This window comes from Henckelia pumila, chromosome 4 (genome assembly GCF_033568475.1).
Source record: "Henckelia pumila isolate YLH828 chromosome 4, ASM3356847v2, whole genome shotgun sequence".
Taxonomy (NCBI): Eukaryota; Viridiplantae; Streptophyta; class Magnoliopsida; order Lamiales; family Gesneriaceae; genus Henckelia; species Henckelia pumila.
The window spans coordinates 148,960,069-149,032,157 of NC_133123.1; the positions used below are offsets into that span (position 1 = coordinate 148,960,069).

General features: G+C 33.9%; 5 protein-coding genes and 1 long non-coding RNA gene across 10 annotated transcripts; all 6 read left to right on the plus strand.

Annotated features, from left to right (window-relative positions):
• The first annotated feature begins 4,309 nt into the window (after positions 1–4,309).
• On the plus strand, positions 4,310–8,136 carry LOC140866370 (putative late blight resistance protein homolog R1B-16). Of its 2 annotated transcripts, XM_073271346.1 has the most exons (3): positions 4,310–4,398; positions 4,552–7,250; positions 8,039–8,136. In XM_073271346.1, the coding sequence occupies exons 2-3, from the start codon at positions 4,592–4,594 to the stop codon at positions 8,053–8,055; spliced, it is 2,676 nt and encodes an 891-aa protein (XP_073127447.1). In that variant the 5' UTR covers positions 4,310–4,398; positions 4,552–4,591; the 3' UTR covers positions 8,056–8,136. The 2 variants fall into 2 exon arrangements, with proteins under 2 accessions (XP_073127447.1, XP_073127448.1); XM_073271347.1 differs by lacking the exon at positions 4,310–4,398 and having other exon boundaries at positions 4,408–7,250.
• Positions 8,137–14,875: 6,739 nt separating this feature from the next.
• On the plus strand, positions 14,876–15,532 carry LOC140862030 (uncharacterized). The gene has a single exon (XM_073265036.1). The coding sequence runs from the start codon at positions 14,876–14,878 to the stop codon at positions 15,530–15,532; it is 657 nt and encodes a 218-aa protein (XP_073121137.1).
• A 10,319-nt stretch (positions 15,533–25,851) lies between these two features.
• Positions 25,852–26,863, plus strand: LOC140862031 (uncharacterized protein At2g29880-like). Its single transcript, XM_073265037.1, has 3 exons — positions 25,852–26,018; positions 26,099–26,177; positions 26,267–26,863. The coding sequence occupies exons 1-3, from the start codon at positions 25,852–25,854 to the stop codon at positions 26,861–26,863; spliced, it is 843 nt and encodes a 280-aa protein (XP_073121138.1).
• A 6,222-nt stretch (positions 26,864–33,085) lies between these two features.
• On the plus strand, positions 33,086–33,814 carry LOC140862032 (uncharacterized). The gene has a single exon (XM_073265038.1). It carries the CDS (start codon positions 33,086–33,088, stop codon positions 33,812–33,814), a length of 729 nt encoding a protein of 242 aa, XP_073121139.1.
• An 18,642-nt stretch (positions 33,815–52,456) lies between these two features.
• Positions 52,457–57,907, plus strand: LOC140863891 (anaphase-promoting complex subunit 11). Of its 4 annotated transcripts, none has more exons than XM_073267665.1 (5): positions 52,457–52,805; positions 55,265–55,415; positions 55,486–55,515; positions 56,279–56,386; positions 57,390–57,907. In XM_073267665.1, exons 3-5 carry the CDS (start codon positions 55,497–55,499, stop codon positions 57,503–57,505), a joined length of 243 nt encoding a protein of 80 aa, XP_073123766.1. In that variant the 5' UTR covers positions 52,457–52,805; positions 55,265–55,415; positions 55,486–55,496; the 3' UTR covers positions 57,506–57,907. The 4 variants fall into 4 exon arrangements, with proteins under 4 accessions (XP_073123766.1, XP_073123767.1, XP_073123764.1 ...); XM_073267666.1 differs by having other exon boundaries at positions 55,309–55,415; XM_073267663.1 differs by having other exon boundaries at positions 55,486–56,186; positions 56,268–56,386; positions 57,390–57,905.
• A 3,028-nt stretch (positions 57,908–60,935) lies between these two features.
• On the plus strand, positions 60,936–63,485 carry LOC140867622 (uncharacterized). Its single transcript, XR_012145207.1, has 3 exons — positions 60,936–61,374; positions 62,736–62,781; positions 63,334–63,485. It is a non-coding gene; the product is annotated as an uncharacterized lncRNA (long non-coding RNA).
• Positions 63,486–72,089: the final 8,604 nt, after the last annotated feature.

The window sequence follows — 72,089 nt, forward strand, 5'->3', positions numbered from 1 at the left end:
TTTCCTCCTCCTGCTTGCTCCCTGAGTTTTGCTAAAGAAGGATCTTGGTTCTGTTTCAACTTGACTGTTTCTCGAAGACATGGTTGTGCTGAGAGTGAGGCTAAGATTACCTTACCCATGTTCTTCCGACTTAGAGCATCAGCTACCTTGTTTGCTTTTCCAGGGTGGTAGCTTATTGTCAAGTCATAATCCTTCAATAGTTCAATCCACCTTCTCTGTCTTATATTCAACTCTTTTTGAGTAAACAAGTATTTGAGACTTTGATGATCAGTGAATATTTCACACTTTGCACCGTAAAGATAATGTCTCCAAATCTTTAGTGCAAAGACCACTGCGGCTAGTTCGAGGTCATGTGTGGGGTAGTTTTGCTCATACGACTTTAGTTTTCTTGAAGCATAAGCAATTACTCTTCCATCTTGCATGAGCATGCATCCAAATCCTCCCTTTGACGCATCGCTATAGATGGTAATCTTTTTCTTCGGATGGTAGTGCCAATACTCGTGTAGATGCCAGCTTTTTCTTCAAAATTTCGAAGATCTTTTCACAAGTTTCATCCCAGTTGAACTTAGAGTTCTTTTGTGTGAGTTTGGTTAGAGGTATAGATATCGAGGAAAAACCTTCCACAAATTTTCGATAGTAGCCAGCCAAACCTAGAAAGCTTCGAATTTCAGTTACAGTTTTTGTTCGAGGCCAATCCATAACTGCCTCAACTTTTTTGGGATCCACAGATACTCCGTCTTTGGATATTATATGGCCCAAGAAGGTGACGCTCTTTAGCCAAAATTCACACTTCTTGAATTTGGCATAAAGTTCTTTCTCTCTTAGCGTCTGAAGAGTGAGTCGGAGATGCTTTTTGTGGTCTTCGCTACCGCCTAATTTTATTTCCTTTCATACTGGTGTATGCTCATTATTTTTATTATATTAGATTAGTGGCATAAAGATTGAAGGCGATCGAAAATAATCATCTTTCAAGTTGAGACATAATTGGGTATTATGTATTGGTGAATATTTAAGGATTTTGAGGTATATAATTCTTAAACTATGCCTGAAGTTGAGGTAGATGATGATTCACAATAGTTTTCCACTATATGAATATGAGATCGAGGTAAGCAGGCTTCTATATTTCTTTTGTGTGATATAAGTTTCTACACTTATATTTATTTTTGCGTGTGAGTTAAGTTTTATAACATAAATACTTATACTTTTGAAAATTCGATCGGCATGATAATATTCGTTTCACTTTGATATATATTATTTTGTTGGCTATTCGTGATATTATTTGAAGCATGTTAGAATTATTTGGAAATATTTGAGATGCACTGTTAAGAGTCGATTTTGAAATGGTTAAGGAATTTCAGACGATTTGATTTGATTTGATATGGCCCTGATGCGGGTTATAATAACTGTTTTTTTTTTTAAGAGTCGATTTAGAAATGGTTAAGGAATTTCTGACTATTTGATTTCATTTGATATGGCCCTGATGCGATGGGTTATAATAACCGTTCCTTTGGCCTCGCCCCTTAGAGGAGTAACATATAGGGGACTGATCAGTAAAACCACGGAAAATGATAATTAACAGTGCAATATTTGCTTTGTATTTGTTCGCATTCAACATGCTTATTTTGTTTCGAGATTATGAAATATACATGTGTACATGCAAATATATTTTTGGTGTTTATCGTGCTCGATCGGCTCCCACTTGCTGAGTGTTTCACAAAACACTCACCCCCTTACTTTCCTCCCCAGATACCGAAGAACATTTAGAAGAGGATGAACAATATGCTTTCTGGGGTTGGTGATCAAGTTGAAGTTTTATTAGTAGTTATTTTCTGTTATTTTGTCGCTTCCGCCATTGTCGTATTTCCTATTGGTAAAGAAATATTTGATTATGTAAAAGACTGGTTGAAGGCTATTTTTTATACAACGTGGCTTGTTGTTTTACGATTCGAAATGTTAAACAACGCCGATGTCAACTAGGCCTGGTTTTGGGGCGTGACAAGTTATCTTCTCATAACCCAATGATCGACTGGCTTATGTAGATCAATTACTCAGCTCTCTCATTTTGCAGTATGTGAAGGTTGTTTAGACTTGAGAGAAAAGTCTACTAGAATTTTAAGGGGAAAAAAATTAGTTATCCAAATTATTTTTCATTTAACCAACGGAAATTGTTTTTTTATTTTATCCGACTCTTCACAATTTAGTCATTTATGTTGTCAAATTTCAGTTTGAGTTCGCTATCTATGATTTTTAAAAATTGGCAATTTTAGTCATGTTTCTAAAATCGTAAAATGACAAGATTACAAGATGAAAAAAGCAGTTTTCCCTTTGAATTATAAGCACCAAACCAAAGAGATCTAATTCTTAAATTTGTTCACAATTACTTGTGGGCCTGAACTTGCTACCAGCAGCCCGAGTAACCAATAGGCAATAAGTCATACCAAACTTAGTGAGCATGACTCCAGCCCATTTACATGTGGGCCTAGTAATATTTGGCAAGTCCGAAGATCTAGCCTGTTGGGCACATAACATGCTATTGCATATTTTGATGAGAACAAAGGACGACGGATGTGATTTAGATCCATTTTAAGGGTGTAATTTATATTAAACTATTTTTTATCTTTTTTATTATCTATGTAATTTTTTTAATTAAAATTCACTTTTTTTTTCACGCCCAAAGTCCAGTCAACCTCCATAACTCTAGGGCGTAATTTCATTAAACAAGACATCTAATGATTTCTTTATTTATAATTTATTATATTAACATCGTCTACCACTACTCCAATTCTAGGGCGTCCACTTTTTGTGGTGGAGTTTTGCAGTACTTTTGCAAAACTCCACCACTCAAAGTATTTTCAATTTTTTTAGTTAATTATTAAAAAACCAAGTAAAAAATATTTAAAACATTTTTTCTCCATGCCCGCTCAAACCTAAGCCCGCATCGTGTTGGTCAGCTTTCACATTTAGTTTGATTGAAAAAATTTCAATCCAAGCTACTTAAATTGTGTGACGGAGCGGAATATGTCAACTCGACGAACTCAACCCAAATTGACGACTCTAAAAACAAATACAATCAAGTAAATAAACAACGAAAACTCACATCACACTTTTAAAATAATATAGTATAGATATAGATATAGAATAGATCAGAAATCTATTCGATTATTTTGGTTTAACAGAAATATTGTTAAACCTCTCATGCGAGTAACAACAATGATGTAACAAATTCAACTCTTAGAACAAGTCAAGTTCATTGAATAATCAAATTATTAACTAATCATATCTTTTAGAGCAAATTGATAATTAAAAATACTAATGATGTCATCTTTTGTTGTTGCTTTATCGTTCAAACCATTATGAAATTAAAACTATAAAAAGTCGCCTCATCTCCATTTGTTAGCTAGTCTAATCAATTGGCTAAAAATGTTGTGAAATTTTTATTTAAAATCTAATTAGCTCTTTAGAAAAATTATTTAGGTAACGCTTTTACGTGCTTCGTGCATTAGATTGTAGATTGTCATCAAGTCAAGAATAATATGTGCTTTTTGAACATGCAATTTTAATTTTTAGGTCTCAGCTTCATATATGGTGTTCGGCTACAAAAGGTTTGTTTCCTTCAAGAATTTCTCCAACATTATTCACAAAGAGACCGTGACGAAATTTAAGATTAATCTGAGAAAATATTACCAAAATAACATAACAAACGATTGTTTTATAATTTAGTACCCGATTTACCAAAAATGTAGAACCGATTTACTTGATTAAACCAATTTGATTGCTTACGGTTTACTTAATTAAATATTGTATGATGCTACAACAAATTCAACTCCTAGATCAAGTCATAGTCATTTGATGATATAATTAAGAAATAATGTCTTAGCTTAGTTGATATATAAACATCCTAATGTATACATCTCCATTTGTTAATTATGCCTATGATTAAATAAAAGGGTATTTTTTGTCAATTTTTAACTGAAAATGGTGTGTATGCTACAAATCTAAAATCACATGGGGTTATTAGCTTTATAAAATTTCATAGGAAGTTATTAGCAAACTCGGAATTTCACAGGGTGATATATGCAATTTCCCCTTTAATATATTTTTGAAATTTGTTGAAGATGTTTAATTTATTAATAGAATTAACAAATAATGCTTTTGCTTAGTTGATATATAAAATATCGTAATGCACATCATCCCCACTTGTTACTTAATGGTTAAATAAAATGAAATCAGACAGCAAAGTCAACTATGGCAATGGTTAAATATATCAAACGACCAAGTCACCTGCAAGTATATCATCTCCATTTGCTAACGTAAATGCATAGGCAAAAATTGTTGTGAAGATTTTTTGAGTCTAAGATCTCAACTCCCAGCGTCTTTTTCCGGATTCAACTCATATCGGTATGCCACTTTCTTCAAAGTAACAAGTTTCATAGATAAGCATTGTCTATTAATGCAACAAAAGTTGTTTTGATCGATCTTCATTACTCCTGCTTGCACAAACACTAACACTATCAATATCCTGATACTGTGTTTTCTGAAATATATATGCAGAAGCCAAATTCACTACTGAAAGTTAATTGAAGCTTCAAATATGGCGGTGGTGGCATACGCAGCTCTAATGTCTCTTCTGAATACTTCAGAGCTCATCTTGCACCCTTCCCAGCAATGGCTACGTATAAACATAACACAGATTGAGTCCCTGCTGCAAAAGGTTCATCTCTTTCAAGAATTTCTCGAAGCTTATTCACACAGAGGCCTCCCAGACATGGCTGGAGTGGAGAGTCAAATTGCAGCTGCAGCTTATGCAGCAGAAGAAATCATTGAGTTACATGTATTGGATCAGATTCCAGCACGATCTATGGGTCGCGAGGGGAATAGCTCGACAAGGTTCTCTGAAGATATCCCTAAAGTTATAGAAGAGATGGAGGATCTGATCGGGAACAAGCTAATGAGAATAAAAGAGACTATTGGGAAGTTTGAGGAAGAATATCCCACATTCATAGATTATTCGCCTGCTGTGGCGTCAAGATCAGCTCCCAAGGAACAAACTACGATGGTGGGTTGTGATGAGAAGTTGAATGAAATATTGGATATACTCACAGGACAACAATCAAATCGCCAAATGGTAGCAATTGTTGGAATGGGAGGAATAGGTAAGACCACTCTAGCTAACAATGTCTACCAACATCCATATATTCAGAATCACTTCCATATTTGTGCATGGGCTACAATATCTCAAATATATAGTGCACGAAAAATTATTTACGAAATGCTATCAGAAATTGGACAAAGTAGATCAGAGGGTGGTCATTTAAGTGATGATGAGTTGGGCCAGGCCAAGTGTGATGCTGGTGATGAACAATTGGGTGAACAATTGTACAAAACCTTATGTGGTAGAAGATATTTGATCGTGCTGGACGATTTATGGAGCATTGAGGCTTGGGATGAGATAAAACGATTCTTTCCAAAACATTGCAACAACGGAAGTCGAATCATGATAACCACTAGGGTAAAGAAGGTCGCAGCAGAATTGAGCTCGTATCCGCCTTTTGAAATGGATTTGTTAGATGACAACAGCAGCTGGGAAGTGATGAGAGAAAAAGTTTTCGGACATGAACAAGGTTGTCCTCCTGAACTGGAAGAATTAGGGAAGACCATTGCGAAAAATTGCAAAGGACTTCCTCTGACAATTGTGGTGATCGGGGGACTACTCGCCAAGTCTGATAAGACCAAGGAGTTGTGGAGGCACGTCTCAGAAAATTTGAACTCAATCATAAATTCAGAGGAGGAAGAGAAATGCTTGGAGATATTATATTTGAGTTACAAAAACTTGCCTATTCATTTGAAACCATGCTTTCTCTACTTGGCCGTGACTCGACGATCATATAATATTGATATCCCTGACCTTATCAGGGAATGGGTTTCTTTGGGATTTGTAAAACCGATAAAAGGTAAAAGCTTGGAAGAGGCAGCACATGAATACATAACAGACCTCGTTGATAGAAACCTCCTTTTCCTTCGTAGACGAGATGTCCTTGGTGACTTACTAAGTTGCGGTGTGCATGATCTCTTGATAGAACTATCCGTTAGGGAGGTGAAAAAAATAAACCTGTTTCGTTTGTTGAAATATGATGAGAACCCAGAATTCATGTTTTACCTACGTATTGATCCATCTCTTTTGAAACCCGAATTAGAATCCATCCCACGTTCCATTGATATATTTGGACCAGCATTAATAAATCGATCCGACGGTGATAATTTACAATTTTTGAGGGTGTTGATAATGACTGATTCAATTATGCCTGATGAAGACTCGCAGCTAATGAACTTGCGGTTCTTGTATTTCCATGGTCATTTGGATCGGAAATCGATTTCGAGGTTTTATTCTTTGATGTCCCTGTTTTGGAATCTACAAACTTTGCAAATTGATAATTCCTCCTCTGAAACTTTATATCTGCCACCGCAAATTTGGTGTTTGCCACACCTTAGGCATCTCCAAACTCATAGATGTGTTTTACCCCACCCTCCCATTGACAATCATATTTTGGGAAATCTGCAGACTCTCCACACGGTTGTATTTTTTAGGTGTGGTGAGGAGGTTTATACAAGACTTCCAAATCTGAAGGTGTTAGGAATTGAATATGAAGATGTATACCCAGCGGGTTTGGGATGGCCATTGTTCCACCTTCACAATCTCGTCCACTTGCACAAACTCCAATCACTATATTTCAAGGCAAATCCCTTCAAATTTAACATCAAAATTCCGAAATACCTCAGATTCCCACCTTCTCTCAAAGAGTTGACTTTACATAGATGCAGCTTACCTTGGAAAGATATGAGCATTGTGGGTTCATTGCCTAATCTGGAGCTACTTAAGCTCTGGTCCGGCGCGTGTAAAGGACAGATATGGTGTCCAATACAAGGACACTTCGTCAAATTGAAAGAATTGGACATTTTGGGGATTGATTTGTTGCATTGGAGAGCAAACAAGACGCACTTCCCAATCCTTGAGCACTTGATTCTTCGTCATTTGAATTTGCAAGAATTTCCTCAAGATTTTGGCCAACACCAAACACTGGATAAAATTGAAGTGGTTTATTGTGGCGATTCTACCAACGCTTGGGCAAAGCAAATATGCGAGGAACAAAAAGAGAGCTTTGGAAATGAAGGCTTTCGAGTCATATTAAGTGGAAGAGAGGAAAAAAAGAGCACCATAATTACTAGCATTGGCGATTACACCCTTTCAAAAGGTATTTAATTTCAATCCACCTATAGTCTTTTTCTTCCATCTATGATCTATTTGTCGAAACAGTCAGAAATTAAAAAATTATTCTACCAAAATTAAATTTTTTAAAAATTGATCAACCTAAATTAAAAGTTGATGCACGGAAAACTTTATTTTCCCAAGAAATAAATATGCGAGTTTCTTGCATTGCCAATGTTTGTTACATTTTTATGTTTAGTATCCTTCATACTTAAACTTAATCTTGAACGTAAAACATTTAGAACTGAACTGGAAACTTTTAAAAATATTTGGAACCAAATCGGGAACATAAAACATTTAGGACTGAATCGGAAATTTTTGGAAAACATTTGAGACCAAACCGGGAACATTGAAACATTTAGAACTGAACCGGGAATGTGTCCAAATATTTAGGACGGAACCGGGATTTTAGCCAAACCATTGAAAACGGTCATAAAGTATTTGTCCACATGGAGTCTTATATTTGAACTTAATATTTGGTTACTAGAATTTTGAAAATTTAAAAGGTATTAAAACTTCCAAGCTATATATAATAGATTTGATAGGACACTTCAAATGGTGGAGTAACAGTCAAATTCTAATCCTATAAATAAGTAGCATATATATATATATGCATAAAATTGTAATGTGTTATAATCCCAAATTATTTTTTTGGGAACATTTTCCAAATCAAATTTCAAAGTATATATTACTTGTTTATTTTCTCGTTGCTTAATTTAGATTGTTGAGTGTTTTGAGAGTCAGTGTGCTAATGATTTCAGCAACATCATGCAGGTGTGTTCTACGACTGAGCTCGAGCTTTGTAGCATTTATTTTTTCTATTTCAGTAACATCGCGTCATCCTTTTAGTGATGTTTTGTGGTTGTAAGATACATATAAAGATTCTTATTAAAAATATGGATCAAAATAAATATGTAAAGATAATATTTGTAAAAATTTGTATCTTGTAATCTTTTCTATAAATAGGGATGATTGAGTTCAATGAAATTTGCACATGAGTATTGACTCATATGAATTCTCTCTTCTCTCATGAATTCTCTCTACTCATCTCTCTATTTCTATTATGATTTATGACACGTTATCATCACGATGCTATAACCAACTGAGAATGAAAATAATTCTCGTTTTATTGATACTATTGGAATAGCACAACGTGTTGTCAATACTCAAATTTATGAGAGATATTCATTGGTGCTCTAGAAGCAGCACAAAGATATATTCATTGGTGCTATAGAAGTAGCACAATGAAAATAATTGATATATTGATGCTCATGAAATATCATGAATATGTTGATGGTTATATAGCACAACATGACTTTACATTCAGAATTTGATGAAATTCATGATCATGATATAATATATTGAGAATTTTGAGAGATTCGTGATTACAATTTTGATATATTGAAATATATTCATGAATTCATGATATAATATATTGAATATTGAGAATCTAAAGAGATTCCTAGTTATAATATAATATATTGAAAATCTGAATAGATTCATGATAAAGATGTGATATATGATTTCGTATATTGAAAAAGTAAAAAAATCATGATTGATATCTTATATGATATCAAATATCTACAAATATCATTGAAGAAATTGATCACATGTCAAAATATATCAATATTGAAATATTGATAAAAATATGAAAGATTTGATAATATTCGTGAAGCATATTAATATAAGATCCAAGATTTGGAAATATTTTCGAAGAATATAATTTAATGCCCTTTTGGTTGTTGAGGATCTTATGAATTGGAAATTTAGTACAATTTCTCAATGAATATCGATATATGATCTACAATTGTCAATATCCATAAAAAATATTATTAAAGATCTATGTGAGATATATATCAAAAGATATTGACTTGATATCGATTCAAATCATATATTTGTTTTTAAAATGCTCTAGAAGAAGCATGATCTATTATTTGTCACTATTTTTATGAATATCGACTTGATGTTCAATGATGAACTGCATATGCTATTGATTGAAAATTATGAATGTGCGGTAGTAAGATCGCAACACTATCAACCGAAAAATAAAAATAAATGTTAAACCCAATGAATTGGATAATCATCTATATTGGGCAACAACAATGATGGATTGATGGTAGCATATGCATGATGATGTCAATGAGTTGATTTATGACTAACTTCACGTCATTTTATTTATTTATTGAACTAATTTATTTTTGATAAATTAAGTTTGTATTTGTTTAAACTAAATCGTGGAAAACTCTAGCATGTGTTTTGTTTTGATTCACATAAATTATTTTGATGATATAAAATAAGATCTACAAAAATTGTGAATCTATTCTATTGGTTAATAAATTGAATGAGATGTCACATTAATTGAATATGAAATTTGATGATAATTTTTTTTGATTTAAGAATTTTATAGTTTAAGGATATATTGGGTTGTTAAATCTTTATGCCCTAAAGTTTGATTATGAATTTTAAATTCTTCAATTTTGATTGTGGATATAAATTTTGGATTTTTTAAAAATTATTTGATTAAGTTATCATTTTTTTAAATGAATGATAAAATATTTTTATCACATGTTATTATTTTACATGTAGGAACATAAATTTAATGTGAGATGACATTTGTTATAGATTGAATGTCATTGTTGAATGTAAAAGATCTACTTGGTGCATACAAAAATTTTAAAAGGTACGTCCGATTTCATAATTTCAATTATCTTAATCTAATATCTTATTTATATATTTTGTTCAAGGAAAGACAATTATGACAATTGTCTAATTAATGTGGTCCATTCTTTTAAGTGAATGTGACAGTGCCAATGAACACAGTTGATACACTGTAATTTAATTCTTCAAGGAATAATATGTCATCTCGTATGAAGCGATATATGAATCATAAATTCGGCACAAAATATTGAGATATACGTCATAATCAAGTATTGTACTAAACGCACATCGGTATCTCGTATCACTATCGTACCTGAAGTACGTAAAGAGATTTTATTGATATCTATCAAGCAAGATATAAAAGTTTGTGGAGACCATTGATGTCTATCCAAATTATATGTTTCATCATACGTTGATATGAATGTATGAAAGATCTTGAATATCGTTTGATTGACGATGAAAAAAGATGATGTGCTTGATATTATAAAATAGTGATACACAATAATGATGTATATGTATTTTTGAATCTAGTAGATATTGATTTGGTTTAAATAGTATATTACAAATCAATATTTCTAGAAGAGCTAAAGAGCTCCACAAGTATAATTCATACAAATAATTTTAGAGTTTGGCATAATGGATTGAATTGAGCATTCAAATTATATAAATAGTTGAAAAACTATTGATAGTGCACAAAAATGTTGATGGATAAGTCAAAAGTTTTTGGATCGATAAATATGAAGGTTTTTGAATCAAATATCCAGAAGATTTTATGAATTCTTATTGGCTTATCAAATTTGATATCACTATCATTAGCTCAAATTGATATAAGTCCCCATATTGTCTTGAATGAATAAATAACAAGGGCCCATGAAGCGCAACATGATGTTTGCAAAAATACGTATTGAGAAAAACTTTCAAAATATATAATCAAGACAAGCTTGATAAAAAAAAAGAGGATATGCATATCAATTTTATGATTATAAATACGTTGGTTTAGTTAATTTATTTTGCCTCCAATAAACTATTAAACCATGAGAATAAATGCGTCATATTTGGGGATATCTGAAATATATTTTGTAAATATTATGTCAAATGATTATGTACTGAAAGTTAATGTTTGTGCGAAAAATGCACTACATAAATCTCTTGAAGAGATTATAAATATGTTGGAAATGAATTAGATCTTATGATCAATTATTTTGAACAATGATATTTTTATGACGCGAAATTCTCATTCGTTATTCTTGTGAAACAATGTTTTCAACATTGAGGGGGAGGAAATAGAATCTACAAGAATATTTGAGATCGATCTCAATGAAATATAAAGTGAGCATGATGTTCAAATTTTAACTCAAATACATTATTTGATCTTGTGTATAAGATCGTTTAGCTTCATTTATGTTCAAGTTGAACAATATATATAAATCGTCTTTAGTGACAAATCCCTTTAAAGAAAATGAGTGAACATCTCAATGTGAAAAGAACAATGGAGGCTGGTCGTTATGAAATAAATTGACGTCCTGCAGGACCATATTTTATATTATTTGCAAGTAAATGAAAAAAGACGCTAGAAGCGTGAACGAACAATTATTTCAATGAATCCAATTTGGATTATGTTATTCATGAAGAATAACAAGTGTATTAAAATATGAGATTTCACAAATTATTTGGGATCGAAATGATATAATCATTAGTGTGTTTTGCTATTACGCAAAATGATGATTATTTTGAACTATAATTTGTTGAACTTTCAATAACAATGATATGTGGCAATATGAGAAAATATTAGCAAAGTTTTTCAAGCGGATTATGAGAAAATATTTGCACTTATTATGAATGCACTGATTTGATGGTGATACATATAGAAACATCCTCGAAGGATTCGATGCTCAAAATATTATTTTTGCCAACTTGAAGAAAAAGAAAAACTATTTGGTCTTGAAGTACCATATATATGGCAAAATCTGCATCTAAATTAATTTTTGGCAAAGTAGTGCATAAGATCGAAATATTAAGATTTAATAATTGAAAGTGATGTTTGCAAGAGGGGGAGCAATTAAAGTTGAACTTTTTTTCCCTTGTCTATGATTTTTCCCACTAATTTTTCATAAATAGGTTTTTAATGAGGCAATTAACAAGTATCAAGAGATGTTGTACTCTTTTTCCTTCATTAGGATTTTGTCTCACTGAGTTTTTTCTGATAAGATTTTAACGAGGCGCATCCATCGTCGGAAAAATATCCAAATAAAATATATGTTGTTGTACTCTTTTTTCTTTGTTCAGATTTTTCCCACGGGGTTTTACTGTCAAGGTTTTAACGAGACATCACTTGAGTCCCGATGAAGTTCCCAGACATACATCTTGCCAAATGGAGATTTTGAAGAATCGATTGCTTGTGCAAATAATCATCTAAGGGGATTGTTATAAATATATGATTATTATTATAGATGATTATCTTATTAAAGATATGTGATCAAAATAAATATGTAAATATAATATTTGTACAGATTTGTATATTGTAATCTTTTCTTATAAATAGGGGTGATTGAGTTCAATGAAATTTGCACCTGAGTATTGACTCATATGAATTCTCTCATCTCTCATGAATTCTCTCTACTCATCTCTCTATTTCTATTATGATTTATAACAAATTTAGAATTCTTTCAGATATTACAGTTTTTAACTTTTAACGATTTATTTGAAACTAGAAAATTCTATATTCTTAAATATTTACAATTAAAGACTATTTCATAACTAATACGTGCATAAAAATGTAATACAAAAGTGTTTGCGATGAGAATACAAAGATGCACAAAAAAACCAAGAAAGAGATATTATAACAAGTTAAAAAATTTCAACAACTATATTTTTTAATTTTCAAACCGTTATTTGAAACTATAAAATTCTATATTCTTAATATTCACATTTAAAGAGTGTGTAGAAGTTTAATAACTAATACATGAAATTTTAATACACTGTTTGCACTGAGAATTTGATGATGCACAAAAAATATTTCTATTTAAACAAAAAAAAACAAATAATATAACAATTCAGAAATTTTTCGGCAATGATAGTTTCTAATTTTCATCTTGAGTTATTTGAAACTATAAAATTCTATATTCATAAATCTTTACACTTAAAAGAGTATATATATATAGAGGTTTCATAACCAATTCATGGAAATTAAATACATTGTTCGCAATAAAAATTTCATGATGCACCAATTTTTTTTATAAAATTGTAAAATAAAATAATTATAAGAACTTAAAAACTTTATAAATCAAAATAAAAAATGTAAATATAATTTGTTCTCACATAAAAATTTATTCGAGTTCACCGTTATAGTGCGTTTTTTTTTCATCTAGTTTTCATTATTCATTAATAAAATAAAATTTCTAATTTCCATTTTTGTGATAGAATTGAAATAGAAATATTAGATATATAACAAGATCTCTAAGAGCATGTACAAGCACTACAAGAAATTTGACTTTCGCAGCACGACATCAATGGCCGCCAATAGTATTATTTACAGCGTGCCTAACCATGTATGCTACTAATATTGTTTTATAGCTTATACAATAATGTTACCTAATAATGTTTTAGTAGATCACAAGTCAAAAATTAAAACTACAAATTAAATTTCAATTTAAAGAAATTACAAATGTTGAATACAAATAAATAATAGACAAAATTATTTACTAATTATATAATTAACAAAACAAACAAAAACAAAAAACAAACAAATTAATTTCCAACGTCCGCTGCTACTGACAATGTTTTGCAGTATTTGTTATCGTGATGTATTTTTGAAATTATTTTTTTAAAATTAAAAATAAATAAAAAAACCCCTTGTACGAAGAACTTATACAAATACATAGAGAGTTCTACTCGGTCTGATATAGAACTCTAACTAAAAAGAGGAGAAATAAAATAGAGATATTTTTTTAAGAAAAAGAAATTAAGTCATGGAACAAAAGAAGATTAGACGACAAAGCACAGAAGAAAAGGATAGGCTTTATCCTTTTAAGTTCTGTTTTGACTTATAAATAACACAATTTTTGAGTCATAAGTTTTCTATAACCTATCAATATATAAAAAGAAATTATTTTATTCCATAAATTATTTATAAAATTATTAAGTAAAAGAAAAATTTATGCTTAATATTATTAAAATTTAATTTTATGCTTAGAAACAAGGAACTTAAGTAATTCTAATAACATAATTAGTTAAATTAAATAATATGTGTATGTTAGGTCTTCTGATTTTAAAACATACTAAATTTTTACCCTTTTTATTTTTATATTTAAAAAGGATAATTCAAGTACCGATAATTATTTTATTTTTTAAATGAAAGTGTAGCATCCACCCTCTATATATCTCGCGCGCTTGACATTATTTATTGAATTGTAGCATGCACGCTCAAATTTTTTTATGTTTGTATTATTTTTATTTTTGTGAAAAGGGCAAAACGCGGAGAATAATTTTAAAAGTGGATTTTTTTTTAAAATTGTAAATAAATCAATTAATTTTATAAGACATTTTTGTAAATTAATAATTATCCATAGACAAAAGGAAACTAACATTTTATTAAATAATAATCCACATTAAGGATAAAATAATATGGTTTTTTACAGTAGAACAATTGGTGTATATTTTTTTAAAAATTTTAAAATGGGTAATATAATCCCCAATCTTAATAGATAAATCAACCCAGATAGAATGGATACTAACAGAATTAACGGAAATTCAAGAACGTGAAAAATGTATAATTGGAAACTTACTAGGATTCATGATACATTGATACTATGACTGCTCTATAATAAACCATGCATCGTTCATTTACATAATAAACGGAAATTCAACAGCCTATAAATCTAGAAGCCAGAAGAGTACGTATCGTCGACAAATTAAGTTTTTGGAAAATTTATCATTGTCTGCAACATATATTCAATGGAGCTCTCGGAGATTCAGTTCAATATCATTAGGTTCCCGCATCCACGTCGATCTTGTTCAGGAGAAGGAGACGAGAGATCAGCGCAGCCAATTTTGTGTCGATGGAGACATCCAGCCGTCGGACTTGTGGCAGTAAACTGTGACGCATCGTATCGTGCCTCGAATGATACTGGAGGCTATGGTATAATTATCAGAGATCATATGGGAAGAGTGAAGATGACGAAAGCTTCTCGGTTTCGAATGAGTTGTGCGATTGACAAACAGAAAGCATCAAGAATGGAGTATGGAGTCAAGGTGTTGATGCTCGAGATGATTGCTATTCGAGACGGGCTTCGGCTTTCAAAGAGTTTAGGATTCATGGCGGTAGAGGTGCGATCCGACTCCAAGACCGCAATCGCCATCTTGATCGGGCAAGCCCCATGCCCCGACGACTGCCGGGAAATTGTATCTGAGATCATGTTGGAGTTGCGTTTGTTTCCCGTTCTTGGATTCATCTTCGTGTACGGAGAATGCAACAGAGCAGCAGATTTCCTATCTAAATTTGTGACGGGATACGGAGAAAAGTGCATGGATTGGTCGGAACTGCCTCAAGATTTACACCAAATAGTATTAGAGGATGCTTTAGGGTTGTTGATTGAAAGACTACCAAAATAATCAATCAATTATCAAATATTATTGTAAAATTTCTAAATTGTAGCTAGTACGTAGTTACAATTTTTTACTTTGTATCTAGTTGTGCTTCCTTCATTTGTTACATTAATGCAAGAAGCAAAATATTCTCAGAATTATATATTTTCAAGGATGCATGCATGTTTTTATTTGATCCCCATTCTAATCTTAATGAATATTTCGATTCTTTCTTGATTAAAAAAATATGTGATTTCTAAGTTAAATTATATATTTAATTATTTGATCTATTTTTTTAATATTATATCCATGATAAAAAAATATCATTATTATGAAACGTAGAATTAATATACAAATTATGTGCCACTATAAAGATAATAAATAGGTCCAAATTTATTTGATTCAATAAAATTCAGTTTCTATATTATACATACAAAATCGCTTGGAGTCGGTCTCGCATGGAAATAGCCCTTGTTTCATCTGTAGATCTTTCCCCAACCCATATTCTTTAGGGAATTGTTCCTCCAGAAAATGATCATACTTCTGGAATGTCACTTGGAAGTGGATGTTGACAAACTTCACACATGAGGATAATGCAGCATTTACAAAATACTAAAAATATGATGTGGTTTAGCCTTTAGAGGAACCGTATCAATTCTAAGGTTGAACATAAATTTTTTTAATTTTTCCCATAAAAGATCAGGATGCATGGCGTCAACAAATCATACCGCGACCACAGTTAGGTCGGAAGAGCACATGCTTACAGGAACCACACAATACTTCATCGGCTGAAACCGGCTTCCATGTTCTAAGATTACTACTTCCAGGATTCATATTTTTATCTTTGATACTGCTAACATTAGTTGTCAAAGTATCTTCTTTGTGATCTGGTAAGTTTGAGATGCCAGTCTCTGATGAACTGGAATAGGTCCAACCTGCTCCATCCTCCCCGGAATCTCCTCCTTGCATATGAACACGGATTGAGTGATGAATCAGCTCAAGATATATATGCATGGTTGTAAAGAATCAAGGGACTGGATGACTAGTCTTCTGATAAGTTGTGGCGACAAATAGCTCATTAACTTCTCATCTTCTGCAGCATGAAAAATTATCAAATTGCATAAACCACTGGCTGAGCTTGCATCAATTATCATCAACCAAGTACCAAAAGAAATATAATACAGTAAAGCTGAACTAAAATTTGGTTTCCTCTTTTCTCAAAGGCAAGAGGATACATTTTCAAGAGCATCATATTGAAGGAAAATGATAATACCCGTTCCTACATATATATCGGACAACCAACAGGACTTGTGCAGACCACTCATGGACTTATGAATACACCAGAAACAGGAGATATGACCACAAGTTGTGACAAATGAGAGGGAAGAATTAGTCACAAGCTAATAGATCAGGGGGTTGTGTATATGTATCATGCATGGAACAAAACTTTAACTAGCTAATACAACAGGCTTGTATAGAACATCTCTGCAGAAGAACATTTAAAATATAAAATAAAATAAAATAAAATAAAACAAGAGAGTTTAATTGCCTTGAGATATTTCTAAAGAAAACAAGTGATCAAACAGGTGGTAGGCATGAACATGCACTATAACAGCAATTTGAACATGTCAACGAAACTTCAAAGACTACATGATTATTTAACATACACACCAAGTTGGTTTCTACCCATTCATAGCAATAACAACTAGAAAGCACAAACTGAAAATCAAACAAAACCAGGAAAATATACATTCGTGCATTACTGAAAAATCATAGATAATACACAAACAACCGTCTTCCAAGAACACGCATATTGCGCATCAATTATTGGTTCCTTTTTCCTTGGCGAAAAAGCAAGATGCTAATAATTATTTCAATGGCGGCATTGGGGCATGCTGTTGAAACTTAATATTTACAGCCCGCGAAGCTCCCTGCTAATAGTATAGAAATAAAATCGATTTGTTTCTTTCTTTTTTAAAATGAAAATTTCTATATTTCAGCGCATAGTATCATAAGCTCGGTGTCAAATCCCCAAATCACTACTCTTTCTGTCAGCAAAGGTGGGCAGGGGACATGCATTTAATGCATGTCCCAAAGTCTTCAAAGGCAGCAGAATTATTGGAGGAATCGGTCCAATCTGGTGGCAGCCATCCAATGAAGAAATTTTGTAGGAAAGAGTGAAGGAAACTTCAATCACGTACGAGGGGAGGGAGCTCTATAAATAGAGCTCCCCTCAACCATTCTCAGTATCCCATCCTCAACTTCCTCCTTCTGTTCTTGAGTGCATTTCTTCTCCTATATTTCTATATATATTTGTGAGATAGGTTTTCTCCTGTATAAGAGAGTGAGTGTCTCGTTGGAAACACAGAGAGAGGTTGTAATTCTCCAAATATTATAGTGGAATCTTTTGGTCTTGCCCGTGGTTTTTACCCTAATAATTTTTAGGGGTTTTTCACGTAAATCTTGGTGTCTATTTATTCTTCAATTTCCATAGTTTCTATCTCGTAATACCGCACCTGGGATCAACAAGTGGTATCAGAGCCTTGGCATAAAATTTCTTAAAATTCTAAGTATGCTCTGTGGTTGCAGCTGTGACTGATCTTCCACATCAGAAAAGATTTTTTGAAGATTTTATAAGGCAAGATTCTTGTAGTCAAGATGACGGCAAAATACGAGATAGAAAAGTTCAATGGAAGCAATTTTTTGCTGTGGAAATTGAAGGTGCAAGCAATTCTAACAAAGGAGCGTTGTTTGGCAGCTATTGGAGATAGACCGGAGGATATCACGGATGATCAAAAGTGGATTGAGATGAATCACAATGCTGTTACCAATTTGCACTTGGCTATAGCGGATGAAGTATTGTCAAGTATCTCCGAAATAAAAACTGCAAAAGTTATTTGGGATACTCTGGCAAAACTGTACGAGGTCAAGTCACTACACAACAAGATTTTCCTAAAGAGAAAGCTTTATACTCTTCGGATGGCGGAATCATCATCGATGACAGACCATATCAACACATTGAATACTCTATTTTCCCGGCTCACGTCTATGGGGCATAAAATAGAGGAAAAAGAACGTGCGGAGCTTCTACTTCAAAGTCTACCAGATTCATACGATCAGCTCATCATCAATGTTACCAACAATGTTCTTTCGGATAATTTAAATTTTGACGACGTCTTAACTGCGGTTCTTGGAGAAGAGAGTCGTCGAAGGAACAAGGAAGATAGGTTGGCAACGTCGAAGCAAGCAGAGGCTTTACCGATGACGAGAGGAAGATTGACGGAGCGTGACTCCAGTGGGAGCCACAGATATGGTAGATCCAAGTCAAGAAGTAAGAAGAAAAATATTTACTGCTTTAAATGTGGCGGTAAAGGGCACTTCAAGAGAGAGTGTACGAAGAGCATCGATAAGGGATCTCAAGGAAATGTGGCCAGTACTTCAGGTGGTGGTGAAATATCATTTAGCGAAGCAGCAACTGTTGCGGAAGGCAGACACAAATTATGTGATGCATGGATTATGGATTCAGGAGCGACGTGGCACATGACGTCAAGGAGAGAATGGTTCGATCAGTATGAACCAGTCTCAGGAGGAACTGTATTCATGGGAAACGATCATGCCTTGGAAATCGCTGGGGTCGGTACCATTAAAATCAAAATGTTTGATGGTACTATTCGCACCATACATGAGGTATGACATGTGAAGGGTCTGACAAAAAATCTTTTATCTTTGGGGCAACTGGATGATATTGGGTGCAAAACCCGTGTCGAGAAAGGGATCATGAAGATTGTGAAAGGCGCGCTTGTGGTTATGAAGGCGGAAAAGGTTGTTGCAAATCTGTATGTGTTGTTGGGGGAAACACACAAAGAGACGGAACTAGTTGTTGCATCAATTGGTTCGGGAGAAGAATCAACAGTGTTGTGGCATCGAAAGCTTGGGCATATGTCAGAACGAGGAATGAAAATTCTCTCAGAACGGAAGCTGTTGCCGGGGCTTACAAAAGTGACTCTACCCTTTTGTGAGCATTGTGTTACCAGTAAACAACACAGATTGAAGTTTGGCACATCTACTGCCAAAAGCAAAGGCATATTGGAGCTGATTCATTCTGATGTTTGGCAAGCACCGGTGGTATCCCTAGGAGGAGCGAGATATTTTGTCTCGTTTATTGATGATTTCTCTAGGAGATGTTGGGTGTATCCAATCAAGAAGAAGTCAGATGTTTTCGAAGTCTTCAAAGTTTTCAAAGCGCGGGTTGAACTTGATTCTGACAAGAAAATCAAGTGTTTGAGGACTGACAATGGAGGAGAATATACCAGTGATGAATTTGATGCATTCTGTCAACATGAGGGCATCAAACGACAGTTCACGACGGCTTACACGCCTCAGCAGAATGGAGTGGCGGAGCGGATGAACAGAACTTTGTTGGACAGAAAAAGGGCCATGTTAAGTACTGCGGGTCTACCAAAGCCATTTTGGGCAGAAGCAGTCAAAACCGCTTCTTATATCATCAATCGTTCTCCTTCAGTAGCGATTGATTTGAAGACTCCAATAGAGGTATGGACTGGCAAGCCAGCTGATTATTCTCGGTTACATACATTTGGAAGTCCGGTGTACGTTATGTACAATGAACAAGAAAGATCGAAGTTGGATTCCAAATCCAGAAAGTGTATCTTCTTGGGCTATGCTGATGGAGTAAAGGGGTTTCGCTTGTGGGATCCTACTGTCCACAAGCTTATCATCAGCAGAGATGTTATCTTCGAGGAAGATAAAGTGAAGGGAGACAAAGGCACAAATAATTCAGAAACTACTATCATTCAGGTGGAAAATAAGACAAACGAAGATCAAGTTTCTTGTGAAGCAGTACCAGAGCACGAGGTACAAGAACAAGTTGAGTCAGAGGTTTCCAAAGTGAGGCAGTCAACTCGAGAGAGAAGACCACCAGGTTGGCTTTCAGGTTATGTCACTGAAAGCAATATTGCATATTGTCTATTAACAGAGGATGGTGAGCCATCGAGTTTCCATGAGGCTACTCAAAGCTCGGATGTATCCCTGTGGATGACAGCGATGCAGGAAGAATTGGAAGCATTGGACAGGAACAAAACTTGGGATCTTGTTACACTACCACGAGGGAGGAAATCTATCGGTAACAGATGGGTCTATAAGATCAAGCGTGATGGAAATAACCAAGTGGAGCGGTATCGTGCAAGATTGGTTGTCAAAGGGTACGCTCAGAAAGAAGGTATTGACTTCAATGAGATATTTTCTCCTGTGGTTCGACTTTCAACAGTCAGGGTAGTATTGGCATTGTGTGCGGTGTTTGACCTACATCTAGAACAATTAGATGTGAAAACGGCATTTCTTCATGGCGATCTTGAAGAAGAAATCTATATGCTCCAGCCAGAAGGTTTTGCAGAAAAGGGAAAAGAGAACTTGGTTTGCAGGTTGAACAAATCTCTGTACGGTCTCAAACAGGCGCCGAGGTGTTGGTACAAGAGATTTGATTCCTATATCATGAGCCTTGGGTACAACAGACTCAGTGCAGATCCTTGTACGTATTTCAAGAGGTCTGGTGATGATGATTATATCATTTTGCTGTTGTACGTGGACGACATGTTGGTAGCAGGTCCCAACAAAGATCGGGTCCAAGAATTGAAGGCACAGTTGGCTAGGGAATTTGATATGAAGGACTTGGGACCAGCAAACAAGATTCTAGGGATGCAAGTTCACCGAGACAGAAGTAAAAGGAAGATTTGGCTTTCCCAGAAAAATTATTTGAAGAAAGTCTTGCAGCACTTCAACATGCAAGATAGTAAGCCAGTTTCAACCCCTCTTCCTATTAACTTCAAGTTATCTTCTACGATGTGTCCTAGCAGTGAAGCAGAGAAGATGGAGATGTCTCGAGTACCGTATGCATCAGCAGTGGGAAGTTTAATGTTCGCCATGATTTGTACAAGACCAGACATTGCACAAGCAGTGGGAGTAGTCAGCCGGTATATGGCGAATCCTGGACAAGAGCATTGGAGCACGGTTAAGAGGATCCTTAGATACATTAAGGGTACCTCGGATGCTGCATTATGTTTTGGAGGATCAGATTTTACACTCAGGGGCTATGTGGATTCAGATTACGCAGGTGATCCAGATAAAAGAAAATCTACTACTGGTTATGTGTTTACAGTTGCAGGAGGTGCAGTCAGCTGGGTTTCAAAACTGCAAACAGTTGTGGCGTTACCTACAACGGAAGCAGAATACATGACAGCTACTCAAGCTTGCAAGGAGGCAATATGGATTAAAAGGTTATTGGAGGAGCTTGGGCACAAACAAGATAAGATTCCTCTGTTTTGTGACAGTCAGAGTGCCTTGCACATTGCAAGGAATCCAGCCTTTCATTCCAGGACGAAACACATTGGAGTACAATTTCATTTTGTACGGGAAGTAGTAGAGGAAGGAAGTGTGGACATGCTGAAGATCCATACTAAGGATAACATTTCTGATTTTCTGACCAAGCCAGTGAACACAGATAAGTTTGAGTGGTGTAGATCCTCAAGTGGCCTAGCAGGAACGTAAGCAGCGGGAATGGCAAGATTGAAAGGATGTGTGGAGATGTGTTTGATTCTCAATCAAATCTCCAAGTGGGAGAAATGTCAGCAAAGGTGGGCAGGGGACATGCATTTAATGCATGTCCCAAAGTCTTCAAAGGCAGCAGAATTATTGGAGGAATCGGTCCAATCTGGTGGCAGCCATCCAATGAAGAAATTTTGTAGGAAAGAGTGAAGGAAACTTCAATCACGTACGAGGGGAGGGAGCTCTATAAATAGAGCTCCCCTCAACCATTCTCAGTATCCCATCCTCAACTTCCTCCTTCTGTTCTTGAGTGCATTTCTTCTCCTATATTTCTATATATATTTGTGAGATAGGTTTTCTCCTGTATAAGAGAGTGAGTGTCTCTTTGGAAACACAGAGAGAGATTGTAATTCTCCAAATATTATAGTGGAATCTTTTGATCTTGCCCGTGGTTTTTACCCTAATAATTTTTAGGGGTTTTCCACGTAAATCTTGGTGTCTATTTATTCTTCAATTTCCATAGTTTCTATCTCGTAATACCGCACCTGGGATCAACACTTTCCTCTTCGCATATATATATATTTTTTTTAACACAACCCTCCCATCGCCAAATCCTCTCATTCATTTCTATAATTGGTGGGAATTTTAATAACACTAGGGATGATGTGAAATGGATGAAGTCATGCTAATCCAGTGTTTTATTACGACATGGGGGTAAAATTCGAAACCCATATCCCCTTTTTTTCGAATTTTCATTGTATTGTTCAAATTTTATATTTGAAATTTTTTATTTTTTTAGTGTGTGTGAGTGGCTTTGAATTCGAGGAGAAAGTTTCAATTGTTTCCGCTGAGTTTAGGTGTTGATTATATAAGATTTATTGCAGTTTCAGGTGAGACATGAAATTCTCCAAGTGTTCTTGTATTTGAGTAAATGTTCAAGATTCTTCTCGGTAAATCTCCTAATTTAATTTAAAGAATTATTTTATTGTTTGATTAAGTTTTTTTCCCTCTTCACTTGCATATTCAACGAAAAACTTTTAGGGGGTGTATTCAAACAAAACTTTTAAAGACTTTTATGGACTCTAAAAGTTTAGAGGTATTCAATCTCTACTTTTGTATACTCCATAAAAGTAGAGTGATATTCAACATAGATTTAAATAAGTTTTAAAAAGTCAAGTGGTATTCAATCTTGACTTTTTAAAACTCTATAAAAGTCAAGTGGTATTGAAAAGCTATATAGATTTTCAATGACTTTTACCAAAATCTTTATGTACAAATATTCAAGCTGTAGGTACCATAAAAAAAAGTCTAGAATTTTCTTCTCATCACACCAAAGATTTTGATAGATTTTTAAAAAAACGTTTAGGGTTCTAAAGAGAGTTCTCTTCACGCCACCTTCTTCTCTCCATCGTTCCAGTCTTCTTCCATCCAAAGGTATGAAGAAATTCTTTCTTTCTCCTTAATTTTTTATCACTCATCGTCAATCTTTTATGTTATTACGTTGGTTACTAGGGATGTAAATGAGACGAACAGTTCGCGAACTGTTCGGGTCTCGGCTCGTTAAAAGCTCGTTCGGGCTCGTTTAATGAGGCTCGTTAAGGCAAACGAACCAAGCTCGAGCTTTACAATATTCGGCTCGTTAGCTCGTGAACATGCTCGTTAACAGGCTCGTTACAAGCTCGTAAGTAATCTCTTAGACGAAAAAAATAATAATATTGATTTTTAATTTATAAATTTACACTTTACTTATGAAAAATATTGAAAAATCTATAAAAATTAATTTATTATAATAAATTTACAAATTTTAATAATAATATTATATTTTTTCAAATATATAATTTAGTTTTTAATTAATTTAATGAATATTTAAATTTATATTTTAAATATATTAAGCTCGTTTCGGCTCGATAAAAGCTCGAATAAGCTCGTGAGCCATGAATATATTCGTTAAATAAGCTCGGGCTCGGCTCGTTTATAAATGAGCCGAGCTTGAACATTCAAAAGCTCGGCTCGGCTCGGCTCGGCTCGGCTCGTTTACATCCCTATTGGTTACCTTTTTTTTTGAAAATATTTGTTACTTTATAAATCATTGTTTTTGATATCTCATGAAATCAAATACACTAGTGCAAAAAATTTTCCCACGTATCTCGAATTAAAAAAATTTGTAGCAGAGGAAGTGGAGAAATATTATGAATTCCATGATGAAGAAGCCAAAAAAAAACAAAAAACAAAATACAGATCGAAAAGCATGTACCTTGATGGGTTTGTTGATGGAGAAAATATGATAGTATCTCAGATTTCTTTCTGCTATGAAATATGAGTGGCCGAGAGTTTGTGAGGATTTTAAGTGGTGCCATGTGGGAGAAATTAGTTTTAGGTAGTAGAGTACAACCGATGGTGCCATTTTAAGTCGTGGAAATTTTAACTTTTAGCCATGGAAGAAGTCTAATTCCATTAGTTCATAAATTTATGTGCCAATGTTCAAATTCCATTTCGTAATATATGTGGTTAATTTGGTGACTCTTATTGCCGAATCACATTGATTTTGGTTATTTAAAGTCAACACATGTATGGGTATGATTCATGCATGCATTGTGTTTTTTTTACTGGCAGAAAAAAAGGCAAAAAAAAAAAAAAAACAGAATAGTGTCAATCATGCAATTTCCAGTGACTTTTATTATAGTTTGATATTATAAACTTATAGGTCTTGAATTTTTTAGAACCACATTAACCATTCGCTGAAGCTTCAAAATGAGCTGCATACTGAGCAATGCATGCTCATAGTCTTATGCACCCTGTAGATTTTAGTTGCTGTTAATAGGTATACTGAAATCTTCACGTATTTTTCAGGAAGTGCCACATCATTTGATTGACGTAGTGCACCCGTTTGAAGGTAATAATTACTTTATTATGTGGCACACTTGATATATGTCCGTGAGAAAGTATTATGTTGCTTTATGTGATTGCAGCTCATGCATGCTCCTTAAATAGCAACCACTTTTTTTTTCTGCAGACTGCAATAGACAAAATTGGCAAGCTTCTATACATTTTATAGTTTATAAATTTACGATAGTTGCTTTCATGCTTATATATCTGGAGCAAATCATATAAGAAGCTACAAGATGTTGTGGAGTAGTCTATTATCCATGCAGAGCTGAAATTAGAGACATGCCAATATTTGCACTTAATTTTGCAAAGCAAAACATTCTTCATCCGTGCAAACCTTTTGGTCCGGCAGAATCACATTAGCGGAATATATCCCCAATAGTAAACATATTTTTAGTATTATGCGATTCTTGTGTTTTCCTTTGGCTTTGGTTTTTTTCTTTGGATCCCATTATAGGGATATACACCTAGAAGGCACTGTTAATTCAAACTCCAACTGGAGCTTTAATGACATTTTGATCCTATCCTGAATTCTCTTTAATCTAGCTCTATATTATTTAATATACTTTTGTTACTTAGGGGAAACCGATTTATTATTGCATATGGCTCCAATTCTACCCATGGTTACTTTCCTTATATATTTGACAGAGTATTCTTTCAACTTCCAGATTATTCTGTTGGACAATTTTATGAGGATGCAAGGCAAATAACAAAAGAAATTCTCAGTAAAGGCCGTTTATTTGATTAATTAATTTATTGGTGATATCTTCCATACTTATCTTGCCTTCTTGTACCTGTTAATAGTAGTCCTAACACTGCATCCACAAAATATATGTGTTGAAAATAGAGACGCATGTTTGATATACAATATTTTTAGATCGAAATATTTTTTATCGCAGAAAATGGGAGATTCACAAGCAAAGTATAATTTGTGGACGACTGAAGAGAGCAATGAATTGCTTAAACTCATGGTTGATGCTGCTATGCGAGGGTGGCGTGATAAGAACGGGATGTTGAACAAACGAACAGTGAAAAAAAATATACTTCCTGCTCTTAAGGAAAAAATAGGGTGTGAAAAAACTTTTGCATAATATCAAAGCCGTTTGAAGTGGTTCAAACAACGATACAGTAACTATTCTAAGCTTATAGTCATAATTCTGGATTTGGATGGGATCCTGTGACAAAGAAATTCACGGCTAGCGATGAAGTATGGGATGATTATTTTAAGGTGAGAGTATTTCTAGTTAAATAATAAATTTGCATTTCATATTATAATTAGAACTAATTTTTAACACTCATTTATATTTGTTTTCTCAGTCTCACCCTAGACATGAGTATTATCGGTCCAATACATTTGAAGATTATGAAGATTTGAGAATTGCAGTTGGAAATGGAACTGCTATTGGAAAATTCTCAAGTGCTGTAGGAGATGATGATGATGCGACAACATTTGAGACAGAACAACACAGAGGCACTAGTTTATTAGATGATCTCGTGTTTGATAGTGATAATGGTGCATTCATCCTAAACGATGGACAAGAATCTTCATATCAGCCTACATTTATTGAGGGCATTACTTCGCCATTGCCTTCTCAACCAATGAGCTCAGAGGTTCCTCCAGCTAGCAAAAAACGAGACAGAACAGATTTTGAATTAAAATCAAGAACGTCAAAGAATATTGATCCTGATGTTATGCAGAAGCTTTCTTGCAACCTTGAAAAGGCTGCTTCTAAGATTGAATCGATTGGTGCGGTAGATGATAATTGTTGGGATGCAATTAAGGAAGTCCCAGACTTGGATAATCGCACTCGATTCATAGTACTTGACTTGGTTAATACCAGAGCAAAGAAGACGGCTTTCTTGAAAATGACAATTGAAGAACGTTTGGAGTGGATAAAGTATAAATTGGAGTGATCGAATGTCGAGTTTGAAATTTATCTCAAAATGTTTTGGATTGTTTTCTTTAGTTATTGATCTAGTAGATCATGATTTTGAGATTTTGACTTGTTTATATTATTTTAGATTGTTTATCGAACAAATTTTATTTGATATGCATGTGGATTTTTTTTTCCATGAACTCATGGAGATTTTTTTATTTAATCATTTGTTTTATGCCAGTAAGTTTATTTAAATGTCAAAATTTTTCCGTATTCTGATTGATCATTATCTAAAATTTTTATACAATTATTTATCTAGTATTTTTTTGAGTCATTATTTATCTAGTATTGATTATTGATAAAAGTGTTATTATATATGAGTGAAAAAAATATTACTCATTGACAAAAAAAATCATGAATTTAAATAAGTGGTTGATTAATTGTTTTTTAAAATTAATAAAAAAAATTTATAAGCATAAAAATTTATGATAAAAATTTTATATGAAACAATTAGGCTCAAAAAATCAAGAAGAATTTACCAATAAAGTTTACAAAACTCTACAAAGAAAAGTCAACAATAGTCTATAAAAGTCATTAAAAGTAGTTCATGAACTCCACAAAAGTCTATGACAAAAGTCTTGAAAAAGTCAACAAGGTCTATAAAAGTCATTAAAAATCCACGAACTCCACAAAAGTTCATGAATTTAAAAAAGTCATTAAAAGTATAGAATGAATACACTCACCTTAGTTTGTAAAGATGCTTGTTTTTATGAGAGATGCAGTTTCAATGATTAACATGATTCGTTAAACATGTAGGGTTGGCTCTATGTTGTTTTTGGATGTCAAGTATTGAATAAAAACATTAACTAATTCTCAGCCAAAATTTAGATTACTCTATTTTTGAGAAAATAATAAAGAACAATAATTTTAGGACACAAATCTTGATTGTTAATGTTTTTAGAATTTTCCCTTTGCAAAAATTTTGTGAAATTTATATCATTAGAAAAATTAATATGAAATTAGACAATTTATATCATTGTCTTAGCTTTTTCTATGAAATTACAAAATAGTTCGATTTAGCATCTCCATCCTTAGCAAATTTAAACTTGAACTTTGTTTTTCACAGCTTTAACTTTATTAAACACCAGTTTGTTCCATTATATTTCCAACTAGATAATTTTCCATGCATAGAACGCTGAAAGATTTCATTTTGAAATTTTATTTTCTGGATTTTGTAGTGTTTGTATCCCCAAGCCTAGTCAGTTCAGTAGTGACTTTCCCTCATGCCAGCAGCAATTCACGGATCAAGGTACAAGATTTTTTGACAATATGTTTTGCAGATGTTTTATTTTATCCATGATTTCAGTATAAAGTTCATATTTTGGGGAGTTAACAATTCGTTGGCATGTTTTTTAATTGCACACTGATTATGGTTTCTGATTCCATGTGGGTTATTGATTGGAAAAGATTGATTTGTTTTATAGAAATAACAGCTCCTTACATGGATAATATTGTCGCCATTTATAAGAATTTGGATGCTGTTTTCACCTCTACCCTGCTGCCAATGTTTTCTGCTGGTAAAAAAGACTCTTTTTTTTAGTAAATGACGTGCCACATTGCTCAGACAGTTGTATGTAATGTTGCTGATTTTGTCACTTTTCTCTTTGTAAGATTACTGCTTATGTCATTTCTGTAAAAAAAATTTGTGATAAAATTAAAATATGCTTGCAATATATTCATATGTTATTGGGTGTTGCAGGGTAGTGGACCTATGTTGCACTATGCGGATGGAAAAGAAGTTGCAAGAGGTGAAACTACTCGTTCTAAAGTCATTCCTTTCAACTATAAATGCGTACAATGGTATGTGTGGTTTTGATATGCATTAGAACCTTAATTTATGTCAAATATTTGTTTTTTTTGGAACCAAACCTCGATTTCTATAATAATAACTAAAGATGATGTGAAGTTTGTTGTTCTCTGAATATATATTATCATTGCAAAAAATTATTTTATTGATGTTATATGTCTTCTTTATTCATAAGGGGTTTTTTTAATGTATATATATTTGTAAAATTGAGAAATATTCTGATGATGAACCTGGGCATGAGGAGACTTCAAAAAGTCATTGATGATGTCCATGATAAAGTGTTGTTTTATTGCCCAAAAGAACTTAGGTAAATTTAATTTCATGATATTAAATGTCGTACTTCAGCAGCTGAATAATAATATTAGTAAGTTGAATATCAGAAATCTAAATGTGAAATGTTACTTGCCTCTTCAACACTCTCATTTTTGTTGGAGACTCTAAGTCGTGGTTTTTTACTATTGCAATGCACATTATTTTCCTTTTTGATGCTATTTGTAACAAATTTGTATGGAATTTTGAATTGAACGGTGATAGAAACTAATTTCACCAGGGAAGATAAGCTAGTGGAGTATGTCATGACTCTCAAAGTAGATGCTGTAACAGAACCAGGTGTGGACCTCAGTCCAGTAAGCAGCTAGGTAACTCAAATATTTTTTTTTCTAGTAGTCAAGTACTTGGATTGATTTCATTAAGTTGAGATTCCGAGTGAAATGTAATTACATTATATCAATTAGATCATCACAAGTAACCATATCAGAAGCTTGCTTTCTTTATCCATATGTGCAGGTTAGTGAATTGAAAGATGCAATCTGAAATATTCTTTCCATTTTACATGATGATGTACATTTTCTTGTTGGAATCAGTCTTTGGTTTGTCACCTGATTCTATATACGCAATTTTTGAAGGTTTTTATTTTTCCGAATTTTATTATTTATCTATACATTCCACTATTGATATTCCACAGGTCATGATATAGTCGCAAGTTTTATGCTAAAGAAGGCAACTTCTTTTCTCGCACTATATTTTACTACTTCATGATGATATTTTTGAAGAGATGAGCTTCCTCAAAACTAAATTATTACTTGAAAACTATAGTTAAGTGTACCTTATTTGGAAAGGAAGCTCGAGGTAGAGTGCACATAATGGGCTTTGGAGTTACACCATCAAAAGTTGGAGCTTTTGTATGATTGACATATATTCTACTGATTTGCGTGGATTGAAACTCTATTCGTTGTTATGTATAGCTAGTTTGTGAGAGATTATGTATATTGTTTTGGGTGTTGAGACTTTTATGTTGGTATGAGCAAAAGATTGTCTTTTATTTTGTGTGTAGTATAGAGTTAGAACTTGCGTTTAATTTCTTGTAAAGATATGATTTTTTCGATTTTCATGAATGAAATTGAAATATTTTGTTTAGTTCTATATTTTAATTTATCTGTTGAAGTTTCTGTTGCATTGAAATTATATAAGGCTATCAATGATTCAAATTATGTACTATCACTATCTTAATGTTTTCGCGGCGTGCACATGTATGCTGTCAATAATGTTTTCGCGGCGTGCGTTGTGTGCTGTTGATGTGAGTTTCCGCGACGTTCTTTGCATGTTGTCGATGTGATTTTCCGCGGTGTGCATCGCGTGCTGTGATGGAAGTGTTCGCGGCATGCATATTGCGCTATTAACGGAAGTTTTTGCGGCGTGCATCACACGCTGTTGATTGGAGTTTCCGCGGCATGCATCGCGCGCTGTCGATAACCCATGAGTTTTAACAGCTTTAAGTTGTGCATCATGCGATGCGCGCCACGGATAGCCATTTTGTGCGCTGCGAAAAAAGCATTTTTGTTGTAGTGAAGGATGTGAGAAAGTTGGGGTTTTTTTTATATGTAATTTAAAATATATATATATTGCACAAATAATGCATGGCAGGGTGTTTTGCAGTACTACTGCAAAACGCCTCTGCCAATAGCGGACCCTGCAGTAAAATGCATGATCCTCTATTAAAGCTAGCGGACGCTGAGGTGGACGCTGCTTATTGCAGTGTCCGCTCCTGCAGAAAGCGGACGCTGCTTTGGCAGCGTCCTCTACGTTATTTTGCATAACGGGTGTTTTGGCCCGTGATGCAAAATTATTGTGACAGAAGCGCATCGTCCAATTCTGTGAGCGATGTCAGCATGATAATTATATTAATAATATAATATTAATGTCCGTTTTTATCAAAAGCGGACGTTGATTTCATATCATCCGCTTCCTGCTAATGCGGACGTGATTCGAGACACATAATAATTAAATTATCAAGTACGTAAAAATCATCACAATAATAATATACAAAATTATGAAGCACGTATAAAATCACCACAATAATACACACAACCTCCCGACAAAAAACCGTGATCTTTCCAGCAAGATTCCCAACTTTATCAGACAACTAATTCAGTAACATGATCCTGACAAGATTCCCACATAACTTTTGACCACATTGAATAATGTGTTTAAAGCTTTTCAAATTTTGAAATCTAATCGTTCAACTTTCTATATAATAACAAATATTTTGAAGAATCTCAATGTCTATCACTCTCTTTTACTTGAAGAAATTCTTCACAATTTCTAAAAAATTATTCTTTCCTTTTCTTTTTTCCTCATTCCTCCTTCTGTCTTCGTAATACTTTTTCTTGAAATTTCATCTTCAGTATGGATAACATTGATGTTCTTTTATATTTTGGTGGTCACGTTATTGTTGAGAATGGGTCGGTTGAATATAGTATCCCGTATATTAGACCAATTAGAGTATTGAGATCAATTTCTTTGCTCGAGTTGGTTGAATATGTGCATAAAATGTTGGTCATTGGTCCGATGAATTTTAATCTGAAGTTGTCTACGAAATACTCATTCCTGGATAAATCAATATGGCATGAAATTCCAGTCGACCTTGCTGATGTTGAAGCTCTGGAGTTTGTAATGCAATGCCCCAATATAAATGTATTGCATTTGTATGTTGAAGCAAATAAAATTGATCGGAATGAAGAATCATATATTCCACATATTACAGAAGGATTGAGCAATATGCAGTTGAATCGTGAGGGTGGTTCGTGGGATCAACATATCACTGGTCCTTTTGAACATGTTCCTCCATGCTGGACAAATACGGGTCTGAGTTGGGATCAAAACGTCGGTGCAACAAATTTGTATTCAAACAACCAAAATTTTGCTCAACACGATGATGTTCTTAGAATTGATGATGGAGATGTTCCTAGAAGTGCTAGTGATACTGAACCAAAGATGTCATATGGGGAGTCTGGAGAAGATGTCAACGACGCTGATGATTTGAATGACGATGAACGTGTGAACACACATGCAAATATAGATGAAGGGATGTCATCTCGTCCACCACCTTGTCAAACATTACAGAGGCAAGTCGTACCATTTATCTCCACTGATTCTGAGATGCCCTCGTTTTTGAATAAATACTTTGGAGAAGAGACTTCGGATTCCATCGGTGTACCTGTCGGGGCACGAGCAAGTTATTACAATCCGGAAAGAGGAGAACTTGGTGTAAACATGTTATTTAAAGATAAGAATGATCTCATTGCTTCTGTGAAAGATTATTCAGTCAGAGTTTCCAGGCGTGAGTATCGTGTAGTCGATAGCACACGCATTCTATGGAAGGTACAGTGTAGAAATGATACTTCTACCGCCCGATGTCGATGGGGTCTTCGAGCTTCTTTCAAAGAGAAAACCGGTTACTGGAAAATAACTAGATATGGCGGTCCTCACACGTGTATATCTACCAACGTGGGTATAGACCATGATCATAACCTGAATAGCGATATGGTCGCATAGACGTTGTTGGGTATTGTACGTTGTGATCCTTCGTATGAGATTAATTATATCATGGAGAGCGTGAAGGATAAATACGGATACCAAATCTCGTATACGAAGGTGTGGCGAAGTCTGAAACGCGCAGTGGAAATTGTTTATGGTACTTGGGAGAGTTCTGTGCAACTGCTTCCGAAATATATGTGTGCTCTGTGCAAATATAATCCCGGAACAGTTGTCGAATGGAAGCATCTTAGATCGAACAACGAATCAATAAAAACATTGAACTATGTTTTTTGGGCATTCAGGCCTTCTATAGATGGATTTCGCCACTGTCGAAAAATCATCAACGTCGGCACACATTTGTATACAAAATATAAGCACAAAATGTTGATCGCAGTCACTCTGGATGCGAACAACGGGTGTTGTCGTTGGCATTTGCAATCGTGGATGAAGAAACGTCGGATTCCTGGATGAAGACATGTGTGCTCAAATTTTAATGCGAGATTCAAAGATGTGCATTTGAAAGATTTATGTTGGGAGGCGGGCAAACAACATCAAGTCTGTAAGTTCGACGCAATAATGGAGGCCATCAGGAATAAAAATATTTTAGCACACATGTACTTGGCTGGAATCTCAAAGGAGAAATGGAGTATGGCTCATGACGGAGGTTGGCGCCGTGGGGTGATGACGACAAACATGTCTGAATGCTTGAATAGTGTGTTAAAGGGAGCTCGTAGACTCCCTATATCTGCGATAGTGCACTTGACTCTTTTAAGATGTGTACAATACTTCATTGAACGTGTGGCAAAGGGTCAACGAATGGTTCAGGAAAATCAAATGTGGTCGGACTATGCATGTTGCAAATATGAAGAATGGGCAAGAAAATCTAGCGAACATCGTGTTGTCAAATATGATGTAAGGACTCACACTGCTTCAGTTGCGACCGGGGGCAGACCAAGTTGCGACCAACATATACAATTGGTGAGGTTATCAACTAGTGATTGTTCATGTGGTAAATGGATAATTTTTGGAATCCCATGTTCTCACGCTATTTGCACCGCGAAATACCATTCGTTAGATCCGACAACCCTAGTTCAGTCATGGTACAACATATCGAACTACCTCGCGGCGTATGAAGGTAGATTTGAACCTCTTGCCGATGAACGATATTGGGATCCACCTACCTTTGAGCTGCATCACAACCCGGTTAGACGTGAAATAAGAAGAGCTGGTAGGGATACAACAACTCGAGTGAGGAATGAGATGGACAGACCGATGGTCAGGGAGAGACAACGATGGGGACAATAATTGGTAAACATTATATTTAATTTATCGCTTACATTATTATGATATGTGTATTTTGGAATTTTGAAATTAATTTTCATATATTTTTTTCAGGAACATCAGAGATGAAGACTGTTGTATCGTGTAATATTAATATTATAATAATGTTTCTCGTTCGTTTTTCATAATAAATGTGAACCTTGTTTTGTTTGTACAGTTTTCATGTATGAGTTTAAATAAAATAATAGATGTATGCATTAAAATTTATTTCATTTATAATATATTATATGATAATATAATAAAAATACAATATACTATGAAAATATAATTTCAAATAATAAATATTAAATTTATTACTACTAAATTATATGTTATTAAACGATATAAATATTAAAGTGTAGACAAATGAGTTTAAATAAAATAATAGATGCATTTTATGGTATTTGTATATTTGTTTTTTTTAAATATACAATATATTATAAAAATGCTATATAATTTCAAATAATAAATATTAAGTTTATTACTAATAAATTATATGTTATTAAACGATATAAATCTTAAAGTGTAGATAAATCACATTAACAAATATATCACGATAGGTGGTTACAATTAAAATTACGTAAATGACCCTTTGTTCAACAACCACGTGGCCTACGTCTACGCGAACCTCTACGCGGTACAAAATCTCGAGGATTATTTTGGACCACATCGTCATTGTCCTCATTACTCTGATTTTGTTCATTTGAATAACCTGTAAATATAACAGGTGAAACAACATTTCTTTGAGGTGCCGACGTGTTATGAAAATCATGTGGCTGATCGCTGATCAATTCGGTAATACTTTGGATATGGCTCTGAAATGGCGTCCGATAATCCTCGTCATCATATGCACCAGATGGACCCGTGTTTTCAAAAACACCAGATGGCCCTGCATTTTCAAAACCACCAGAAGGCCCTGCATCGTCTTGCCAATCAGATGACCTTGGAACATATCCTAAAGGTGACTGATAAGGATCAATAGGAGGCGTACCGAAATGTTGTGGAATATCATGTGGTCCAGGAGCAAAAAAATTCTAGGGATATGGTCGAAAACCAATCCCGCTGACTGTGGGAGAAATAGTGCGAACAGTTATGCGCTCATACCATCGAAAGTAGTCATCATCTGTCTGCCTAGATCTTCCATGCAATTGACCTTGGACAACATAATGCAACCTTCTTGTTAAGCCTTAAACGCATACAAATCTCGTGTTATGAGATTAATATTTTTAATGCATTAACAAAACTCATATTATTATGTTTTGATGATTACAAAACTCGGTTAATTGTTACTAACCATTTAAAGTGAGACTTTTCAGATTAGATCATATTAACAATCAAATTCTTGGAAGTTACTTTAAAATTGTAAAAGAAATGGACAAGGACAAGCCAATATTATAAAGCAGAAACTTGAAAAATTCACCGGGCACTTTCCAGTATCCAAATCAGATCTCCAACAGTGAAAATCAAGATCAGGATGTTCTCAAGCTTCTCTCCAAATTTCATAGCAATCCAACGGCTGGATATGGAGATATGATTTTTTTAACAAAGCTGCACAGTACTTACGTCTGCAAGGAATGAACTATGAAGACTCAACTTCAGAAAATAACTGGGAATGCTTCGGTTATTCAAATCCGATCTCCACCGATCACATGGATTTCCATGATGTTTTAAAGTCTGTATCCAAATTTCAAATCAATCCAACGGCTGGATATGGAGTTATGATTTTTGCAAATATGTTGAACAGTAGTTATTTCTGCAAGGAGCTAACTGCTGAAGTATCGGATTCAGAAGACTACTGGAATCGATGGAGGCATCCAAATCCAATCTCCACAAATCAATAGCAATATCAGGATGTTACAAAGATTGTGTGTTAATTTCAGGCCAATCCAACGGATGGATTGTGAGATTCAAATTGTTGACAAATAATGCTCAGAACAAAAGCTAGAACATGATTTTGCGACGTCCGAGATTTACTGGACGTGTTTGATTCTTTCAAATTCAATCTTCACCGTTCAGATTGAATATTGAGATGTTTTCAAGCGACTGTCCAAATTTGAGCTCAATCAAACGGTTAGATTGAGAGATATGATTTTTCCACAAAATCCGCTCAGTGCTGGAAAAAGAAGGCAGCAGCGCCTACACTTTGTCTCTACTCCTTGCTTCCCAATAAACGCTCCAAGCACACAAATTCAAATTCAAATCTTTTCCAACTATAAATAGAGGCTTGCCAAGACCATTTAGACATATCCCAACTCATCTCTTCTCTCCTTTGCAAGCAATTTCTCACTATCAAAGTGTTTGTGTTATATATTTGAGAGTGTTTGTAAAAATAGTTTGTGAGTTGGTTGTGCTATTGTTTTAAACACTTGAGTGTGAAGCCAAGTGTGTTGTGCTATCATTGTAAGCACTTGAGTGTGAAGCCAAGTGTGTTGTGCTATCATTGTAAGCACTTGAGTGTGAAACCAAGTGTTGTATTGTGGCTATCCTTGGAGCCCTTAAGGCCAAGAGTGTTGTGTTGTTTCGGCGCGGTGATCGTGTCAAGTTGTAAGGCTATCCTTGGAGCCATCAAGGCCAAGACGTTCGAAGTGCTAGTGGATCCTTGGTTAATCGACTTAACCAAGAAGGGGAGACGTAGACGATTTATCGTCGAACTTCCATAAACATCTCTTATCCCTTTTACTGCTTTATTTACTTACGCATTTATTTACCGCACTTATTATTTGATTGCTTTAAGTCTTCCGCTTGCGTACTTGCATAATCGCTTTAAATTGCTAAAGTTGCCAATAGAACCTAAATCCCCCCATTAGGTTCTAACAAGTGGTATCAAAGCCATTTGAAAATACTTTTCAAAACCTTTTTATGGCAAACCTAGCAAGTGATTATGCTCAAGGGCAATCTACTAATCGTCCTCCTCTTTTCAATGGCATAAACTACGGGTATTGGAAAAATCGTATGTCCCTATATATCCAATCCGTAGACTATGACCTATGGAAAGTGACGTTGAAAGGTCCCTATACACCTATGAAAATAGTTGATGGGGTTGAAATTCCTAAGGGAATGGATGACTTTTCAAAAGAGGACATGAAATTAATTTCGCAAAATGCTAAAGCTATGAATATCTTGTATTGTTCCTTAGATATGAACGAGTACAACCGGATATCGATGTGCTCATCTGCTAAAGAGATATGGGACAAGCTAGAGATATGTCACGAAGGCACCAACCAAGTGAAAGAAACAAATATCGACTTACTCCAACTCAAATACGAAAAATTTGAGATGGAATCCAACAAAGATGTTGACACCATGTTTCGAAGGCTTACTCAAATCATCAATGAGTTAGCGCAATTAGGAGAACAATATCCTACAAAGCAAGTTTGGAGAAGAGCTCTTCGTGCCCTACCAAAAGAATGGGATGCAAAGAGAACCGCCATCATCGAATCCAACAAAGGCGACAACGCATCCTACGATCTTGATCAACTACATGGGACACTAAAAACACATGAGTTGGAAGTGGCTACAAGAAAAGAGTCAAAGAAGGAGGATGAGAAGACCAAGGCAAAAGGGATTGCCTTATCCACTCAAGTCGAAGAAGAAGATGATGATATGGCTCTCTTCGCAAGAAAATTCAAAAAATTCATGCGAGGAAACAACTTCAAAAAGAAGACGGATAAGGAAGTTACTTGCTACAATTGTCAACAACAAGGGCATTATGCAAATGAGTGCCCTCTCAAGAAGAAATATGACAAAGGCAAGAAGAAAGCACTCATAGCCACTTGGAGCGATAGCGATGACGACGATGAGGAAGCCAACCTTTGTCTCATGGCCAAAGATGATGACATCACCTCCGACGACAATGATGAGGTACCATCTTATGATGAAATACTTCAAGAATATAAACTTATGTTTGATATGACTAAAACCCTTAGAAAAGAAAATAAACTTCTTAAAAATGAATTAGATTCTAAGAAGCATAAAAACCTAAGATTAAAGGATGACATAGCTCACTTAGAAAAATCATTTGATAAGTTCAATATTAGTAGTAATAAATTGAGTAACTTACTTAGCATACAGAAATGTAGTTTTGATAAGGGTGGAATAGGGTATGGTAAGAAATCAATTGACTTTACTAGCCTAATTGCAAAGGCAAAAATGAGATTACCCCCTACATGCTCTTATTGTTGTAAAATAGGACATGTTAGACATAAATGTAGATCTTTAAGATTTCAATATAATCAAAAGAGCTATATGAAATGGAGGCCTAAGAGTACTTAACAACTCATCTGTTGGCATTATGATATCATGATCTAAGGGAGTTCATCATAGACCGGTTTAAATTTCCTTGATGCAACTGGTCTTCCTGATGAACGCTGCTCTGTCCAAGAAAATAGGTTTTTAAAGAGGCATAGCCCTACCTACTACTGGGAGCACTCTTAGAAAGTGGCGATGATGTTGCTATGAGAGACTGAACTCTAAGAAGTCTATTTTGTATCTCTCTTTTCTAACATTGTGGACCCAAAAGAACTAAAGGGTACCAAAATCAATTATTTTCAGGGAAACAAGAAAAATGCTCTCCCTAGCATATGGTATCTAGACAGTGGATGTTCTAGACATATGATGGGGAACAAGGATCTTCTTCAATCAATCAAACCAAAGGAGAAGGGGACTGTCACCTTTGGAGACAACAACAAAGGAGTAATTGAAGGCATCGGCTCAATAGGTATATCTAATTCTTGTCTAATTGATGATGTACTCCTAGTGAAAGGACTTAAGCATAATCTACTAAGCATAAGTCAATTGTGCGATAGATATTATGAAGTCAAATTCACTCCCCAACACTGCACTGTATCATTTATTAGTGACAAATCCATAAAATTCAAAGGATATAGAAGTGAGAACGTTTACAAGGTCTCTTTAAATAATTTATCTTTATCAAATATAAAAAGCCTTGTATCCGTGAATGTTGATGACAACATTCTTTGGCATAGACGATTGGGTCATGTTGGTCCTAGTACCATCGAAAAACTTTTAAAACTTGACTTAGTCGTTGGTATGCCAAAACTTGATTTGAAACTTGATTCTGTTTGTGATGCGTGTCAATTTGGCAAACATACAAGGGAATCTTTTAAAAGCAAAAATTTTGTATCCACTTCTATGCCCCTTGAACTTCTCCACCTAGATCTATGTGGTCCCTCGAGGAATGCTAGTTTAGGAGGAAAGCTTTATGTGTTTGTCATTGTAGATGATTTTTCACGTTACACGTGGACATTGTTTTTAGCTCACAAAAATGATGCCTTTGAGTATTTTAAAACTTTTGCTAAACGAGTTGAGAATGAGAAAAATCTTTCAATAAAACAGATCCGTAGTGACCACGGAACTGAATTTCAAAATGAGAATTTTTCAAACTTTTGTATAGAAAAAGGTATCGGTCACAATTTTTCTTGTCCTAGGACTTCTCAACAAAACGGGGTCGTTGAGAGGAAAAATAGGACACTAGTAGAGATTGCAAGGACCATGTTATGTGAGCATTCTCTACCAAAATATTTTTGGGCTGAAGCAATGAACACTGCCTGTTACATCATCAATCGCGTATCAATAAGGTCAATTCTCAAGAAAACTCCATACGAGTTATGGAGGGAGAGAAAGCCTAACATTTCATTCTTTCGGGCTTTTGGATCTAAGTGCTTCATTCACAACAATGGTAAGGACAACCTTGGCAAATTTGATGCCAAATCCGATAAAGGTATTTTTCTTGGGTATTCTACTACAAGTAAGGCTTATAGAGTATTCAATAAGCGCATCTTACTTGTTGAAGAATCAATGCATGTTATATTTGATGAATCTTTGTTAAATATTTCTCGCACTAACAATGATGATATAGAAATACTTGAAGAAGAGATGGTTTCCTCAAGCTTAAATGATATAGATGCTACAGTTGAGGAAACACCACTTCCTAAGGAATGGACACATCACAAAGATCATCCTAAAGATCTGATAATTGGAAGTCCATCAAAGGGAGTATCTACTCGCTCTTCTCTCAATAATATTTGTAATCATCTTGCTTTTGTTTCTCATGTTGAGCCAAAATGTGTTGATGATGCTTTACTTGATGATTCCTGGATTTTTGCTATGCAAGATGAGTTAAATGAATTTAAACGCAATAATGTTTGGGATCTTGTTTCTAGGCCGTATGATAGACTTGTGATAGGTACTAAATGGGTGTTTAGAAATAAACTTGATGAGCATGGCACCATCACTAGAAACAAGGCTAGGCTCGTAGCTAAAGGATATAGTCAAGAAGAAGGCATTGATTATGATGAGACTTATGCTCCTGTTGCCCGTCTTGAATCCATTCGTATGTTACTTGCTTTTGCATGCTCTAGAAATTTTAAATTATTTCAGATGGATGTTAAAAGTGCTTTCTTGAATGGTGATTTGAAAGAAGAGGTCTATATTGAACAACCTGATGGCTTTGTTGATAATTTGTTATCTGATCACGTATATAGACTCAACAAAGCTTTGTATGGATTGAAACAAGCTCCTCGAGCTTGGTATGAAAAACTCTCTTCTTTCCTTATTACCAATGGCTTTACTAGAGGAATTGTTGATATTACATTGTTTACTTTATCTAGAGATAATGATTTGCTTATTGTGCAAATTTATGTGGACGATATCATTTTCGGTTCTACTAACGAAGATCTTTGCCAAGAATTTTCTAAGCTTATGCAGGATCACTTTGAGATGAGCATGATGGGGAAACTTAACTATTTCCTCGGATTGCAAATCAAGCAGTGCAAGGATGGGTTCTTTGTAAACCAAAGCAAATACATAAAGGAGATTCTAAAGAAATTCGGGATGGAGAACATAAAATCATCATCCACACCGATGAGCACAGCAATCAGACTCGACAAGGATGAAAATGGTAAACCTGTAGATCAATCTTCCTTTCGTAGTATGATTGGCTCCTTACTATATGCTACTGCAAGTAGGCCAGACATTATGTTTAGTGTTTGCCTGTGTGCACGATTTCAATCATGTCCAAAGGAATCACATTTGTTCGCCTTAAAACGCATTTTTAAATATCTTTCAAATACTCCAAATCTCGGCTTGTGGTATTCGAAAAATTCTTTCTTTGATTTAAAAGCTTACTGTGATGCCGACTTTGGTGGATATAAGGTGGACCGGAAAAGCACTAGTGGAACCTGTTTTTTTTTAGGAAACTGTTTGATTTCTTGGTTTTCCAAAAAGCAAAACTGTGTTGCGTTATCAACGACCGAAGCCGAATATATGGCTGCCGGTAGTTGTTGTGCGCAAATTCTTTGGATGAAGCATCAATTGCTCGACTATGGCGTCTCCTTTTCAAAAATCCCTATTTTCTGTGACAACACTAGCGCCATATGTCTTACAAAGAATCCGATTCAACATTCGCGCACCAAACATATTGACATTCGTCATCATTTTATTCGTAACCACATCGAACGAAATGAAGTTGAACTTCAATATGTTGACACTAAAAATCAAATTGCCGATATTTTTACAAAACCACTAGATGAAAATACTTTTATTCGTTTGCTTGGTGAACTTGGAATGATTGAATTGTAATCATTTGAAGACATAAATAAATTTAATGTCATATTAAGGGGGAGCTTAATATAAAATTCGAGCAAATTTAATGTTGGATAATACAAATTAATTGTATTTATTCAATATTAAACGCTCATATTTTGTTAATTATGTGAATTTATGTGTTGTATTTAGAAATCATATTTTCTATTTTTTTTTCATTTAATTTTCCAGCCTTTTTGATTATCACAAAAAGGGGGAGAATATAAATGGTTAACTAAGAGGGAGAATAATATGCTATAAAATAGGGGGATTTTTATTTATGCATAGTTTTATTCATGCAATTATATTGTGCAAATTTAAATTGTTTATTTAATATTGTACTTTTATTTCCCCTATTTAACCAAGTTTTGTGATCATCAAAAAGGGGGAGATTGTTAAGCCTTAAACGCATACAAATCTCGTGTTATGAGATTAATGTTTTTAATGCATTAACAAATCTCATATTATTATGTTTTGATGATTACAAAACTCGGTTAATTGTTACTAACCATTTAAAGTGAGACTTTTCAGATTAGATCATATTAACAATCAAATTCTTGGAAGTTACTTTGAAGTTGTAAAAGAAATGGACAAGGACAAGCCAATATTATAAAGCAGAAACTTGAAAAATTCACCGGGCACTTTCCAGTATCCAAATCAGATCTCCAACAGTGAAAATCAAGATCAGGATGTTCTCAAGCTTCTCTCCAAATTTCATAGCAATCCAACGGCTGGATATGGAGATATGATTTTTTTAACAAAGCTGCACAGTACTTACGTCTGCAAGGAATGAACTATGAAGACTCAACTTCAGAAAATAACTGGGAATTCTTCGGTTATTCAAATCCGATCTCCACCGATCACATGGATTTCCATGATGTTTTAAAGTCTGTATCCAAATTTCAAATTAATCCAACTGCTGGATATAGATTTATGATTTTTGCAAATATGTTGAACAGTAGCTATTTCTTCAAGGAGCTAACTGCTGAAGTATCGGATTCAGAAGACTACTGGAATCGATGGAGGCATCCAAATCCAATCTCCACCAATCCATATCAATATCAGGATGTTACAAAGATTGTGTGTTAATTTCAGGCCAATCCAACGGATGGATTGTGAGATTCAAATTGTTGAAAAATAATGCTCATAACAAAAGCTAGAACGTGAGTTTGCGACTTCCGAGATTTACTGGACGTGTTTGATTCTTTAAAATTCAATCTCCACCGTTCAGATTTAAGATTGAGATGTTTTCAAGCGACTGTCCAAATTTGAGCTCAATCCAACGGTTAGATTGAGAGATATGATTTTTCCACAAAATCCGCTCAGTGCTGGAAAAAGAAGGCAGCAACGCCTACACTTTGTCTCTACTCTTTGGATTCCCAATAAACGCTCCAAGCACACAAATTCAAATTCAAATCTTTGCCAACTATAAATAGAGGCTTGCCAAGACCATTTAGACATTTCCCAACTCATCTCTTCTCTCCTTTGCAAGCAATTTCTCACTATCAAAGTGTTTGTGTTATATATTTGAGAGTGTTTGTAAAAATAGTTTGTGAGTCGGTTGTGCTATTGTTTTAAACACTTGAGTGTGAAGCCAAGTGTGTTGTGCTATCATTGTAAGCACTTGAGTGTGAAGCCAAGTGTGTTGTGCTATCATTGTAAGCACTTGAGTGTGAAACCAAGTGTTGTATTGTGGCTATCCTTGGAGCCCTTAAGGCCAAGAGTGTTGTGTTGTTTCGGCGCGGTGATCGTGTCAAGTTGTAAGACTATCCTTGGAGCCATCAAGGCCAAGACGTTTTAAGTGCTAGTGGATCCTTGGTTAATCGACTTAACCAAGAAGGGGAGACGTAGACGATTTATCGTCGAACTTCCATAAACATCTCTTATCCCTTTTACTGCTTTATTTACTTACGCATTTATTTACCGCACTTATTATTTGATTGCTTTAAGTCTTCCGCTTGCGTACTTGCATAATCGCTTTAAATTGCTAAAGTTGCCAATAGAACCTAAATCCCCCCCATTAGGTTCTAACACTTCTGTTCCAAATATTAATTGCATTTTCATGATATTCCCTCCAGTTTGTGTTGCGATGACCTGCTCTGTTGATGTTGTGGAGGTCATCGTTGTCAACTACATGTCTTGGAATAGATTGACGCATTTCAAATTGCCTTAACACTCGATTCGGGCGATGCATCTCCACAATTTCAAAGCAAATCAAAGGACAAACGCATCGCCAAATATTATTGTCGTATGAATCCATTATTAGTCTGACATCTGAATCGTTTCTGTCGTATACTATCCAGTTAAACTACAAAATAAAATTAAAAAAATTACTTAAAATTTTCTATAAACAAGTCATTGTTGCAGTGTTTATATATTTTCATAGTATACCTCATCATGATTCATATGATCAAATTAGTCTCTTATAATTCGAAGAGAGTGTGTCGATGCATGAGTATAACTGAAAACATTGTTCCACCTACAATAAAAAAATGATTAAATATCGAGTAAATTAATCAGAGTTCATATTATGACAATAATTTTTTTACCGAGCACCGTAGGGAGAAAATGGCATAATATCATCAGCAGGATTCGGGGCCACAAAATGAGATAAGCCAGTTCGATCAGGATTAACACATTTAATCCTGCTCCATGCCCATACCTATCATGAGTATAAAATATGATTAAATAAATATTAATTTAATCTCATTTAATCATTATAAATTATACCTGCAAAATATATAGAGGTCCGGCTATTTTAGATTTTTCTATACGTGTTGCATTGCATAACTCACAATATAGGAACGCTAAAACTGCACTTCCCTAACTGTAAGATTTTATTTGATCAATGTTCCGGAGAAGTTGTAAAAAAAAATCAATCTTTCCGATCCTCCTTGATAATCTGGTAGCATTATTCCTCTGATAATCATCAATGCTACACACCGACTATATTTCAAAACATCAACCTCGGAACTATTATCATCAATGTATGTGGAGGTGCAGTGTTCATATAAAGAGGTCATCGACAAGTGACCGCCTTTGAAATGCGTCGCTAATGGCGTATATCCCAATAAACGAAAACATATGTCTTGCCATTCTCCCACTTTATGTGACACATCTATACCAGATATAACCTCACCGTGAATTGGTAAACCCCAAATAACTGAAATATCCTGCAACGTGATAGTCGCCTCACCACATCTAAAATGAAATGTTTGTGTTTCACGTCGCCATCGTTCAACCAGAGCAGTGATCAAATGATGATCATAAACACGAAATCCACACTGCAAAACACCGAAAAATCCCATATGATGTAAAAATGCTTTAACACGGCTATGCAACCCAATCTCCGTATCAAGTTGTCCGATCGTTTGGCTTTAATAATTACATCAATATTTTCCGAAGAAACCACCGATGATATATGTGATGCTTGCAAAAACAACACGCTCGAATCTTGTACTGTTGCCATTCTGAAAAAAAAATAATGACAATCACTAATCAATAAGTTAAATAATTATAACAATCAATTATACTTATAATAAATACACTAAAAAATAATACATATCACGATCGAATAATAATCTTCATGCTATTTGGAAATAAATAAAAATATTAAATTACATTAATTATTTTATTTGTTTCAAATAAAAATAATAACAATAAAAATAAAATTAATAATAATAATAATAATAACAAAAGATTACTAAAAATTATTTCAATAATCTTTGTAAAACTATATTTTATATAAAATAAATACGTTAATAATAATAACAAATTTGTCCTTATACTAACTTTCCTTATATTTTAAATTTTTTATTTACTTAAAAAAAAATACTCAAAATGCAATATTTTGTGTATTGATACAACTAAAATTAAATATTTTAAAAAACTATCATATTTTTTTATCATATCTAAATAAAATAAAGAATACAAAAAAAATATATGTTTAATTAATCTAAAAATGTGATATTATACATATTTTATATCACATTTTAATATGAACACAAAATATTAAATATTGGGATATCAAACATTTTATATTTACCAAAAATTTATATAATTTAAAGCTTAAAAAATACAAGTTATATTACAATTTGAGATTAAAAATAATGTTGTATGAATATTATTTTTTTATAATATTTAATAAAAATATGAAGTAATTATCAACGTTATATTTATAACATAATTTTTTATTTTAACTCTATGAATTTTATGTAAATAAACAATAAATAAAAATATTAAATTATATTGTATATATATATATATATATTGTTATATATTTTAAAGAAATATTATTTTAAAAATATTTCAACTATAATTTTGATCGATGATATGTTATTTCAAAATTTCAATTTATTAGCAATATATCATTATAACATATTATGATTATATCTATTGTTATATATTTTAAAGAAATATTATTTTAAAAATATTTCAACTATAATTTTGATCGATGATATATTATTTCAAATTTTCAATTTATTAGCAATATATCATTATAACATATTATGATTATATATATATATGTAAAAGTATAATGAAAAATAAGTAGAGATTAAATAACATATTTCAATGTTAGAATTAGCTAAAAGTAACATATCTTGTTTCAAATAATCGTAAATAAATAAAATAATATATTAATTAAGATTAAAAAACCAATAATTAGTTAAGTTAAACATAATATTACTATCTATCTTGAATTTTTATTTACGTAATATCACAAATTTAACGATAATTATAAATGGTTAATATTTTAGGAAGTTTAATTTAGGAATTAATACTATTGACGAACTTACTAAAACAATGACAATCAAATAAAGAGTACAATTATAGAACATGAAGGATACACCAAAATATTATATAATATACAAATATAATATATTAACATAACCAACAAACTATAGTCAACATTTAACTTAAAAAAACATGAATAATAATAGTATTATTTAAAATATTCACAAAACTTAATATTTCTTTTAATAATATTAATATGTACCTCTATGTTATTTCACGTTTAATATCAAATTTACCTGCAAAAACAATATAAACAAAAATTCATATGAATAATAACACCATTTTTTAGAGAAATTATTTTGCATGCAAAATATAAAAAAATTAAAATGATAACATTACAAACGTACCTAATTCAGAAAACAACGCGGAGAAGATTTCGAAAGCTTCGGTGCTTGCTCAAAAAAAAAAAGCTTCGGTGCTTCTTCTATAAAATAAAAAAAGAAAGCATTTAAGGAAAGGGAAGGAAAGCTTCGGCTCTTCTCCTGCAAAATAAAAATGATAAGCTTTCGGTGCATAATAATGAGAGCAGCACAACATGCCTATTTATCACAATCACAATAATTTTGCATCACGGGCCAAAAACACCTGTGATGCAAAATAACAAAGGGGACGCTGCCAAAGCAGCGTCCGCTTTCTGCAGGAGTGGACGCTGCAAGCGGATCCTGCATTTTACTGCAGGGTCCGCTATTGGCAGGGGCGTTTTGCAGTAGTACTTCAAAACACCCGGCCATGCATTATTTGTGCAAAATATATATATTTTTTAAATTACATATAAAAAAAACCCAAGAAATTTGTTGTGGTCAAGTTGGTAATTTGATCGCATGATGATGTCAGCGTTGATAACTTCATTGTACGTTTCTACAATGGTGTGGTAATGTTGAAATATTATTTTTAATCTATTTAAATAATGTTTTTAAAACATAATAAAAATACAATTAACAAATTAAAAATATAAATAATTAAATTTAATAATTACATAATAAAAATGAACATAAATATAAAAAATTAAATATTATTATTTTATTATATTTAATATTTTTAAACATAATAAAATTGAACATAAATATAATAAATTTAAAATACACATAATTAAAATTTAAAACTTACTTGAAATATAAAATCACTCGAAATAAAGATTACACACAATAACAAAATACAATAAATAAAAAAATACAAAAAATTTAAAAGGATTACAACCGAATAAAATATAATGAGATAACAATGAAATAAATTGCTAATTGAATCTTTTTCGAAGAGTTTGTTCTTGCATCTTCATGTAGTACTGACGTTGAATGTCAGTGAGCCTTGGATCGTTAACATTTTTTTTCCATGATTCGATTTTCTTGTTCTCTCTCCATTCTTTCTTGCTCCCTCACCCTCATCTCGTGTTCCATCATCCTCATTCGAACTTTTTTTCCCCATATTTTGAGCCATTGTTGCATATTGCTATTTTGTCAAAGCAGTCCTCTCTTCATCCATTTTTTTTTTCTTTCTATTCATGTATTGTTTTCAACATTTCCACCATGTTTGTATCTTTCGATCCTTCTCCTCTCATTGCCCTTTTGAAGGCCTTCCGTCCCATCGGCCTAGTGGTTTTGCTCACTTCTTGCACATCATTTCCTTCTTCGCCGGTTTGTGTATCAGATGGTGTGGAGAAAGGAGAAGGAGATGATTCACCATCAATATTCTTAAGCTTATTCGTAGCATTCGTCGAACCTCCTACGAATTTATCGAACGACCATATCTTCCATTTTGGTTGATCCTTCAACACTAACCAAGATTTCTCATCGGACCATGGATGGTTATGATCTTGTTCGTACATCGTTTGAGCTTGAGCATACTAAACAAAACAAAAAAAAAAAAGTTCGAAAATGTTGAATTTAAATTTAAAAAAATTATGAATTCATACCTTCATATCAAATGAAGATCCGCTTTGGTTGAGTGCTTCAAGTTCGCTCATTTTGTTTTGTAAGGCGAACACTCGTTTTGAAACATCATTCCAATGTTGCCGCATGTTGTCCGGTGAGCGTATTTTCCATCCATTTGGTAACTCATGGTTATATTCATTCCAAACCAATCCCCAAAAACTCGAGTTGCTTTGATCATTGCCAAGTGTCGGATTGGTTGAAGAGTTGCACCATGACTTTGCGAGATGTTCATCTTCAACCTTCGTCCAAGGTTTCCTTCTAATGCCTTCACCACCATCGCCAACAACAATATTTTTCCTTTCCTTCTAGGTTTAGTAAACGGGGCTTCAAAGGTAGAGACGATATTTCGATGGGATTTTGGGAGAATTGAGTTTGGTTGAACATAAAACTCAACATTTGCTCGTCGGTGAATTGAGAATTATTTTGTGAAGGAGTATTGAGATCATTATTTTTCCATGAATTCATTTTCGAAATTGGATTGAAAAATATAATGAAAGTTGGAGAATATAGAATTTTTGGAATTCAAGTAGTAGAAATTGTGAATTTTATGAGATGCATCCAAACCTATTTATAGAAGAAGACTTGAATTTGAAAAATATAGCCGTTTGTACTTTTTCAGAATATTAAAAAAAAATTCGGATTTTTTTAAATTTTTAATTTTTTTTAAAAAAATAGGCTGTAATTGATCTGGCCGTTGATCTTCAACGGCCAAATCATCCCAGCCCTTCTTTTTTTTTTTTTTCCGTTTTTCTTTTTTTTCTTTTTAATAAAAGGGCCAGAAAAATATGGCCCTTTATTTATCAACGACCAGAAATATCTGGCTGTTGATTTTAAAAAAAAATTATTAATTGGTGGGCCCCGCGTGAAAAATGTTAAAAAAAACCAATAGTGGTGGGGTCCACATGAAAAAAAAATAAAGATGGGTGGGCTTGACCGCGCGGAGAGGCTCCGCGCGGGGCCCACCACTTGATCGCATGCGGATAACATCTGCGTGCGATTTCCTCGCCCCTTGGAGGGGCGAGTGATGAGGGGGGCGATCAACCCAAGTTGATCGCCCCCTTGGACATGCTCTAAATCCCATCAATTGCACAGACGCGCGCACTGATGGCGCACGAACTCCAAGACATGCATTGGATCACATGGCCTAGATAAAGGTCAAGATTCTTATACTCCATCTTGAATCTTTTTTTTTTTGAAACACAGGACATTTTTCATAAAATCAAGAACAAGAAATAGGAGAGTACAAACCAATGAGATCACCAATAAACGTCGGTGTCTCCAACCAAACAAAAGGACTAGCATAAAAACGAGAATGCCTAGCTAACAGATGAGCAGTCTTGTTTGCTTGTCTACGTACAAAATGAACCGAAAGGCTCGAGTTTAAAGATAAAATAAGCTTACACTGATCAATGATACCTCCAAACTCCGTAACATCTATATCTTTGGCTTCCACTGCATTGTAGACAACCTGAGCGTCCACCTCAAACACAACATTTGAAAGCTCCAAATTGTAAATCCATGACAGTGCTTCAAGAAAGCCTATAGCTTCTCCTTCCTTAACACATCATAATCCCTTCACCAACAATGTTCTGGCCATTATGAATCTGCCTTCGTCATCTTGCACCACCATCCCTATTTCAACGGTTTTGATATCCTCAAAGAAGGCCGCATCAATGTTACATTTCAGACCACCCTGTTGTGGGGGTTGCCAAGAGTAGGTACAATTCTCATCATCCAATCCATGTGGTGGATCCTTCATACAAGAATCTAATATCCAATCAATCAAAATAGTCAGTGCTGTAGATACCACTCTTTGGGGAGGCTCAATGCAATCTTCCCATAAATTTAAGTTTCTTTACTTCCAAATTGCCCAAATGATAGCTGCAAATTTACCCAACTCCATATCACTAAGCTCATGAAAGATGTTGAAAAGACATTTAGAAAAACTCACACCTCTCAGCTTGATAATCAACTGCCTGGAGTAAGTTAGCTTGCTCCCAACATTCTCGAGCGAAGGGGCAGACACTAAAAGTTTGCCAAGTTGTCTCCATATCTACATTACAAACCACACACACACACTAGAGACTTGGATACTTCTTTTCTGAAGATTAGAACGATTAGGGAGACAGTTTCGACCTGCAAGGATTTTAAATTTTGGTGGAACTTTGAGCTTCCAGATTTCCTTCCAGTTTTCACTAACCTTTCGAGATTCCGCATTTGCATCAAGGTTCGTGACCAAATGATATCCTGTTTTAACCGTGTAGGTGCCATTTTTACTAAAATGCCAAATCCTCTTATCAAAGCTCTGAATCGATCCAAGAGGAATCTCAGCAATTGACTTAGCATCCCTTTCACGAAAAATGGAGCCAATGAGATCATGGTCCCATGCTCCTGACCCATGCATCATTAGATCTTGCACATTCCAATTATATAGATCAGGTATCATGGGTAGGCTCACATAAAAATTATGCGGATCTCGTAACCATGGTTCCTTCCAGATATTGATGAGGCTGTCATCCCCAATTCGCCATCTAAAACCCCTTTTTATCAACACTCGAGAAGCCAGAATGCTACGCCAAGCAAAGCTCGGATTATGCCCAAGTTGGACAGTTAGAAAATCCCCTCTCAGAAAATATTTAGCTTTGTAGATACGACAAATTGTATCATTAGGGTCAATGAGAAGTTTCCACCCTTGTTTCCCAAGCATTGCCAAATTGAAGCCATAGAAATCTCGAAATCCCAACCCTCCAAACTCCTCCTTGATACTCAACCTCTCCGAGCTAAACCAATTCAAACCTCTCGTAGAATTATATTTACGACCCCACCAAAAAAAATTGATAATTTTCTGTAATTCATCTGCTAAGAATTAGATTTACTCCATCTTGAATCTTGATGCATCACTCTATGCTCCACATGTTAAACAGTTGACATATGTACTTTGATTTCATACAATCTTATTTTAGGAATATTTTTACTTCCTATTTTCTAGCAAACAAAATCTTAATAAATTCTTCACCCATTTATTATCTCCCATATTTACCAAATCAATCAAAACAAATTCATCTTTTGTCATCTTTGAAATATTTGTGTACGACAACTGAACAAGTTTAAAACATAATAATTAAAAATTTAAAGTATATATATACATTGATTTATGAATTATGCCTATAAATCTTTCGAAAAGATAGTAATTTTTTTGTAGAAATTTAAATATTAATTTTAATTTTATTCTATCAAAGACACTTCCCTCTATTTACCAAATCATTTTTTTAAAAAAAATGTTCATCCTTCTCTTTGACATATTTCTGTACAACCACCACAAAATTAAAAAATACATGATAATTAGCAATTAGCACAATTCATAAATCAATGTGTGTGTCTATATATATATATATATATATATATGCATACTTTAAATTTCTAATTATTATGTTTTAAACTTGTTCAGTTGTCGTACATAAATATTTCAAAGATGGCCAAAGATGAATTTGTTTTGATTGATTTGGTAAACATGGGGAGAGAATAAATGGGTGGAGAATTTATTAAGAATTTGTTTGCTAGAAAATAAGAAGTAAAAATATTCCTAAAATAAAATTGTATGAAATCAGTCAAAGTACATATGTCAACCATTTAACACGTGAAGCATAGTGCCATAGAGTGGATACATCAAGATGGAGCAGAGGAATCTTGGCCCTAGATAAAGGGTTGTGATGTTTCGCAATCAATATCCATCGGATGAATCTAGACCGTTAGATTGGTGGTTGAAATATGCTAGATTAACAGGTACATCCAAGTGATATGATCGGTTTGGTTGAGTAGATGCTACCCGCAGGGTACTTAGTATCCTGCGGGTGACGTGACGGCTCATGATTGGTTAAAATCAATGGGCCCCACATGGAACCCACTAATTTTGACCAATCATGGGGTTACACATCACCCGCAGGGCACTACCCTGCGGACGACATGTACTAAACCGAACAGTTTAGTACATGCCGCCCACATGACACTATCATGCGGATGACATGTAACCTCATGATTGATCAAAAAAATGGATTACACGTAGGACCACTAATTTTAACCAATCAAGAGCCACCACATCACCCGCAGGACATTATTCTGCAGGTAGCATCGACACAACCTATATGATCATCTAAAAGAAGTGCGACCTGAATAGTTTATCTAGAGTGAACGCACAAGATTTTATCTTGCAAAAGGATATCATCGAATGGCTGAGAAATAAAGATCAATCTGGCGAATTCAAATCTGATGGTCAAAGAATAGTGGGGGACACGTGTCACACAATGGGAATATGGGTAGCAGCACTCCAGTAGCATAACTCTCCTCCTCGTCTCGCCGTCTTCGTCTTCTACATTCTTTCCTTTACATTTTCGAAACTTCAAGCTCCGATCTACGCCGCCTTGCTGCTTGAAGAATTTATTTGAGCATAGATTTGGAATCCATTCTACGAGGGCTATCTACCACTACCCATTTTCCTGAGTTTTAAGCTCGTACTGACAAACCCAATTCCGGCAGCCGTCGCCCAGCCGCCGTCATTGCCGTCTCCCAGCCGCCGTCATTGCCGTCTCCGACCGTCCTTCAGCCTTGGGTCGAGGTTGTTTAGTCGTTTGAAGCTTGTTTTCATAGCCTAGAAGGTATGATTCGAAATTAGGGTTTCGAATTTGGGGATTTTCGGTTAATTCGAAATTATATGATTGATATGTGATTATTTGTTGGTTGTAGTTGCTATATTTGAGCCGATTGAAGGTACCAATAGATTTTTCGAATTTATGGAGTTAAATAAATTTCGAATTATTTTCTACGGCTTGTTCCTTTTTCAGTTTTTTATGGGCGAAAAATTTATGGGTTTTCCTGAAATTCAAAGGAATATTCGATCTAGTCAAGAAAAAGAGAAACTTTGTTATCTTCATGGATTTGTTTAATTTTTTGAGCTCAAATTGATGATCTTTTGTTCTGAAATTGTTGTTGTATGGTATTGTTGTATTCACTTTTGAATAGTTGAGATGTTTATAAACCAAATATGTATCTATTCGGTTTTTAGGAGTTTTAGTTAGTTAGTTAGTTTTTTTTTTGGTGGGGTGGGAATTTCAATTTTGCAAGATATATAAGAAGCTTTTTCTTGTTTTCTATATCGAATAATATTTCCAATAATATACACGCGAATTTATTTAGACTTAGTTCAAATTTTCCAGATTCATCTATCTAGGATTTTTGGAATTTTTAGAGTGAATTGATTGAGAATTGGATAGTTAAATGCTCTAGAAATTATATATGTTAGTTCCGGGATTCATTGGTATTTTCCGGTAATTTCAGATTATTAATCTAAGGATTTTCGAATTTATGTAGTTAAATAAATTGATATTTCGATATCTAAATGCATTTGAATTGTTTGATATTAATTTCAGAATATTTCATGGTTTATAGATTGAGAATAGTGGCTAGTTAGATTTTTTATAATGAATTTTATTATGATGTTATTTTATATGGTATTGGAAGTTTGATTTAATATTTTAGGATGTTCTTTTTGTTATTAATTTTAATTTATAATTAATTTATGGAGATGTATTTTATTGTATTTACACTTAATGAGCCGGAAACGAGCCCACTTAACGAGCCAGAGAACGAGCTTGTAAACGAGCCAGAAAGCGAGCTCGTAAGAGAGCCAAATAACGAGTTCGCTTAACGAGCCCGAAAATTAGCCGAACTCAAGCCAAGCTCGTTAAGTAAGATAAATGAGCTTTTCACGAGCCGAGCTCGAGCTTCTCACAAGCTTAGTAATTCGCTAATGAGCCGAGCCCGAGCTTCAAAACAAAAGCTTGGACCGAGCTCGAGCCTCGACATATACTTAACGAGCCGAGCCTGATACTGTTCGGCTCGGCTCATTTACATTCTAAAATAAATATTATAATAACACACAAGAATTGTATACTTATGTAAATACATACATACATATATACATAGATACATACACACATAATTAGTCTCCTTCTCTCTCCTTCCCAAAGTCCATCCACGCGATCCTCTTTCTCCCCAAACCCTAGCAGCCTCTCGATGCCGTCTATTCACCGCCCTAGCCACAGGAAAGGTACCGATTGAAGCTAGAAAAGGTCAGAGCTCGTACTTGGCTTCAATGTAATACCAAAATATCGAGGAATCTCGGCCCAAAGCTCAAACTGTCGCCCCGTTTGCGACTGAAGCTGCGTTCTTTTTCTTCGCGATTTTGAGTTATTTCTGGTCGTTTCTTGGTTTTCCAGCTTGGGTTAGAAGCTTAAAGCAGTATTTGAGCCAAGCCCAAAACTCGCAGCCATTTCAGACGTGATTTGGGATTTCTCCGGCGTGCTGCCGCAGTGCCAGCGCCGCGATAAAGCTGCTGTTCGAGTTCCACCGTAGGATAGACACGACTTTGGACAGTTTCCAGCCTTCATCGCAACTGCAGTAGTGTTATCTTGGCTCCAGTTATCTTGTTTACTTTGAGCGCAGTATAGGCATCACATATTGCATTTCATAAATATGTTTATGCAGGATTTATTATCATTGTTGTTATTTAACTTTTTGTCTTTTTCATACCAAAATCCTAACCTCACTTATTTGTTGGGGTCTACTGTGGCTGCTTTTGGGCACCATGGTAAGTCAGCCAAGGACCAAGTGATTTTACAACACCAGGCGGAGGATTTGCTGGAGGAGCTTGTTGATGAGTTTGGATTGTGTCACGTCTCCTAGATATTATATGTATTATGTCAAAGTCGTTTTTATATTTCTCAGGGAGATACCCTGTGTCTCTTTATTGTATTTGGGAGTTGGTTACCATGAGTTGAATGTTTTTATGTTGATATCGAGCCTTGCCTGCTCAAATACTTGTTTCGATGTTTCGTTTGTTGTTTTGCCTGGCCGGCACTTGTTTGTGTGAAGTTTTAGTTTGTGGTCTTATTTTTGTCAAGGTTTTCGGGATGTCTTATTTACGTTGAGGTCGTGTCGAAATTTTCTAGGCCCGAAGTTTATTTTAAACCGTTTCTCGTGGCTTTCGCTATTTATTATATTATTTATTGTCTGATAATTAAACGTAATTGGTGTAACAAGGCCTCACATTCTTCAGGTAGAAGTTCTTGAATCAACAAGTGTTAAATTCATATAATTCAGGACTGTTGGGAGACAATTACTCGGGATAGCTTCTAGAAGTTGGCTGAGCAGTTTGGACAGGAAAGATTCATCGAAAGATTGCATCTGTCATTGTTTATATCTGAAAAGTAAGGCACAATTTTATTTTATATATTGAGCTTGGATTTATGTTTTTTATAATGTGTCTTGATTTTGTAGGAGACAAGAAAATGAAAGTCAAGATTATACGTATCCTTCATATTTAAATTCATGAATACAAGCTTACCTTTTTCCAATTTAATGTTCGCATTTTTATGTAGCATCATTTGACGAGATCCGCGAGACTTAGTATCTTTAGCCAGTCATTGAACACTAGTAATGTTGACTTGATTGTGTGTCGATTTGCTTTGCTTTTCTTTGATTTGATTTTCTTTCTTTCTTTCTTTATTTATTTTTCTGTAGTTACTTTATTAATACTGCGATTTGTTTGTGATGCCAACATTGATAATTCTTGTTCTATGCGAATATTTAATTCATAAGACTTGAATAGTACAATTAAGAGTTTATGTTTTGAAAAACTAATGAAATAGATGTAGCTGACATGAGAAGAATTGTCTTTCCATTAGCAGAAAAGTCTGGTCTTTGTATTTATGATAATGTATTTCATCGGATATCCTTCTTCGAATCATGTTGTTTTATTTCTTTCACTGGGATAGTGATTGTAAAATTCCTGAAACCTTTTAAATTCCTTTCACATTCAAAATTTGACAATCCTTTTTAGTATAAATATTGCATCCTTCAGTGTGTCGAAGGGCTTTTGTTTGTCTAATTGCATTCATAGCTGTACTACCTATTGCAACTACTTTGAATAGTTTTCCTTGATCCTATCATATGCAAATGCCACCGGAACTGATGATAGAGTATGATCTTGACATCCTTTTTATATTGCCATTTTCTTCCCAAATTCAAATAGCTTAGAGCTGTTCTTCAATATATTTTAGGTGGCATGCAGTTGCTTCATGGACGTGGGATGCTCAAGATGAAACCTGCGGCATTTGTAGGATGGCTTTTGATGGTTGTTGCCCTGATTGTAAACTCCCAGGGGATGATTGCCCTCTGAGTAAGAGATTATTTAGTGCTGCATTTTATATGAGTATTAGGCGAGAGGATTCACATGAAGATTCACTTCCCATATGCCTGCAATCCTCAATTCTTTATATATGATACAAAGTCCTTGTACATAATGTCTTGCAAATGCCAATGATGCTGTTAGATGCCATTTTTTTTCTCTCTGCATAATTTTGCTATGTTATTTTCACTTCAACACATTCGTCTATCCATGGAAAATATGTATATCGTGTTAAATTAAAGGATTGTTCACATATCGAGTCCGTTTGGATTTTGTAGAGGTTTTTAAAATAAGTGCTTTTAAAAGCTACAATTTTTTGTTTTTAAAAAAGCTCTAATTTTGACTTTAAAAAGTGCTTATTTAAGCACTTTTTTTGTCAACCAAACACCTTGTTAACTAAAAAGCACTTGAAAAAGTGCTTTTTTGGTTTGGCTTTTGAAACCTAACGGGGCCATCATTAAGCCATTAAACTGTTGATTTTTTTACTACATTGGATGTGGCATAATGAGGCAATGGTGGGAATTAAAGATTGTATCGTGAACCTACATGTATTCCATTGATTTTAAAATCACATTGTTTTCATATGTACTATGTAAAAAGTCGTGTCTTTTTTGCCCTTGCCCTTCCTTTTTTGGGAAAGGGTATGGAACTATGATCATACTGCAATCATCTCTCTTTTTTTCCGTTAGTTGTAACAAAGGTTTATATTTTTCAGAGTTATTAATATATTGCATTTGTACAACTATAAAACTTTAATATATTTTCAGCTTTACCAATGTCTGATGCTCTATTTTAATTGCTAACTCTTCTCCATCAAAATGAAAATATACTTTTTTCCCAGTTTCATTGCATCTCCTACGACATCCATCGTCATATGATCGAGACGATGAATTATTGTTGTACTTCATCGTATTTTACTCACTTTATGAGGGGGTTAGTTAGAAGAGATTATTCAATCAATTAGTATGTTTACTAGCAATTTTATGTTGTGCAGTCTGGGGTGCTTGTAACCATGCCTTCCATCTTCATTGCATATTGAAATGGGTGAATTCCCAAACACCGCAAGCACATTGCCCCATGTGCCGTAGGGAGTGGCAGTTCAAAGGATAAACCCCAACTAGATGAATTGTTCTCGCCCTCCATACTCTTCACACCTCTGATCTCTCGTCACCTGGTGCCACAATTATGATCACAGGAGCAACATTTTCCTTCTTGGTAAGAATTTGTTGCATCAAAAGTGTTGAAGACTTGTAAATTTGTTCTACGTGAGAATGATTAGTAGGGTAATATGAGAGGGTGTGGCTGATAACAGTTGGTCGTAGTAAAATGGAGAAACGTTTAATCGCGATAGTTTTGTTTGGTACAAGCAGGTAGAAGAATACTGATTGCAGAAATCGGTATCCTGGTAGGAGTTGATAAATTATTACATGGACTAACAATGCATTGTTTTGTGACATAATCTGTGATCTACTATTTGAACTACGAAGAAGATGCTATGACTATCTCAATTTTCGAACTCTTGGTGAATAAGTCTATTCTACATCATTAGGCACTCAAAAGGCTTGAACTATATGGGATGTGTTTCACCTCTTATAAAACATGTAATTAGGCCGTGTTTGCAATAACTAAAAATAATTGATTATTGAATTTTAGATAAAAAATATTAAATTGTGTTTTTCTTAAATTTAGATTTGGAGTTCGTTTATGCTTTTAATTAGAATCCGAAAATTGGTCTTAAAGCGAGTTTGCTTGTCCATGAGATTATATTATTTTGGTAAATAAATAATAATATTTTTTGGGTCATTTTACCTCTGTAATTTTTTCCCAACACGAAACCCTTTCTCTCATTTTTTTTCTTTTTTTTTAAGAATAAAATTTGTAGTATTAATCATGTCAAAGAGATTTTTAATTACAAGATTTATCAATCAAAAAGAAAAATTATCCCGGACACAAACAAACGGGGATGTGAAAGAAATAGCAAAATTTGTAAGGGCAAGAGCAACGCCATTAGTCGATTGTTTGACATGCGTAATAGAATCGATATATGCTCGACCAAGTAAACGGTTGACATCTAGAGTTATAGCACCAGTAAAATTATTATCCTCCTCTGGACAAGTGACTGTTTGCACTGTCACGAGAGAATTCGATGAGATCATATGAAGCTGTAAATTATTTTCCCATGCTAAGAGTAGACCTATTGGAGTGCTACGAGTTCAGCATACAACATAGAGATAGCCTTTTGAATTCTTCTCCCAAAAATTATAACCGGCTGACCCTCATGATTCCTAACCACCCCACCAATAGCATAACTCTTGGTACTGTCATTGTAGGCCGCATCTACATCGAGGCGAAGTTGGTTAGTTGGAGGAGCTGACCAAGAGTTTGGTGATGTGCAAATACCGGATCTGGGAACAACATGAAGAGCTTCTTGCTGCTTGAAAATCCCTTAACAGATCACTGCTCTTCTCAAGACCTCTCGACAAAGCTCTAGGATCTTTAGCATGCAGGAACTGAAGTCGATCGTTCCAAATTGCCCAAGTTCCCATCGCAAAAAACTTCAAACTCTTGGACACTCAACTTATCATGCAATCAGATGAATAGATCCCATATATCTAGATGCTTCACTTGTTTCAACAACGACCAAAATTTCGTTACCTTCCACCTCGAAATAATAGCAGGGCATGCAAATAAATCATGGTTGGTAGTATCACTATGAAACTTGAAAGGATTTGACGTCTCAATTACAGAAATACCAGATATATAATTTCAGAGGTAGTGTTATTTGCAGTGCTGACAACACTTCAAAAAACACTTATGCAGCGGAATAATTAAAACTAACAAAAATAAATTACTCAGATATTTATGCACAAGTAATTAATACTTGTGCGGTGCCTCATGGCAAAAAGATCACTAGTAAAATAAATCAGTTTACAAAAACAACTAGTGATTGCATACGAAAATAGATTTTCTCAATATATTGAGAAAACAATAAAACAACCTAAAAACTAGTCAAAACTAGAACAAAAACCAATAAGATGTTTTCACAATCAGCCGATGACAAAAGTCCCCAATCATCCACTTTCAGAACACTCTTCACTCGTGTGCTTTTCAGTGTCTTCAACACTCCTCGGCAACACTGGATCTCGACAATCAAAACTTCAGAATTTCTTCAATGGCCTGCTTTTATTTTCTGCAATTCTCGTTCTTAGTATCTTTTTCATTCTATAGGATAGTCTTCTTAAATAGAACTTTTTGGAAATCCTACCTAAAAATTCAAACACAAAAGTTGTTAGGATAAAATATTTGATCAACATACTTGATAAGATATAACTCATATCTTTGAACAAGAGATAAGGTATTCAATATCCATGATAAGATAAATATGATAATATCAATTTAAACTCAAAAGATCAGATTAAACATATGTCAAGAAAAGACAAAATTAAACAAAATAAAAAAACGTGATATACAAAAGATAGATATACACGTTCTTTCAAAACTGACATAAAGGCAGAAACCTTGGACGAATAGATTTTTCAATAGTCTTGACTATTTATTTTAAATCTAATCGTTAAAAATTATTCTACTATCTCTACTGACATAAAGGCAGAAACCTTGGACAGGACATGGTGAGAATGCAATTTCACTTCAGTAGAGATAGTAGAATAATTTTTAACGATTAGATTTAAAATAAATAGTCAAGACTATTGAAAAATCTATTCGTCTTCAAAGAAATGAACTGGTAATTTGTTTGTTAAACAAGAAAGATATTATACCTTTTCAAAAAATTCATAAGTTTTTACATATTAGTTTAGTACAAATTTCTTTTAAACCAATAACTTTAGTAGAACTACCATAAAGCTTTCTAGCAGCTTTGAGAGATGATAAAAATTTAAATTGGAAACAATCCTTTATAGGAATTATTAAGTCTAGTCTCGCTCACGGACCAATATATTTTGATGTTTATCCCAATATTTCTTTATCCTTATAAGATATAAATATTTTTGATGGTCTAACATTAAATGTTAAAACTCATGATTATAATTATACTCCTGGGACATAAGTTATATGTATCTGTTATAAAATTTATTTAAAACTTTTATTTACCTTAAATTCTATGTGTAAAAGAGTAGATAAAGACTTAAATGAAATAATTTTAAAATTTGTAGAGTTAACTATCTATATTATTGTAATATAAGTGTAATCAATAAATAAACTATATGAAAAGATAGTGTTATCATATATATATATATATATATATAATTATAGTAAAAAAATAAGTTTCACATTAAATATAATAATAATATATTAGAAACAAAATAAAAATACTATTCTATCTTTTCAACCATCAAACACAATATATTAATTTATTTTCAAAATATCATATCGATTAATTGAAGATAAATCTCTAATTAAAACATGAAGTTTGTGTTCCGTTCTCAACTCATAAAAACTTATTCCAAAATTCCTGACCTTATTCAAAACTTTGTTTTAAGCTCCCTAACAACTAATTCACACACATTTCCCCCTTTTTATTTTCTCTTCTCCTTCGTTCTCTCTCTCCGTCGTACCCTGTAATTTTTTTTCCCCTTATCACATTCTTTCTCCTCCCAACCGAGAAATAAACCTATTGCAGAGAATAAAGAGAGGCTAAAACCTAACCGCGACCAAAGCCCATAGGCCGATCAACGATGCCATGCCAAAAAAATAGGAAGTTTCCTTAATTTTTTTGTGTGTGTGTGATCGATTTTCTTATTTTGTTCGATTAATATTGGTTTTCCGCTAGATGTCGTTCAAAAATATTTTGCTTTTTCGATTGCCCGTTGCCCGCTGTTTATTGTGTGATATTTACAAGTTTTTGTCTCCCCCAATGTACAACATAAACCCCAACCTAAAAACTCCATTGATGGCTTCACGAGGGAGACAATGGTATACCGATACCCACTGGACTACGAATACTACGATCGATGAAACCCAAGGTTTGTGCCTATTTAATATTTATATCGGTTTCACTTTAATTTATATATGTTGGTTTCTTCTTCTATTTTGACATATTTTTTAAAGAATTGTGCTAGTTTTTCTTGATAATGTGTTGGTTTCAAAGCAATGCTAAAGTATTTGTCACATTTTTATTCTTATTGTGTTTGTATTTCGATTTTATTTGTGAATATTCCTCCTTTATTTATATTGATTTTTTTGATTTTGGCAATTTTTCTTCGAATGGTGATGGTTTGTCTTAGAATTGAGCGGATTTATGTTTGAATTGTACCAGTTTGTTTAAATATCAATGTCGTAACTATGCATTATATGATTACATCAATTGAGATCAACCAAAATTGAAAATTTCTAATTTATGTTCTTTGTTTGACTTGGTGGATTGTATTTCTAATATTTGAGAAGTTTATCAGTGTTACTCTTCGTTTTTCGTTTGTTTTCATTTCTTTCAATAATTTTCAACTAACTAAGCTCAGGGTACAAGTACTCCATGATAATTTTATTATTTTTTTTTGCGGGCAACATAGACATTCTATGTATTTAAGTTTCATGTATGAATCTGTCTCGCATTGTTCTTATCTCCAAGTTTATAATTTTCTTATGCCAATATGAAGAAACTTGGTCTAAAATTTGATGAATTATGTATTCCACCCCCCTCTCTAAGTGTGATATTGTCGTCCTTTTTCAGGTAAGGTCTTAGTTTGAATACATTATTAAATCATTACTTTGAAATAAATTAGGTTTTGATTTTTGTGGTGTTTTTTATGTTATCAAATTTGATGGTACGTCTTGTTCGAACAAAATTAAAAAAATTTATGTTGTATATTTGAATTGTTCATGGTGAGACTGAAGACATCACGGTATTGTCCCATTTTTATTAGAAACATCAATAGAAGTTTAGCTCTAAAATTGAGTGAGAGTTAGATTCTCCCACTTATATTAGAAACATCAATGGAAATTTAGCTCAAATTTATAGAAGGTAAAAATCAAAAATAAAATTTGTAGCTTGTTGTGTTGATTAAGATGCCCAAAATTTCTACAATAGTTAGAGTATTGATCATGAGTTGAAAAGATTTCAAGTTCATTTTTGAATGTAGAATATTGAGATGTTTATTATGAATCTTATGTTAGAGTTATATAATGAAGTGTTTGTTTTTCTGAAGAAGTTATAATGCATTATTAATAATATTTATTGGCATGTGATTTATTATAATTTGGGATTATTGTTCGTAATATGTTTTCATTTTTTTCATGGTCATCAAGGCTCATATGCACATGTTCAATATAAGCCAATTAATACCTCTTTTTTTTAATTACCAAATTTGCTTCTTTTTTTCTTGCACAGGAAAGGGAGAATGGTGGAATGAGATATACATGTTTTTTGCTTGCAGGTTTTTCTTCTATTTACTGCTAGTTCTTGTTCGATTTTCGATGGGTTTTGTTTGGTTTTTATTAAATTTTTTAGATGCCATTTTTAGTTCCATTTTCCACTGCTTTCTGTTTGATTTTCGCATAATTTTACTCAATTTTCCGCTGGTATTTTGCTGCTGAATTTTCACATTTTTCGTTGGTTTTAAGTGCGTCATAGTTGAGTTTATACTGTTTTTTTGTCACTTTGACTTTTTTTATCTCAATTTCTTATTGATTTCATTGTTATAGATTGTTGGTTCGAATTATATTTCTTAAATTTTGATTATTTGATTTTAAAGTTCACTCTCAGAAGATGAAATGTATTGTGCAAAATTACAGCAATATAAAACTGATTCCATGTGCAAACGTCATCGAGGCTTGTGTTCGGTGCCGTAGAAAGGAACATAACACATGCACATTCAAAGAAGGGGTTTAAGATTATGTTCTCATAATATGTAACACATGAATTTAATGTTTTAATTTTTATCTTGTATGTCAATTTTTTATTTATAACGTTCTTGGTTTCTTAGCAGGAGTCAGATGATGCATGTTACATTGGCAGGAACCCCATTTCAAAAGATGTACATCTAGTATTTGAAGAATGAAATTATCTTGTATTTGATGATCAAATTATCTTGGTGACTCAAATATGTAGTACTACTAATGAAACGCCTACCACTTTCTAAATGCGGAAAAACTAACCTTTTTTTTTTTAATAAACTACTATACATACACGCCCATACATACATGTATAAACATTAAAAATACTAATAATAAATAAACTTTATTAATAACAATAACTTAACTAAATAAAAATCTTGAAGCATGCAATAATAATAAAAATCTGTAACTCAAAATTTAAACTCATGCATGCGAAATAAAAACATAAATCAAACTTCAAAACATGTCTTAAAAACCCTAATCATGTATCTCAAAATGATAACAACTAATCCATGCGACGGTCACGGGGTCACTGTCCACTCGCTCATACGTCCTCGCCACCGGTAGGAGCTACATAAGCGTCATCATACTCACCTGCACCATATAAGCGTAGTGAGCCTAGAGGCTCAACATGTCTAATCCTTCATAACAAGCTTAAAAATAATGCATCACATAATTATTCTAATACATATACATGTACGTGAGCATGCATGGAAATATTTTTCATAACATCAATGCTGAATCATAAACTGAAACATAACCATAATCATAACATACTCCTTTTTCATCATATATATCATAATTGAGCAATACTTTTGAAACCTGAAGATGGTCCTATCCATAAGTGTGACGCTCATGTGTCGACTGATCAGTCTCCTGAACCAACGTACGATGACGGTGATAAATCACCTCCTATGGTAGTAAACTACCGCATAAATCATATGGTGGATAACCACCCCTATGGTAGTAAAACTACCGAATCATATGGTGGAAAACCACCCCTATGTCACACGTACTTCAATTTCCATCAAAAATATTTTTATTGCTCATCATTTACATAATCATATACATAAGAAATTTCATGAATGCATGCACTGAAAATATGTCCGTAATATATATTTAATTAATTTTTCATAATATAATATACTTATACTTAAAATAGACTTCATCCATAAAAATAATTAAATATATATTTCCGGACTTAGTTAATTTTCATGGGTTGGTCCAGACTGCTAGTCACTCATCCAGGCCCATTAAACTCAAATATAAGCCCAATCATTTTGTTCAACTTAAATGGGCCTAAAGAAATTATTTAAGCCCATTAACTTAAACAAGCCCAATAAGACTCTAGACTGGCCCAAAAATTACACTGACTGGCCCAAAAATTCCCATGGGCTCCCAAGCCCATAAAAATTATTGGGCTAACTTAAATAAATTATTTAAGGCCCAAATAATTTTCTAATTAATTATTAAAGCCCAATAATGCACTTAAACTATTAAATACTTAAAATTTTAAAATACCCAAGCCCGGCCCACCTAACCCGGACCCGGACCCAGACCCTACTGACCCGACCCATGACCCTACTGACCCGACCCAGACCCCCCTGAATCGACCCGGACTGCCCTAAACCCTAAAACCCGAACAGCCCCTCCCTTCCCATGCCCTCGGCCGCGAGCAGTCCCGCTGCAGGCCATCGGCCGGCCATCTCCGGCCACCTATGGCCGGAGAACCACCACCTACATCTAGCCCACTCCCAGAAGTTTCCATCAAGCCAAAAACCAGACCAAACCATCGACTATGGATGGAGAACGAAGCTCTGCAACTTGGCCCCTCAGCAGCTCGCGCGCAGGCCTGAGCGGTTCTGCCAAATCCGTTCGTTCTCTCTACTCCGGTCATATTTTTCCGTGAAACCACTTCTCAATCCTAGCCAACATCTAGAGCTTTCAAACCGGACAAACCCCACCCAAAACGGTGTCCTGAGGAAGGAGAACGAAGTCATCTTCCCCAGGACCCTAAACTGCCCGAGCTGTGCATCAGAAAAGAAAGACTTCGGTTCCAGCCTATTCCAGCCCCAAATCCTGACAAAGCTCGACCATGAGGACTCTAAGACACCCCTCGACCCTCAGCTAACAGCCCTGGACCGAACCTTGAAGGATAAAACATGAGCATGAACAAGAAAACACCAAATCATGCATCAAACCATCAAGAACTTGCATAAATTCGAAAGATACATGATAAAACCTGAATTAAAAATCTCATGCATGAATAATAGCTCATATGGTGGCCAAGAGAAAGATTTAAACATGCCTTGATAATTTTTGAAAGAGATGGATGCGTATACGGGCTCCCGGACGACGAACGGACCAAAAACCTTCAAAACTAGAGCTTGATCGGCTATGGGGCTTGAAGTTTTTCTGTCAAAAGTGGTGGAGGAGGCTGATGAATCGTGTGGGAGGCGGCTAGGGGGTTTGGAACGATTAGAAGTTAGGTTTAGGGTAATTCTAGGTTTAATTATTAGATAAATATAATAAAATAATTAACTTAATTGCATAATATGTTATAAAACATAATTAAAAATCTTCATAATAAATAAAATCTGATGCATTAACTAAAAATCTCGAATTTATAATTTAAGGTATTTTTAGAAATTAACTAAAGTCATTAAAATGACTTATTTTGGCTAAAAATCAACCCTTAAATAAATAAATAATTAAATACTAAAATTTTCTTGATATAATATCTTAAAATAAAATTTTAGGGCTCATAAAACTCATAAAAATATTTTTGGCTAAATATTTTGGCATTTCGTCCGTCCAAGGTCCCGTCTACGCGATCAAAACAATTATTTTCTCTAAATTCTAAAATAGCGGGTTAAATGCTAAAAGAAATTAAATCATGCATATAAATCACATAATAACACATAAATTCATTTAACCCTTATTTTAAAATTTATTTCTCCTAATTATGCATGCGGATTTACGTATAAATTTTCTGGGTGTTACAACTAATAGTAGTACATATGTATGCGATGTCATAACCACAAATTTCAACAATAGTACTACGCAACAATGCAGTTGCTAATGAACATATGTAAACATACCAAGACATAACAATGAAACTGGTATGAACATACATGAAAAAACCAAGACATAATATTACATATAGTTTTAATTGTACCACAATTTTTCACATTAGTACTACGTAACAATAATACTAAGTAAAATAAATGTACATACATGCCCATACATATATGCACAAAATAAACGGATTTAAAAGTAATAAAATGCAACATTTCTTTCTTGAATAACTGAGTCATACTTAAATAAAATACTGTCAAACAATCCACTTAAAAGTTTGCATGTAATAAAATTATTTAATAAAAATAGTACTGAAATTCACCACTGAAAAGACATAAAAGAAATAAATAAGAAACAGAGTTTAAAATTCTTAAAATGTTCATAAAGACTCAGCCGACGGTCACGGGGGATCACTGCCTGTCTGCTCATACGTCCTCACCACCGGTAGGTACTACATCATCCTCTACATACTCACCTGCACCATATAAGTGTAGTGAGCCTAGAGGCCCAACATGCTAACATAACAAGGGTTTAAAATAATTTAAATCACTGGAATACTAATACATAACATATACATGAATGATCATGCTTAAAAAAATTATGAATTATGACTGAAAATCTTGCTTAAACTTGAACTTAAATAATATAATATAATACATACATAAACATTGTTGAGCATAACTTTTTTCTAACATCGCATGGTCATATCCGTAGTGTAACCTTAAACTTAGAAATTCGACTGATCAGTCTCTTAGAACCAACGTACGCGGCGGTGACGAATCACCTCTTACTGGTAGTAAACTACCCTTAAATTGACAGTAAACTGCCCTTAACATGTGGGGACTGGTCCCCCTTAAATTGTCACACTACTTCAACTTCCAACATAAAAATTATTTTCTAGCTCAACCTTAAACATTAAATCATGCCATAAAATTATTTCATGAATGCATGTACTTAAATAAAATGTGTGTCCCTCATATATATTTAATTTAATTTTTATACTAACATATAAATACTAAAATAACTTTCATGCATAAAATAATTAAATATATAATTAGGACACATGCAAATTTCTCATGGTTGGTACTGGACTGCTGGCCCTAACACTCAAGCTCATTTTCTTAAATTCTGGCCCATTAACACTGAGACTGGCCCACTAACATACTTAAGCCCATTAACATACTTAAGCCCAATAAATCAACTAAATTCAACCCAAATAAATTAATTAAGCTTAACTGGGCCTAAAAAAATATTTAAGCCCATTAACTTAATTAAACCCAATAAAATTCTAAACTGGCCCAAAAATCCACTGACTGGCCCAAAAATTCCTATGGGCTCCCAAGCCCATAAAAATCATTGGGCTAACTTAAAAATAATTTTAAAAGCCCAAATAAAATTATTTGGAGGCCCAAATAATTTTATTCCTAATTAATTGGCCCAAAAACCAATTAAAACATTAAACACTTAAAAAATTAAAAGACTCGAGCCCGGCCCACCTAACCCGGACCCGGACCAACCTGACCCGACCCTAGACCCTTCAGACCCGACCCGGACCACCCAGCCCCTACCCAGCCCCAGCCCCAGCCCAAACCCGACCCTTCCCTCTCCTAGATTCCTCTCGGCTCAACGGCAGTCCCCATTCCCGGCGTTCGTCCGGCCACATCCGGCCACCAAATGCCGGGGCACCACTACCATCAGCTAGCCCACATCCAGGGGGTTCTAACACAACAAGAATCAGACCAAACCATGGCCCGAGGTTGATCGGGGAATTTTATCCGATCGAGCGATGCTCTTTAATTTTAAAAAAAAATTAGCTCTTGGTTTTATTATTTCTAATTGTTTGATTAATTGTTTTATTAATCATTAATTTCCCTAAGATGAGATTAGCAACCCGAGGTCCCCACAACAGGTGGTATCAAAGCGTAAGTTTCTTGGACTGTGATAGAAGTTGAGCGGGGTAGATTGAGTCGCATGCATTTATAGTATTGCATGATTATGTTTTACATGATTTGATAAATTGCATGTGATCATGATCTATTTTTGAAACTAAACTGCCTGATTTACTGATTTGTAAATTTTCTGAATTTCTTACTGCTTTTGTTATAAGATTTTCCGGATGATGTAAGCACCCAGAATTGAATAGAATAGTGTTCTTTGGGTGACGTAAGCACCCCAGACTGAACAAAATTGTATGTTCCGACTGAACAAAACTGTATGGCTCAACTGAAAGAATTATTTCCGATTGAACAGAACAGTATACCAGCGAATGAATAGATGCTATTACAGGTAGAATTTGGCGTGAAGAACTTTATCAGGTGTTCAAATACTTGAAAGATACAGTTGAATGTTGTATCAGATTGATTGTATACCAACTTCAAGACCTAGCAACCAGCTGGTAGATTTTGATGAAGAAATTCTGAAAGAGAAGAGATATATTGATTTCTTGGCAAGTGCTTAGAACAAAGATTTATTAGCAGTTCTTTGCTATAGCATATAGAAATAATGAGAAAAAGAAGACTGTGTCAAGACAGAAGAATAGCCAGAAAATAGAATATACCAATCAGAAGCAGAGCAATTTGAATATTGAAGAATATTATTTGATTAGATTTTCAAGCCTACTACGATTCTTTGAATTGTAGATGATGAAGAAACTCAAGATTTAGTTGTTTATTCATGGCTTGAATTTGGAGATTATGTCTGAGTAAATGTTGACGACTGAAACATTTTATGAAATACATAGACAAGGCTAAGAGAGCTGAAGAAGAGTGATGAGGCAGAAAGAATGGAATTATACATATCTCACAGTGTGTGAGATAATCACAACTTCAGCTACAATTTTCATTCCAGAACAGATAAGAGAGTATGTTAGAGATTATTGCACTTATTGTGGAGGGAGATATCTTAGCAATCAGTTCAAAGACATTTCAAGCAGATGTGGTAGAATATGTTCGAATCAAATCATATTCTGAGAAAATTTGAATAAAGAACAGTTCAAGAAATATACAGAGGATCAGAATGAAAGTGCACCTGGAAATGAGATTACAGGTAACAAATTTATTTTGTTTTAACCTATTTATGTTATTGGTGCAAGAGATATATATGATAGATGAAAGCTTATTATATTTCCACCTCTGTATTAGAAAAGAGAATTTGTGAATTGAACTGAAGAATTGAACTACTGCTTTGATGAAATGAAACTAAACATGATTTTGTTCGTATTTGAGATATCTGTGTATGTTTCATGATAGATGATGATGCAAAAACCTAGTACAGATTAGCAGAAGACTGATGATAAGAAACGATTAAATTAGATCAATAAGAACATAAAGTGCATATAAACATGATGATATATTATGGGATCTAAAATTAAGATTCTTTTGATTTCGGTTCAGTATATCTATTGTTTGCTTACAGAAATGTTCCGAAATAAGTATGTGATATGCACTAGATATGTTCAAGATCTAAATCAGTATTGGTAGATATGTCAATGATTAGAGATTGCAGATATGTTCCAGTAAGATTTCAACTTTAATTTAAGTTGTGAACTGGAATTCAATGGCGAATTGATGAGTTTAAGTTGTGAATTGGAATTCAATAGCGAATTGATGAGCTTATGAATTGAATACTACTTTTGTGGTTTATAGACTAGATGACAATATGAAAATCAGTTGCAGTTGAGTCTTTTCTTTGATTATGCTGAATCGAATACATCAATTGGAGATATGATTCTTGAAATGTTTGATTTTGAGTGGCTCTCCTTGTTTTGTTCATAGTGCCTAAGTTGGTTTACTCATTCTAAGTTATGTGATGCAAGTGAGTTGTTTTCACTTAGCGAAGTTTGTTATCCAGAACATTTGATTTTGAATGACCTTGATTGAGAGATTTTCTCAATCTTGATTTATTCTTTTGATTTAGAGAATTATTGATCCGTTGATGGATATTTCAAAATATTTTAAGATTTTTTGCTCGTAACTGATAGAAAGATGTGATTACTATCCAGATTTTGGGATTGATTGTATGATTTGTCAGTACTTTGGAAATAGAAATGAGAAATGAAATATGCATTTGATCGATTGATTTCAGATTTCTGTGTATTTTGGTTTGAATATATTCAGACGAATGCATAACCAATCAGAAAGATTTTCGATTGGAAATGAGCCAGATTTGTTCAGAGGATGAAAGAAACATAGAAAGTAAATCAAAGTGATTAGAATTTGGTAAAGAATGCCAGATTGAGATATCGCAGATTAGAATGGATGAATTATATTGTGATTGATTATATGATTGTGCTTGATATTTCCGAAAAGAGATATCAGATTCTGAAAGAAATGCACAACAATGAGTTTAATATTCATCCAATAATTGTTTTATCCTTTGATAAAGCAAACAGATGTAACAGAATTTGTACTTTTTAGAAGCTAAACGTATAGAGAGAGTTTCAATTGAGTTGCAAAGCCTTGACCAGATGAGTTCAGTGACAGTTTAGAGACTCCAGAATTGAAATGAAGTCATGATTTGATAGATTACTTTACTAAAATACCAAGATAAAGCAATAGGCATGATGTAAAATGTGGTAGTGATGATTGGATTTGAATTACTGAATATTATGATATGACTTATGATCAGATTGATTGAAATTACTGAATAAGATGATCTTTAATCATGATCAGATCACTAATTTGTGATCAAAATTGTTGTGAGATTACACAATAAGCCAAGGATCATTGTTTCATATTGAGACATTATGTTTACTATTGAATTATGATTCAGAGTATCTAAAACTCTTAGTAATCTTTGAGGTGAAAGTACAACATATTATCCGTGAATTGAAGGATAATTAGGGCAGATGAATCAGATTTCAAGAATAAACTATATCGGACATGATATAGCTTATCAAAAGCTTTGAGTAATGTGAAATCTATGAATACATCATATTATTCTCTGATTATTGGAAAGTTCGAACAGACTAATCAGATTTTCAGAATACGCTGTATGAGATGTAACACAGATATGAATAGGTAGGTGGTAAAAAGTTAATGATATAATGAGATTACAGGAATTACTGAAATCTATTGTCAATATAGAGACTTTAGATTTCTTTGATATATTGTGGCATCGATTGATTGATGTTCTGAGTGTTTGAATATATGTGATTACATTATACCATTCTCTGATCAATGGATTATCTGAGTTGATTTTTCAGATTTTGAGAATATTCTCAGAACTTTAGTACCTTGACTTGATGTATTGCCACTTGATTATTATGATTCCTGTAAAAGCTATCGAGTTGATATTGAGATAATGCTTTGATGATATGATGAGAAATAAATCAGATTCTTTGTGTGAAATGATATTATAGAAATATCAGGTATCAGATCAAATTTGATTTGAAGAACACAAAGATTACGAATATGAATCTGTATGAAATAAGAATAGAGAAGAAGAAAAAGAGTTAGTAATTGAATGATAGATATAAATTTTTAAAGCTGGAATTGATTAGTCAGCTAAAAAGTTATTTTTGAAACATCATTCGATTCAGAATAGAGAAATAGCAGTGTTTGATATACAGATTCAGAATATGAATATTAGATATAGATTTTGAAGCAATGAACAGAATGACAATATAGACTTGATATATGTTCTATGAAGAGCATAGAATGATATAGAGAAAGAAACAAGTCGTCACTGAAGCTGAATTTCATTGAATGAGTTGTCAGACATAATTTATGATTTTATTGAAAGAATTATTCTTTCCAACTTGATAGGATGG

Coding starts and splice junctions, on each gene's coding strand:
- LOC140866370 (XM_073271346.1), top strand. CDS start 4,592: ATGGCGGTGGTGGCATACGCAGCTCTAATGTCTCTTCTGAATACTTCA.
- LOC140862030 (XM_073265036.1), top strand. CDS start 14,876: ATGGAGCTCTCGGAGATTCAGTTCAATATCATTAGGTTCCCGCATCCA.
- LOC140862031 (XM_073265037.1), top strand. CDS start 25,852: ATGGGAGATTCACAAGCAAAGTATAATTTGTGGACGACTGAAGAGAGC. Junction 26,019..26,098: donor GCTCTTAAGGAAAAAATAGG/GTGTGAAAAAAC, acceptor CTAAGCTTATAG/TCATAATTCTGGATTTGGAT. Junction 26,178..26,266: donor TATGGGATGATTATTTTAAG/GTGAGAGTATTT, acceptor TTGTTTTCTCAG/TCTCACCCTAGACATGAGTA.
- LOC140862032 (XM_073265038.1), top strand. CDS start 33,086: ATGGAGGCCATCAGGAATAAAAATATTTTAGCACACATGTACTTGGCT.
- LOC140863891 (XM_073267663.1), top strand. CDS start 56,158: ATGCAAATGCCACCGGAACTGATGATAGA. Junction 56,187..56,267: donor CCACCGGAACTGATGATAGA/GTATGATCTTGA, acceptor AATATATTTTAG/GTGGCATGCAGTTGCTTCAT. Junction 56,387..57,389: donor AGGGGATGATTGCCCTCTGA/GTAAGAGATTAT, acceptor TATGTTGTGCAG/TCTGGGGTGCTTGTAACCAT.